At 38.8% G+C, this 71689-nt stretch overlaps 4 protein-coding genes and 1 non-coding gene across 8 annotated transcripts; 3 read left to right on the top strand and 2 right to left on the bottom strand.

Moving 5' to 3' along the window:
- Positions 1-12064: 12064 nt before the first annotated feature.
- Positions 12065-36209, top strand: LOC147863940 (haloacid dehalogenase-like hydrolase family protein). 2 transcript variants are annotated; one of them, XM_087319574.1, is made up of 27 exons: positions 12065-12515; positions 15670-15770; positions 15928-15984; positions 16081-16175; positions 18088-18187; positions 18315-18373; positions 18458-18576; positions 20055-20142; positions 20696-20783; positions 21016-21088; positions 23165-23225; positions 23339-23411; positions 23510-23620; positions 23911-24006; positions 26378-26500; positions 26593-26790; positions 26872-26976; positions 28412-28476; positions 31170-31263; positions 32147-32304; positions 33062-33111; positions 33194-33315; positions 33393-33593; positions 33847-33883; positions 34342-34592; positions 35247-35393; positions 35817-36209. In XM_087319574.1, exons 1-27 carry the CDS (start codon positions 12119-12121, stop codon positions 35961-35963), a joined length of 3216 nt encoding a protein of 1071 aa, XP_087175700.1. In that variant the 5' UTR covers positions 12065-12118; the 3' UTR covers positions 35964-36209. The 2 variants fall into 2 exon arrangements, with proteins under 2 accessions (XP_087175700.1, XP_087175699.1); XM_087319573.1 differs by having other exon boundaries at positions 21016-21094.
- A 1959-nt stretch (positions 36210-38168) lies between these two features.
- On the top strand, positions 38169-42992 carry LOC147863939 (uncharacterized). The gene is made up of 7 exons (XM_087319094.1): positions 38169-38393; positions 38831-38984; positions 39562-39724; positions 41152-41234; positions 41604-41690; positions 41777-41908; positions 42623-42992. Exons 1-7 carry the CDS (start codon positions 38203-38205, stop codon positions 42764-42766), a joined length of 954 nt encoding a protein of 317 aa, XP_087175220.1. The 5' UTR covers positions 38169-38202; the 3' UTR covers positions 42767-42992.
- A 1081-nt stretch (positions 42993-44073) lies between these two features.
- On the bottom strand, positions 44074-44154 carry TRNAS-AGA (transfer RNA serine (anticodon AGA)). Its single transcript has one exon. It is a non-coding gene; the product is annotated as a tRNA-Ser (tRNA).
- Positions 44155-45961: 1807 nt separating this feature from the next.
- On the bottom strand, positions 45962-53384 carry LOC147863937 (uncharacterized). The gene is made up of 3 exons (XM_087319320.1): positions 52961-53384; positions 52053-52915; positions 45962-47537 (listed from the first exon to the last, which is right to left on the bottom strand). Exons 1-3 carry the CDS (start codon positions 53339-53341, stop codon positions 45989-45991), a joined length of 2793 nt encoding a protein of 930 aa, XP_087175446.1. The 5' UTR covers positions 53342-53384; the 3' UTR covers positions 45962-45988.
- Positions 53385-55568: 2184 nt separating this feature from the next.
- LOC147863936 (protein NOI4-like) lies at positions 55569-70546 on the top strand. Of its 3 annotated transcripts, XM_087319962.1 has the most exons (5): positions 55693-55724; positions 67221-67328; positions 68006-68201; positions 68646-68842; positions 70197-70546. In XM_087319962.1, the coding sequence occupies exons 2-5, from the start codon at positions 67323-67325 to the stop codon at positions 70233-70235; spliced, it is 438 nt and encodes a 145-aa protein (XP_087176088.1). In that variant the 5' UTR covers positions 55693-55724; positions 67221-67322; the 3' UTR covers positions 70236-70546. The 3 variants fall into 3 exon arrangements, with proteins under 3 accessions (XP_087176090.1, XP_087176089.1, XP_087176088.1); XM_087319964.1 differs by lacking the exons at positions 67221-67328; positions 68006-68201 and having other exon boundaries at positions 55569-55724; XM_087319963.1 differs by lacking the exons at positions 67221-67328; positions 68006-68201 and having other exon boundaries at positions 55569-55728.
- The last annotated feature ends 1143 nt before the right edge of the window (positions 70547-71689 follow it).

Genomic DNA, 71689 nt, shown 5'->3' with positions numbered 1-71689 from the left:
AATCCCACGAGTATGCCACAGAATAAAGTTGCCATCATCATCAGAGCGTACGAAGGCGACAAAATCGATTGGGGAATCATCACCTGTGAAGGAGTCCATGCGGCGCTCGAATCTTTTCAAACCGGTAAGCGATTGTTGCCTATGATTAATCATTTCCTCACAGTTCTCTACCCACCTCCTTCAGTTTCCCCTCGTCGCATCCTGACCTCCCCACCACCACCATGAAAACAACGGGAGAAGATTTTGGCATTAACCCAGGAAGAATGGGAAGACCCCTCGCCTTCTCCACCTCCCTCGGCCATTCGGAACCCTACTTCCGCCTCGGCACCACCCCCACCAAAAACACAGAACCAACAGGCGTTAACAGCGACCCGTGTCGAATGGGACGAGGCCGAGGAGCCCATCACTGAGGATGTCACCATAAGACAGAAGCCACCAAGGACATCAATGCCCTCTCCACAACTGAGCCCACGCTCCACAAACCAGCAGCCCTCGGGCATACGACAACAAAAGAGGAAACAAGCCGAGGAGCCAACACCACCGGCCCCGGACTCACAAGATCAGCCGCAAAAGAGATGCCGCATCAATCGAGAGTCAACCACAGAAACTGAGGGCACACAACATCAGAAATCAAAAGAGGACACCACCACCTCCACGGCCATGGTACCAGTGGAGTCATGGCTCCAAGTTAGTAGGATCGAGCATGGACAAACCACGTAGATATCAGAGGAGGAAGTCCTCGGTTACAAAGATCTTCCCGCAGAGGCATACGAGTTCAGTGCACTACTTCAGCTGGGCACAACATATGAGTTAATGGATTTTCTCGCGCTCGCCCAAGTAGCTGCCGTTGCTCGTATGGCCGAGGAGCACGCGGAAACAAAGATGATCCAATGCCTAATGGGAGAAATCGAACCTCACGAGGATCGAGCCTTACAAAAGATAGGGCGGAAGAAGCAAGCACAGAATGCTTCCCTCCTCATGGAGTTACCAGACCTGAACATGGCCTTAGTCGAGGCATATCGCAATTTGCACCACACAACTCGGGCAGCGAAGGACATGGCTCGACGTGTCAAAACGACACAGCAGCAAGCCAAACGGGCCACCGAGCTATGGCAAGCCGCCGAGCAGAAACTGGCATCAAGAATAGCCACTCTTAAGCCTCATTGCCCCAAGTAACGATGTCCCACTAGCCCCTCTTCCGAACCCGAGCCTGAGTACTACTGTTACCGAAGCACACAACGACGACACAACTCACCCCAGGGTAGCCACGGTCGATGCAAGCACAATGACAGATTCAGTACATATAAGCGAACCATCGTCACAGGCAAAGAGAATCCCGCAACCCCAAACCAGCCACGCTTCCACGCAAACATCACCACCACCTGTCGTCACGGAAAGATCTACACAGACAGACAGGGAACCCACTCCCCAGAACTAGCAAGCTGCAACCCAGACCGGACCTCCCCTCCATGACTACCAAAAGGAACTTAAGGCCCAGATCTCTCTAGCCGAGTTAGCGGAACAAAACCACAACCACATGATTGGCCAACTACGGGAACAAGCCGCGGGCCATGAAGCTGACCTCAAGCGACTGCTTGCTAAAAGCTCGACCGCACTCAAAGAACAAGAAAGAGAGGTGATGACCCTTGAGGTCTTTGTCACCAAGGCCAAAGAACGATTCCTCAAAGAAGCAGAGCGGAATAGCCAATGGGAACGCGAGCTATTCGCAGACAACCAGGAATTACGCCGTCAACAAAGGGCATTACAAGAATTGGCAAATGAGCACATGCAAAAGTGGAGGATCTCTGAAGAGCAAAGGGTGAAAATTTCCGATGCGTATCACCAATTGCAAACCGAGCACATCGCCGTCGGAGAACGACATCGGGACGCTTGGAGACAGGACAGGGACGAAATTGTAGCTCAGCTCACCAAACGTTACGAGCAGACAATCGCGCTCATAACCGAAAAAGCAAAGGATAACCAAGCTACTTTAGCGCTCCTCGTCTGCAAAAGCCAAGAAGACGCCAAGGCCGCAATGGAGGAAGTGGAAGTTCACCGAGCTAGCATCGACATGGACGATACTAAAATAAAGATCCTGATCAACAAGTATCACCAACAATTCACCAAGAAGATCGAGGAAACGCTCGACCGTGTCTGGCAGGAATGGTCGGCCCAAGCCGCGGAGCTACACATACTACGCGCGGACGCCGAGAACCGAAGGAAGGAGGGTCGAGGATTTTACAAGATGGATGACACCGGCATCCAGACCCTCCGTGAAGACTTGACTGAGGAATATCATACCTTAGCAGCATCCCACACTGCAGCCATCGAGCAACTTCTCGAGGAATTCAACGACGATCTAATGGTGTTCCGTTTAGAAGCCGAAGCTTACGAAGAGGAACGCCTAGCTACTGGACTAACAGAGCTGCCACAACCGACGAGCAAGAACCTGAGCCCACCCCCACGGAAGCCAGACAGGAGGAACCTGCCCCTACAGATCCCCACATCCCAACTAAGCCACAAACTACAACCACGACCCTGCCTGAATCGGAACCAACAGAGGGTGGCGCACGCGACGACACAACCACCCCCGACTCGGCAGCAAAACCTCCATCACCAACCCCACCTTCTGAGCAGCCAGACCGACCCCACACCCCTGAGGATATCCTCGGCATATTAGAAGAGGATTAAAACAAACCCATAAGCCCTTGTATAAACGAGCAAATTTTGTAAAGAAATTTTTGTTTTTTGCAAAATCCGTGGTTATCTCTTCACTTTGTGAATCGTGGGTCCGACGGACAAAGTCCTGCCCCATGGGCGTGCCATGTGTTGTCCATAGGCCAGAAATATAAATACATTATGTAAACTCGTCGGTAGGTAGAATAATAGGAGAGGAAATAGGTAGAACTAGAAATAGTCGAGTTTTTAGCCCTCACAATCAGCCGATGGCTTGGCTCTGTCTGAAGAGGAAAACTATATAACCCGAGATATGCATACCTCAAAGGGGAGAGGATATAGATTATTTAGTAAGATTACTATTGTAGCATTGAGCTCTGCACAACCTGTTTCTAGCCGAGCGTCGTGTATTGTAATTGTTGTGAGCTTTTCATTTAATATAAATCTCGCTCTTACTGTTCCTTCATCTGTGTATTCTCCCCGGTACTCGCAACCGAGCTACATCTATGCCTAACGGGTTGTAGCCTGTGTACGCTCCTCATTCTCATATCGTCTTCTTAGTGTAGAAGAGGCTTCCACGTAACACGATCCCTTGATACCGATAGCCTATGGGCTCATCAAAGGTGTTTCCCCAGAAACGGTTAACAGAGAGATGGAGTTAAAACGTGTGTGTAAGTGAGGGAAAAAGGGGTTAATGCAACAGAAGGCTCAACAAAGAGAAATGAACATAGGGACCCCTCTAAAAGGAGATGAACATTTGTGTCATAGACATGATGCCACATGGAATGGTGGGGGTTGAACCCATGATCTTCTAGTCTTATTAGGAAACCTTACCAGTTGAACTACATCCATCTATACATAATTATATTGTATAAGATTCAACTTATTTCATTATACATTGATTACTAGAACTTTCAAGAACCTTCTAGAGAATGCATCTTCATGCACTCTCTAGAAGTTTCCATGCACTCTCTAGAAGTGTTTTAGCTTTCATGCATACTTCCACATTCTTGTATAAATACTGGGGTCCCCCTTGATTACAATCAAGGTGAACAACACCAGTTACGAAAGCATAATTCAGTTCTTGTTCATTTTTCTATTTTCTCTCTCTCTCTCTTGCTTGTTCTCTTGTCTATGCTCTCTCTCCCGTTATCTCTTAATATTGAGCCTCATCTACTTGTCTGTGACAATCTTGTGATCTTGCGTATGCTCTCACTCTCTCTTAGTACTTAGCCTCATTCCACCCTTTCGTGACAGTTTGTTCACCTTCCCATTTTCTAAGCCCCAGCATGTCGCATCTTACCGAGAGAATAAATCAGCTCATGGAAGCCATGCATCAACTTCAACTTGAGAATGACAACTTTCGGGAATCGTTACGAAAGCTTCATGTTGGAACACCGATGGAACTCGAAGAAAAAAACAACTCTCCTCCTACATCAACAAATGTTCTACCTATAGAGCCTAGTTCCTTGTCTAGGCTTTCTCCAACTCCTCCCCATCCCACTACAAGTATGGAGCCCAAGATTAGTTTACATAACAAGTTCGATGGCACGAGGAAGCACTTCTGAGGGTTCATAAATCAGATCAAGCTTATTATCCAACTACAGCCGCAACCGTATGTGGATGATTTTCGTCAAGTTGCTCTCATCAGGACCCTTCTGTCTGGAGCTGCACAAGCCTAGTTTGCACCATTGGTCGAAACTTCATAACCATGTTTACAAAATTTTCCTGCCTTTCTGGGAGAGTTTGAGGCAACATTTGGGGATACGAACCGACGTTGAACTGTCATTACCAAACTCTATTCATTACATCAAGGTATGCGTCCGGTATCCGTTTATGCCTTTGAATTTAGAGAATTAGCATGTGATGTTCAGTGGGATGGCCAAGCGCTCTACGACCATTTCCGTTGGGGACTTCAAAGCGAGATTAAAAATTTACTACTCAACTTTCCGAAGCCTACGTCATTGTCGCAAGCCATCACGCAAGTAGTTAGTTGTGACAATCGGTTGTTTGAGCCAATCAAGAATAATCAACGACAAATATCTACAAACAAGACGACAAGACGACCCCAACAACTGGAAAACGACGGTGTCCAACTACAGTAGGAGCCATGTGGTTGGACAATCCACATTCATGTTGCTCCCATAGTTCGGCTACATCGACAAAAGATTTCTCCTTTCTGGTAAGCATCCATTTCAAGTTGATTTCAATTAGGGGGCAATTAGGTCCTTAGCACTTCTCGATTCCAGGGCAACAACGTGTTTTATGGACAAAAGGTTTGTTCGTAAACACAACTTTCCAGTTGTCCGATTGTCCAAGCCAATCCCAGTGGAAGCCATTGATGGACGCATGCTTTCTTCAGGAGCAGTCACCGAAGTCAGTGCCCCACTTATCTTACAGCTCAAGGACCACCATGAGGCCTTAACATTTTATGTTATCACTTCACCGCGACATCCGGTCATCCTTGGTTTGTCTTGGCTGAAGGTACAAAATCCACTTGTTGATTGGCGCAATCACTCATGCTTGAACTTTTGGAAGTGTGTAAACACTTCATTCTTGTGGCACATTGGATAATCCAAGTGTGTCTGGAGTGATCGTCAATAAACGTGATGTAGTACCAACATCCACCGAAGGTTTCCGTTTGAGTTGGTTCCCACACATCTGAGTGGATTACATCCAGGAAACCCTTGCTTACATTTCTTTCTTTCGGAAACGGGTGTCGATGTTGTTTGCTAAATTGACAGGCTTCACACTGTGTATTATCTCCTTATCTTTGAATGTTGGGAGTTTGATGATGACTCCTTTCGACTGCATGCCCTTGAGCTTTTGGAGATTAATATGTTTGATTCTTTTATGACATACCTCTATGTCGGAGTCAGCTTTAAACACTGGGTCATTTGAAATAGGTAATATGTCGCAATCTAAGAACAGTCTGTCCAAAAAAGGCACAAAGATTTCACAAAAAGGAACATCGCATGTGTAAAGGGTTTTGGAAATTGAATCAAAATATATTGATTTATACCATGTCCAAAAATTTAGGGCTTTCAAAAAATGCCCCTAATAATTGACACGTGAAATTTACAGGAGAACGTACAAAAATTACAAAATGACCATGTTAATAAGTACCATGTTAAGAATTAGGTGATTAACTACGAGCTAATAAGTACCTAATTATGTGATTAGTTGATAAGTGAAAGATTACGTGATATGTGTGTGTTTATGTATGAGAGGAAGAGAGAGAGAGAGAGAGAGAAGTCACAAAATCTCAACCAAGAAGAGAGAGAACTCTACAAGGTCACATATCATCATATTCGCCATTTGAATTGGAGTGTAGGGTGGCATTGAGTTTGGTGTCATAGTTTTCTTTAGATCCCTAGATAGAAGGGGTTCTATAGTTTGTTGTAAGTTAGTCATGGTGGTGTTTTTTCTTTCGTAATGAAAGCCATTATTTACGAAAGAGAGAGAGAGAGAGAGAGAGAGAGAGAGAGAGAGAGAGAGAGAGAGGAAGTTAACACTTATGAACAACACAAGATGGGGGATGATTAACTCTATATTAAATTAGCATTATCATCATCATCATACAAAAATACCCACAATGAGGTATATATACATCTCATGTGCAAAGGTGCACATGTGTGAGTAGAATATAGGTACTAAGGTGTAAGTCCTATATTAAATGTACTTAGGAGTGGAGGATCTAGAATATCCCACTTAAGTACAAGGTCCTATTTAAGGCGTTATAGTCAACACTTCTAATTAGATTCTATCTAGGTAACTACGAAGTTACATGGTTGACTAACTAACTAAACTAAGTTGAGCTTGATCTCTCAACAATATCTGTATTATTAAGAGTGGCCGCCAAGGAGTTCAGCCTTGATGAAATGGTCATAGAGTTTCAAAAATGAGTATTCTATGTGATGACTTATTTTCATTGTATTGATTTGTTGATTTGCTCTTCATTCTAACCTTACTTTCTTTTAATTTTTAGCCATAAGGTTTATATGAAGATACAAGAGTTGATGATGAAAAAGTTGTCCCGGCCTACGTGGGAAGAAGTGGAGCAATCCTGCCCAAAAACATCATCGTACAAGGCTCTTGAAGAAGGCTTTATCGGTCACTACTGCATTGAAGTCGAGATGCCATGCCACTGAACACATGCATTGGTAAGATTTATGTTACTATATATTTGATCTATAGATTCTATGGTGCTTACTACATATATATTAACTTGTTTCGATTCAATTATAAAATAGGGTTAAAACGAACATAACTCGTACCCTGGGTGATCAAATGGTGAGCGTTGTGGAGCATTTGTGCGTGGGCTATTACGATGTTATTTCTAAGAAGAAGGCTCGGACACATGTTAATGAGCGAAACGTTGTCAACTATATCATGTGCCCAGCTGTAACGAAGAAATTGCGCCACATGTTTAGTGACAAGAGTCTTGTAAACCCATATCAAAAGCCCCAAGATTGATTAATTGATTGGTCAAGTTGTTCTCGAACCTTGGTGATTGCGTAAGTCTGATCCATTTTTCTTAAAATAAAATATTATTTCCTATCTTTGTTTTCTTACTTTTGCATGTGTGATTGTTTATTTAGGAGCGACGACTACGTGCGCGCTTAAATTGTTTAGGAACTGCGTCGCATTAGAGAAGGACCCCGAGCAAGTCAAATTATAAAGATGAGAATCCAAGGCATCTGGGATTGTCCTGACCAGGACCAAGAGGTTGCAACAAAGCATATCAACAAAACTGAGATGTTTCAGCTGACCTTCAGAGAGCCGATGGAACCTATAGACAAGGAAGGAGGGGACCTTGTCGACCTTGAAGATGCACCAGGGTCTTATCAAATACAAGATTCAATTGAGGAGACAAAACATGTAGATGCAACACAACTGTCAACTGATCTTGGAGAGCAGCCTGTTCCAAACCTCCTAATGGAGTGATTGTATACTACTTTGTATTTGTAACTAAAAACGTGTAACACTAAACTTGTTTTGGAATATAAGTTTTTTTTGTTTGAGTACCATTTCTTTATACAAACCGATTGGTGTGCAAACTTTAAGTGTCTATCATATATTTGTAAAGGTTGACTCGCAAAGTATGTGGTTAAGTATAATTTGTTTCTTGATCAATATATTTGAATTTAGCTTGATTCTAGGATTTATGTTGTCTTTAATCTTGGTTATTTAGTTTCGAGCGAACACAATAATATTAAGTCAACGTTGTTGCTCACTTGATAATACATTCAGGTTGTTCATGTATGATTGGGATATAATGTTCGTAGTAGTTTTTGGGCATGTGAATATGTTTCTAATTATATCCAAAAATGCTATTTGCTAATTTAATATAACAATCTTCATAGGAGTTAGAGACAAATATAACAACAAAATTGTATTTCTAAAATTGTTAAGTTGGATTCAAATTCAACATTGTGTAAAGTGAAGCATATTCAATTACAATTGGAAACATTCCCGTAATCTAACCTAATATTAGGATAAATTTGTGTATGAATTGAGAAAATATAGGTTAAATTTGAAATCTTGATAATATTAACTGTGTTTTTTAATGATGTTTTTAAAAGTCATGTGCACATGCGTGATACATTCTTGAAAGTTTGTTAAAAAATAGTAATTCTTGACATCTCATGTATTTATCAATAAAGGAATGCGACATATTACCCGGTGTTTTTATGGCCGTTCGCAAAAATAACCGATTTCATCTCGTGAGAGTCGAGAATGAACATTTGGCCTTCTCTTCGGCCATGAGTGATGAGGCGGACTTCCTTCTCAATGAAGTAGCCTTTGTAGTTGAAACAAACTTGCATACCTTGTTCCACGATTTGGCCGACCGAGACTAAGTTCTTTGTTATGTTCGGAACATGCAAGACATTTTTAATGTAGGTTTGGTCATCGTCCTTCTCAACTAGGATATTGCCGACATGCAAAATGGGGTGAATATTGTCATCCCCAGTTTCGACATAACCAGGTTGGTCAGACCTTCACAACCCACGGAACCATTCTTCATGAGATATCATGTGGTTGGACACGCCAGAGGCAACAAACCATACATTTTCTAGACTGGAAGTGTTGGTCGGTCCTGAGGCCGACATAGAGTTCACTCTATGCCTCATCACAAATATTCCACCATAGTCTTCTTAATCAAAGTTGGTGGCCTAATTGGTGAGTTTCCGGCTCGTAGATGTTGACTCACGCCTTTTCTTTCGACACTTTGCCTCATAGTGACCGAGTTTGCCACAATATCCGCACTCGACGGAACTGTTTTGTCGGCTTGGCCTGGAATGGTGGCTCCCCCTTCTACTTAATGTTCCTCCTATGTTTCCACTGTCTTGCCATTAGTGAGAGTTGTTTTCATGGGTCGGACCCTTGTCTGCTTCGTCCCTAGCCGAATCAGCCTCTTCTTAGTACATGATCGCGTCCTCTTCCTCCATCCGAGTGCGAGTAAAGCATGTGTGCTTCTGAGCTTGCACTCCTTGATTGGACGAGGTTTTCTTTGACTAGTAGTATCACCTAAAGGTCGAAGAAGGAAGGAGGATTTTCGCTTGCGAGGACACCCAACCTCATTGTGCCGAATCGAGGTGCTAGGCCGTCGAGGCATATTTGCACCATCTCGTTGTCGTCAACGTTGATGTTGATCAAGCTGAGTGAGTTGTACACCTCCTTGATTGTCAAGGTGTAAATTGTGATTGATATGTCTCTCTGTTGGATGTTATTCAACACTTGATGGAGTTGAAATTTTCGTGCGTTTGTGTTTGCCGCAAAAATCTTCTTGAGGTTCTCCCAAGCTTCCTTTGGCGCCTTGGCCTCTTGGATATAACCGAGCATGTGGTCATGGACACATGATGCTAGGCAGTACAACACATGACTTGCCACTTGCTTCCATGTCGGGTAATCGGTGTATGTTGGGTTGGGTTTCATTTATTGTGCTCCTTCGATGTAACTCCAATAGCCTTGGTCAACAAGGTATTGGTGCATCTTGTATTCCCAAGATGCAAAAGTTGTTTCTATCTAGGTTTTCATCAGGAAGAGAGTTGCCCATCTAATTATTCATGGTGGCCAAACTATGTTTTCTTCTTCTTCTTCTCTCGGATACGAACTATATAATTCTTCTTGAACGTCAGTGTAGGCACAATACACGCGGATGGGCTTAGATCAAGCTACCAAACCGCTCAAATACCATGTAACGAATCGAGTATGTGATTTTGTGCATCGTAAATGAATTAGAATGGTGTGTGTGTGAGAGAGAGAGAGAAGGGGGGGGGAGGGGGGGGGGGGGGAGGACACATAGTAGACAGAAAAACTGAAAATCTGTATTCACAAGAATGATCACAACCAACTACTTACAAAGTCTACACTCTCTTACTTCAACTACCCCTTGTGAAAGAGGTGGAACCTTCACTGCCTAATAGCTATGTCTCATAGGAGTTACATCTATGACACATTAGTTATTGTTACATAGTAGTGAAGTGTCCACACACTTGTATTTGTATACTTAAGGTGTGTTCACAGCATAACAGGAGTTGAGTTTGATTCTCAATAGAGAGGATCAAGGATATCCGTCATTAGTGAAGGAAAGTCATTGGAATGCCACAAGTATCCATGGCTTTCACCCATGTCCTTAAAACTTTCGTTACTAACTCATGGGAAGCATATTACAAACTTTAGTAATTTGGATGTTAATTAGCTGCCAACTATCAAGATTACCAAGGACACCCCAACAACACATCCAACAAGCCATACAAGCCACCATTGAGCCTTCCTTTCTCTTGTTCCAAAGATTTTAAAGAGGTCACATGAATGGGAAGATGATATGCCACCGCAAAGATGTGGGCTACCAATGAAAGAACTAATACTTGTAGTTTTCAAAACTCTTCCAATCTACTTCACAATTCATGACATAACCATATGATATGTCCCTTCTTGTATTAATAATGACACTCCAAATCTCTTCTTTGATGTGACATGGAGTGTTGGTTTAATCTATTTCTCCTAGGAGTTTTTCTTCCATGTCTTAAATTTACCTTGTTATCTTCCTTCACATCAAGACTTTTGAGGCAAATTGCCTAATTGTTTGATCTTTTCTCTCTCTATCGAATAGGATTACCATTACTTCATCTCCATGTTTGTTTCTAGATAAGTAACGTGATCTCCAGAGAAGGAAGCTCACAAAATAATGGATTGATCTTTCTGCATTAATTTTAATCTCGACACTAGGAAGTTGAGCGATGTACTCATCACATAACTACATGAAAGCGGGGTCGTGAGACATTTGTGAGTAGCAGTGAAAACATAAATCCAAATAGTTTCTAACTGTTAGCAAGGCTTTCTGAACTTCTTAGACTCAAGATAACATAACATACAATTTGAGGTAGTTGAGTACCATGGTCTAAACCTTTGATAAAAGAAAAAGAGAATGCAAAATCTATATAAATGGGACAGAGGTGGAGGGGGCAATATGCAACCGCATCTTACGATGCACACAAGGCGACCCTCTTGTTTTATTACCCAAATCGAGTGAGTGTGTGTAGGTGTGTTGTATGGTCGTGGGTAGCAATGGGCGCGGTTCGGTTTCAAGGCAAAGAAACCGAACTGAACCGAAACCGAACCGTTTATGAACTCTCAGTATTGAAACCATACCATTTAAGAAATAGTTGAAATCAAACCATTTATAACCAAACCGTTTAGGGAAAAGTTGAAACCAAACCGAACCATTTAATAAACAATTTAAACCTAACCACTTAAATTAAACTAATTAAACATCTAAATAAACAAAAATACATTAAATTAAATAAGCATTTAAGTTAAATTTATTAAATCAATAAAAAACCATTAATTAAACCATTAAATCAATAAACTATTAAGGTAAAACAAAAGTTAACCAAAAACCTATAAACCTTTTAAACCAAACCTATAAACCCGAGTTTTAGAACCGAACCTGAACCGTTTATCAAAAATCCAAACCAAACCAAACCATTATAATTTTTTTGGAACCAATAAACCGTTAAACCATGGTATAACGGTTCGGTTCGGTTTGAGCCGAAACCGTGCCCATTCCTAATCGTGGGACATTTCCACTTGTCCTTTTACGATCGGGGAGTGTGTTGTTAGTCATAGGGCATGTGTAGCCACTCATAGTAACTTACTCATAGATGGGACCTGAGTGTCCGACAGATACATACACATAAATACAGAAGAAGTAGCCAGAAGAGAAATAAAGAGAGACGCTAAATTTGTAATTGGCTACAACATGATAAAATGCAGTGCTAAGTAGGGAGGCTGCCACGTGGTTGCACACGTGGCCTTCCAACAGATCCAACGTGGATCCCTTGGATAACGCCTTGCCACGTGGGAAATATATACGCGATACAGTCACACTGCGCAGCGAAGAAGAGGAAGAGAAGGCGTTTTGAGCTAAGCTTCCATGGCTTCTTTCTCTGTGTTTTGCCCTAACCCTAACCCCAATTCACCTCTTCCCTCTTCGTCCATCCCACACCATAGCTCGCATTTCTCCCTCACGCCTTCTTCTTCTCTTCGCCGTGGGGGAAGCCCGTCCCTGCTACCATTTCGATCGTCTCCATCCCCTCGAGTTTCGAGCTTTCATTGCAAAGGAAGAACCATTGTAGCTTCTTCTGTTGCTGTTGGAGATGAATCATCAGAGGTTAAGGAGGTGGTACCCAATCGAGTTTCTGCTGTTCTTTTTGATATGGATGGTGTTCTTTGCGATAGCGAAGAAAGGTCTCGCCTTGCTGCAGTAGATCTCTTTGCTGAGTTTGGAGTGAAGGTTGTCGAAGAAGATTTTTTCCCCTTCATGGGAACTGGTATGTTCTGATGCTTTCTTTGAGCTTTGTTTTGAAATAATTATTATTTCTTCTTCTTTATTGGCTAAAGCATCCAAATAAAATGTGTAGAATTTTGGTTAAATCCAGTAGAAAAAGAATGGATAAATTTTTATTTATAAATTTTCGCTTGTTTAATCCATTGAAATGTGTGGATTTTTGTTAAGCATGTAGATATTTTTTGTAATTTATGAACTCTTGATGTCTCTCAACTCAAATCCATTGAAATGTGTGGCATTTTTCTGGGTATTATGTGAACTTTAAATAATGTATGGTCATTATATCGGTATTTTGGTCAATCAATTTAAATGTGTGGAACATTTTTGTGTGTTTTGTGACCAATTCATCACAATGCGTGGAAGTTTTGTTCTGTTAGTTCAAAATTGTAAAATGTGTGCAATGTTGTTGGGTCTTTTGAAACTAAAACGAAGACATGAATTAAGAGATAATTTAGATGGAAATTAAGTAGAGAATCCTTTATTATAGTGTAATACATAGTACAGGCTTCAATAATTGAGGTGTCTTTAAAAACCTTTCCCACCCCAAAAGAAAGGTGCTCAAGATTGGCATTTTTGTCATCAAAATAGCTGGTAATACATGGAGATGATGATTGTTAGTATGCTGAAATGCAAGAATGGTTCCAATCACATGGCATAGCTATAAGTGCGCTACTCACGTTCCAATATATCAGCAATCTAAACTGATATCATTAAATTGAACAAAGAGGGAACGGGAATCAGTCTTGTAAGGCATATCGTTAGGAATGTGCCCCATTAGATGGATTTATCATCAGACCTTTTTATATGGAGACAAATCTATCTCATGCACTTTGTAATGTGATAGGGTAGCTTATGATCTTTTCACATTAGTTAGAGATTGAGACTGGGAGATATGCATGCAAATCTATGGAATAATGAATCTGCCCATTGTGCCATCTGAATGTAGAGTCAGCGGAACACTATGTTTTGCGACTGTTATTGGTTTTTATGAAATAAAGGGAGATAACAATGCCTACTCAAGTAAGGGTTTGGCCCACCTCGCAAGGTAATGGAATTTGAAGACTGACAATATGTGGGTCTATTCTTGCTAGAAATCAAGAGACATAGAAAGAAAGAAAGAAAGAAAGAAAGAAAGAAAGATATATTAACGTCTTTTAAGAGGCCAAAATGGCCTATAAGACCAAATAAGAGATTACATCTTAAATGTTTTCTCGTCTTTGAGAACAAATCAAAATAAAGTAAATATTACACAGTAAATATAAAAGTAAATAAGATGAAAAGAAAAGAGACGAGAGAATCTGGTTTTTGGCACATGCGAGATTCTCAAGTTAGGTATAGAGAGAACTTACTGAGGGACAGCAATAAAACCACAAAAGTTCATCAATAAAGAACAATCACAACTTTCTTTAGCCCTGATACTCCTTTTCATGCTACAAGTCAATCAAGGGCTACACAAATTGGGACCTCAACGTTTGAAAGGGGTTACAATAGATAAGGAGACATCCTTATTTGTACCACATGGTCCGTCATCCAGTTATTGATAAATCAAGGTCATTATCACCCAACATGAAAGGTGCTCCTTTGCTTTGGAGACATCTGCAGATTAGATTGGCCAATGTAAGACAGTTCATCTAAGATCAAACTGTTAAATGCTTATCTAACGAGATTTTGTGGTTCCTCAGGAAAGGTTACTGATTTAGCCATACTTATTTTAGTTGCTGATCTCAAGCAGGAGACAAAATTGTAAGATGTAATCTCTCATTCTGTCTCATAGGCCATTTCAGCCTCTTAAAAGACATTATTATATCTTTCTTTTTCTTTCTCTGTGTTTGCTGATTAACAAATGAATGCTTCCAATTGCTCTAGCCATCCAGACCCAAAAACTGTAATATTCAAAGAACTTGAACTAACCTCACAACTTGGCACAATCTTACAACATGGACCATATGGCATGTCACTATTGTTATTGAGAAATATCAAGGCCATTATCACCCAAAACCAAAGGTGCTCCCTCACTTTGGAGACCTCTCCATCTTAGATTGGCGTATGTAGGAGATACTTTCAAGGTAGAAGTTTCAATTTATCTATGCTCAGAATGTCAAATGCTTAGCTAATGAGATTATGTGATGCCTTAGGCAGTTTCATATTTATTTTAGTTTGTTGTTCTGAAGGTGGAGACAACATTTTAAGATTCAATCTCTCAGTCAGTCTCATGGGACATTTCGGCCTCTCAAAAGAAATTAATATATCTTCCTTTTCTCTTTGATCTTATTTACTTTTATGTTTACTTAGTAACATTTATTTTATTTTGATTTGTCGTTCTCAAAGATGAGACAACACTTACGATGTAAACTCTTGTTTGGTCTTGTAGACCATTTTGGCCTCTTAAAAGACGTTAATATATCTTTCTTTCGTTCTGCATTGCATGATTAACATTTGGGTTTCTAAATTTGTTCTAGCCATCCAAATGCCAAAAAATTAAGGTTCAGGCTCACAACTTGACCAACCTCACTACTTGGCCGCATCTTACACACCCCCCTACTCTTGGTGCCAATCTCTTCCTCTTACATGCAGGGTACACTACATGTGGGACAGAGGCTGAACAACCCTCAACACAGTTCAGAGGCTTATATGTAGGCATTTGAATACTTAAACCGCCTGAATGAAGGGTGCCCAATAGTTATAACACTTTCTGAGCAACCCTCAGCTTGGTCCAGAGGCATAAGCACATCAATCATTGGTTGACTATGTCATGTTGCTCTGATACAGTGGTTGGGTAGACCATTGTAGGATCTTGCTGTTAAGTGTGCAAGTGAAGATGCAGTATGGAGATGGGTGACGGGTTGACCTTGAACTGAATTCTGATGAGGTTGAAGCTGTGATACAAGTATTCTTGAAAGGGAGGCTTACTGCACATCTGAAAATGTGACTAAAAATAACCCTTTGCCAAGAACCTGAACGGTATGTATTTGGCATTTTATGGCAAGGGTGGTTTGTAGCTAATTTGGAGTTCACATATAGGCTCGACTAGGCATGGGTTTGGTAAGGTATTTTGTAGGAGAAATAACCTAGGCATGTGTAGCATAATTGAGTAGGAAAGTTAATTGGTGTAGACTTATATCTTTATTCAATTTCAGGTGAAGCAAATTTTTTGGGAGGGGTTGCAAAACTTTATGCTGTAAAGGATTTTAATGTTACTCATGCCAAGTCTCGTTTTTTCCAAATATACTTGGAGAAGGTACACTTCAACTGATTGGTGGGATTGCCTTTGGCCATTGAGTCTCAACAATTTCGTTTTTTGTTTGGGTGCCATAATATGCAGATGTGGTTACAACTTTTCATGTTATACTTATAACAGCTTGATCCATTATTCTAACCTACATTTTGCATTACAGTATGCTAAGCCAAACTCAGGCCTTGGATTTCCTGGAGCAGGAGATTTAGTTGTGCAGGTATGTGCTGTTTAGTTAAACTCCACACTCTCATGAATAATGTACTTGTGTATGTTAAGAATTTATTAATGGCGTTTCTGTGCTTTGCTAGTTCAGTGCAGAAATGCAGGCTTAAAAGTGGCGCTTGCTTCAAGTGCTGATCGGCTAAAGATAGATGCTAACTTAGCAGCTGCTGGATTGTCTGTCTCCTTGTAAGTTTCTGAGAATATTATTTGCAGGATATAGGGCAGCTGTTTTTAAATGAAAATTTCTGTTTTGAATTGACTACATGTGCAATTTAGCACGATCAATTTAAGAAAAGGATATGCCCAAGACAAAGCAAACATATAGGATGAATCCAAACCGTGTTAAACAGGTGCAAACTGTATAAATATGGTTTGTATAAAAGCGGTCAATCTTCTTCATTGCATATGATTTGCGATCCCATGCAGTAGTCTCTTATGAATATATTATTCTGCAAAGGTCCCTCAAGTTGTACCTTTTTAGTCCTATTAATTACGTATGTCTCTTGAGGCCATACAGTAGTCTTGTACATGTATATATATTATTGTATAAATATTCCTCTTGGTCACTCCGGTAGGCCCTATTGAAGTCTTTGTTAGAATAATATAAATCCTGAAGAATGGCAATATCCTTTTCAATAAACTGTGTGGAGTGGGTATTTGAAAAATTCATAATCCCCTATGCAGTTTGTTTGCAAGTGCTTTGTTAATAAGAAAGTCTGATATCTGTGGCAGTTTTAATAAATTTAGCTATATTAATTTTGGTTTGTTGTCCTCAAGGAAAATATTACATGGTAAGATGTATTGTGCGGCGTCATAGGCCGTTGACGCCACTTAAAAGATGTTAATATGTCTTTCTATATTTCTTTTCTATATGTTCATTAGTGGAGGAAATTTAGTAAGATAAGTATGAAAAGTCAGAATGTAATGTACATCTCACAAAACAAATGAGAGTTTATAACCAGCAAGTGGTAACCAAAGACAGGTGGATAAAACCAAAAGGATTTAGTGAGGCAATGCAGGCAGATGTTTAAATCCCACCTTTAAGACGTTGGTGTGGTAACTATGTTACAGTATGTTTTTCAGTTGGTCACTACTAACTGCTTCGATCTAACTTTTAAGGCATATTATTTTTCTGAACCTTAGGCTTTCATTTGAGTAAACACTTTATATGCATCTATTTAATGGCCTATATAAGCAACTTTCCTTTTACTAGGTCCTTGTGGCATCAAAATGGATATCTTCTATGGATATGGTCTTACTGATGCAATATGCTATCTCTTGTTGCTTCAAACCTCCAGAATATGCTGTTTTTGTTTTATCATCATTCTTTTGAGTCTGTAATATCTACCATTTAATGGTTTGTTGCAGCAAAACAATATCTGTAGAGGATTCTCCATATCTTTTCTATGAAAAGAAATATCTACATTGTTGTCGGTGTTATGAAAGACTATCTAGATGTAATTGCGTTGAGCAGTTCAGTCTTTTTGACGGCTTTGGTAAGAGGTTCTCAAAAGGAATTAACATGCCTGGTGTCTGTGGACTACCCTATAGGTAGTAGCAGAAAACATGTCCAAGCTGATCCCTTTAGCTTTCAATCTGAAGATGGTTTCTAATATCCAGCAGACTGTCCACAATTAACTATATCCGCATGAAGCATGACTTAGGATGACACAAAGCACTGAGCTCTCTAAACCTAGTAACTGTGCAGTCAAGAGAACAATAATTGTTTATGATCACCACAGTGCTTTTGGACCATTGGTTTCATAATGCATTGCGATTATAAACAGTTGTTAGAGAAGTTAGGAACCTAACATATTTGATTATCCACATACATAATTTGATGCATGAGTCAGAACTGAATTGATGAAGAATGGAATATGACAATCCACTTACTGCCATTTTCTTATCTGATTGGAATGTGGCATTGCTGGCTCAAGAGTAGGCGTCTTCCTTTTCTAGGAGCTTACTGAAGTAGGTCACCTAAAATGAGAAGAATTCAGTGATGGTCAAGACCATTCACATGCGGCATGTTAATTATACATCTTCATGTGAACTCGTACTTCTGATTTTCAATTTTATTGTGCATGTATTCCTACAGATTTGATGCAATTGTATCAGCTGATGCATTCGAAAACTTGAAGCCTGCACCTGATATATTTCTAGCTGCTGCTAAAGCTCTTGGTGTTCTCACAAATGAGGTATGGTTTATTGGTACATTTTCTACAATTTTAGTTCCTTTATTGTTAGTGGAACTCTTATTGTAACTGAGGGCTTATGCAAACAATGTAAATACTAAAATTATGAAAGTGTTCATTTGTTTTGCAGTGTGTTGTTGTGGAGGATGCTCTAGCCGGACTCCAGGCTGCAAAGGCAGCTGGAATGAGGTGTGGTTTTGTATTCAGGGAAGAATGCTTCTCTAGTATGTACCGTAGAATTAAGTTTATAATGTTTGTTTTTGTTCTGTACAGATGCATTGCTGTTACTACTACTTTGAGTAGTGATAAGCTTTTGCAGGAAAATCCATCCCTCATTAAAAAGGACATAGGAGATATAAAGCTGGATGAAATCCTCAATCTTCCAGGACCTGGTGAATATTGATGCTTGCTGAACTAGCAAGAACTGTATTTTTCACAAATGCTCATTGGATCACATAGATTGAACTGCATTTGAAGTGCGTAAAATTCAAATACCCTGGTTCCTTAAGGATTTTGGAATCTCTGTGTCTTCTTTCAGATGGATTCTAAAAGAAGTCTATGATTCTATTATGTTAATGTAAAATCTATCATATCATTTTATCATGTTTCTAATGCAGTCTTGTACTAGTAGATCCTAATTCTATTTTAAACGTTATTGTTGCTTTTGTGCTATGAACAAGAATAAACTAATCAAACTGAAACTTCACACAAATTATTACTGGTGGCCGTAGGCCTGGACAAATCTTAATCATGCCTCAAGTTTTGCAATGACCGAGTTAACTGTGATGATATATGACTAATCAATAGAGATGATCTAGCTAACTGCTGGGCATGTGCATTTATACTTTATTATTGGAATAAACCAATGGTCAATTTGAACTACAAGGGAGAAACATTCTTGATGATCTTGGGCAGATCATCTTTTTTCTAATCCATAGTTTTCTGGTAATAAAAACCCGTTTTTTGAATCTTCATTGTTGCAGCTCATACTGCAGATATCCCAAAAGAACCCTGAAAAACGAAAAAGGTAATGAACCATTCAGGCAACTTAGTTCACATGGCCAAGCTCACTAAATAATCTACCTCAAACAGAACTGGCATTTCTACTTGTCATGTGCCCTGACAAAAGTTATCTTAGTAACCATAGAAACTTTCCATAATACTGAGTTAACTGCAGTAAGGTATAAGAAATGGGGCTTATTAACTGCAAGATAGTTATATTATCATGTTTATCGATGCTATGTCATGTGCATTCAGGCTATATTATGAAGATATATACGAAAGAAACCATCTGTGACAAGCATGGAGATATTGAACTCAGTACTCAGATTTATTGTTGTCTATCATTTATATCCAACTACTCAATCTTATATGCTCACAAAGTTCAATGAAGGGTGACTACTATAAAAAAACTGATTGTTAAGGAAATCACCTTTTTGGTCTTGATCTTTTTACACTGATGTAATGGTAGGCCATTTATCGAACTGATAAATTATCAGGAAATAATGCTAAACCGTTTGAACCTTTATATTCAATGATTTTAGCAGTGAGCCACAAATTGTCTTATGCGTTCTAAATTAGTAATTCTAGCTGATCACTTTTGTGAAATGGCAAGTCTCCTCTTTGCTCTCGAGCTAGGTAAGACTAGAGCAGGTATACAATGTCTTCAAGGTTTGAAAGACATACATTGTGATGGAGTGCATTAAGCAAAGTAATCTCCCTTTGGAATTAGTATGTAGCCTACAATGAGTTGCAATTCTTGTTTCAGGCCATTACTGAAATTTTTCTACAGGAGTCGTGAGTCCATGCATGGAAGGGAAGATTTGAGAATGTCTTGTTTCTTATTTTAGACATTCTTGCAATGATACAGTGAGAACACCATCAAGTAGGATTGAAGATTCTCAGGCTAAAGTTATCCAAGAAAGCAGCCTTGATGAGCAGCTACCTTTTCCTTCAGGGTGAGTCTTCTGTTTAAGTAACTGTGACCTTTGAAACTTTAGTTCAGAATAAATGACATAATATGATGAGTGTCATATCATTTTCTTGTCGATTCATTTACTTAATTTGAAGATAGACACTTGAATTTGTGTTGTAGAATTCCATTTGAGACATTACCAATGCTCTTACAAGACCTCAAGTTATGTAGGCATAGCTTGTCATAAGACGAGAACCAGAGAACCATACTAACAAAAGACTCTTGTACACATCTTTAATACTATTATATCCTTGGGCCTTGGCACACATCCATGTGCAACTTTGTGAAGGACCATTTGCAACTTCTAAATAAGATTTGATTGGCATTTGCACTAGGTTTCACTTCAGCTTGCTAAAGTAAGGATAAAAGGAAAAACATGTACCTAGTCAACAGAGAAAAAAAGAATATAATATTACTTGAGGCAAAAAAGGATATAAGTACTTTTGTAAAAGCTGTTGCAACTTTGTCCTGAAGAATGTGTTATATTTATTCTCGTAATTTCCAGATTCTACCTAATGTATATGTCCCAAATGTAGATATACTGTAACCCGTCGGAATGCACTGAAGTATGGAAGCCTAGCAGTTGCATTATCAACTTCTTATGTGGCAGTTACCCATTGGAAGGTATATCCCCCTACCTTGACTGATTTTACAAGGAAAGAAAATGTTTTATTACCGTGATCTTGAATCTCATAAGTTTCTTAATAATGCTAGCTGAATCTTGATACATGGAATACATTATCTGTCTTCAATATTGTAGTTTAAGGGTAGTTGATATGTACATATCCAAATCCGCACTACATATATTAAGTGTTCATTTGAGTGGACAGTCATTGGAAAATTGATACTCTTACAGGCTATGTCGTATGCATCCCCAAAAGCTCTTATGAATGCAGTCCTTGGTCTCTTCCAGCCATCTATAGCAAGTGGTACTGGTATATGGCTTGTGGTGTCATTTTATTTTGATGCATCTCATATTATGCTGAAATAAAACTCTTTTCATTAGCCTATTAATTATGAAAGACATAAACTTGTAGAAGTTGTTTGAATAACTGATTGCAGAATAAATAATATAAAAATAATTGTCGAATCATTTATAATTCGAGTAGTTTTGATTGATTAGAACTCCGATTATGGTGTTATACCTTGTGGAAAGATATTGAGTGGCTTCTGCACACATTATAGCGCATAGTTGAATTTCATCATTAACCCTGACTGGGTACATTCTTCAACTATCTAATGGAACTAAACTACAACACCAGAAATTCCAATTGGATCGCTGGGGAACCAAAGATCTCTGGAGGATTCAGGAATGCATGGGAAGAGTAATTGCTTTGGAGATTATTCGTAGGGTTGTGATGTGGATATAGGGTTAGATCACAACTATGAAAAACTTACTCCGATTGGAGCATTTGTGGGGAATCAAGGATCTTAGAAGGTATGGGGAATGTTATGGAAAGTGTTATTACTTTGGAGGATTATTTATAGGGTTATGTTGCATATATAGGGTTAGATCGCAGATACAAAAACCAACTTGCATGTATAGTTGCAAGGTAATATCCTAACCAGCTTACAACGAAACCTTGAATAAAGACAGGATAACACATCTTATGTAATCTTAGTTTGTGGCACATCGGACTTGCACTAGGCATCGGGGTCATCCTGGATAATCTACAAATTCCAACTAAAAATATGTTGTAGAACAACCTGCGTAGACCTCCACTTTATGGGGAATTAGGTATAGCAAAATATGCTCTAACTCAGACGTCTAAATTGATAAGAATCTGATCCATCAATGATGTGAATACCTGTTTTTCGGATAACTGTGGCTTCACAATTTTGCTGAAAATAAAAGTGGATTACCATATTGCAAACATCCCGAAGTACTAGATTGCATCAGGTGGATGCAAGGTTCTCCCATGGATTCGTATTTGGGTTGTTGGTTCTTTGGGGATGCAGTAAGCAGTGGATCTGCAAGTTACTGATCAGCAGTCTTACAATGGTGACTGGATTTGTGAGGGTAGACCACTTTGTCATTTGGTGCGGGATTTAGGACTGGATGTTATCATCTGATGTGCGTCAATGTTCTTGTAAAGTACAAATGCGATATGCTGCTTAAAGTTTTTAGGTGACTGTAAATTCTCTTTCTTTGCTGACATTGTGTGGATTGAGTGACATGATTCGCTGATGGGGTACCATGCCCATGCAACTATGGCATTGTTTACATACTGGGTTTACATTTTTTTCTGTCATTTTGGTCTTACATTTGGTCTCTCAATGTCAGTCACCAAATGATTTATTTTGAGTAGAAGCCTACACTTATCACTTTCCTTTCATGCTTACAATTGCTTGTCTCCTTGCTTCCATGGTTGCACACTGGCATGTGATGAGTTGTTTACTATCCCATGCTGGGCTGCAGAGGGGCTACCTGTCTTCAGGAGCAGTCCTTTGGTTGCAGTCCAAGCCAGGCATTCATTTGCTCAGATCTATCTTTATGCTGACATTTTCTTGGTATTCCACAGGCATGGTAGACAACATGATTTCATCACTGTGGTTTAGTTTATGTGGTGTCTCTTAACGTTGTAACTGAGTTTCCTGGCAATGGCTGATACATACACTGTGCATTGTACTTCCCTCAGAAGAGCAACGCTAGTATTGTGGACATGCACTATCCTAATGAGTAAAAGAAAGAAAGGTACATTAATGTCTCTAAAAGACAATATTGGCCTGTGGAACCTGTCAAAGATCATAACTTTTTATGCTAACTAGTCAATGTGAGTGACAATCACAAAAATGAAGATACCTAAGCAAGAGATGTTCTCTTAAAGAACAATAGTATTCTACTGAAGAGGGTGATGGGGCTTGTAGGCACTCTTGTAATTCAATAGTGACTTTGGTTTTTGGAAAGTTAATTCTGATTTTCAAAATGTTCCAATTAAGAAAATCTACTTTTGTCAAGAGTTGGTATGCATTTATTGGAAAGAGTAATAAAATTTTATTGTCAGGTGCTGATGGCGCTGATCGTGTTGCAACATTTGTGAAGTACATAACTGATTTAGAGTCCCGGTAATTAATAGAATTGATAAATTTCTTGGTGAATTCAATTTCTTTTTCTGTTTTCTGGAGCATTTTATCCTGTGGATTGCAACATATCATAACTGGTCATATTATTTCTGTAGTGGTGGACAAAAGGTGCCCGAATTTCAGCCACAATTAGAATGGCTTAATACAACTCCCCTCAAAATTCAGAAGGTATTTTGTATTGGCAAGATAACTTTAGTTTCTAATAGTGGATTAGTGTTTCATTATTTGGCAGATATATTATCTGTGTGGATGTTCACTTCATTCAGGATTTGGTAGGAAAAGTGGTCGTATTAGACTTTTGGACATATTGCTGTATCAATTGCATGCATATATTACCGGATTTAGAATACCTGGAAAAGAAGTACAGGGATGAACCGGTAAGTCTTCTGGCAGGTGAAAATTTAAGGTTGACTGCCGTTGGTCTGCGTAGAACTATTACTTAATTAAATAGGTTTTAAGGGTTTTGAGACCAAACTTAAAGTTTAATACATTAACAAAGAGAATTTGCCACAAATTCCAAAATTCCAAAATGATTGAAAATAGGTTCAATACATTCATAACAAGGCACATGAGTCTATATCAAAATCGCCAATTTTTTTCTATATACTAGTAAATTAATGCTGTGAATTTAGTCGAAATTAACTAATATCTTTGAAATCTAATGCAGCTTTCTATTATTGGAGTGCACTCTGCAAAATTTGACAATGAGAAGGATTTGAGTGCCATTCGTAGTGCAGTCTTGAGATACAATGTGAAACATCCGGTATGCTTATATTTGTCTGTTTCTATTTTGTTCTTCCACTAGCCTATGTATAGTTATCTTATAAAGGAGACGATGTGACCCTTCCTTCTCTTTTAACAAAAGCATTGTCAAAATGAATCAGGTGTCTTGTTATGTGGAAGTGCATTTGAGTGATGACTGTATAGGAAAGGTCGTTTAGCCAAAAATGAAAGAAAGTCTCTCGAGAATGACATGTATTATCTTATCAAAATATACAACTTAGCTCCATCATGTTCCATGAAATTTCTTAATCGTTTTCAGTCAAAGTTTCTTTTGACTTCACTGTAGATGTCTTCAATACGGCCGACAAGAACAGCTCCATGGGATCTCTTCAATACGGCCGACAATATATCCTTCTTGACATCGAGAGTTAGAGCTTTAGAATAACTTCTGGGCACCTTCATATCCTTAGGAGAAATCACAGCCACGGACACTACTTGTGTTAGTTATCTACTATAATAACCCAAATGACTGTTTTAAAGCAGAACTGTTAGTAGAAGATAGAATGTCAGTTTTCTGAAATACCTGAAGGCAGAGATATAGAAACTAGAAACAATTATAGGGTTTAACACATAGGAGGGATTAAAGAAGTAGAAGCAATTCTGCAAAACAAAAGCCTACCACTTAAAAAATATACAAGGTAGGAGTGTACACACACAAACAAGAGATTACATTTTTAAGTGTTGTCTCGTCTTTGAGAACAACAAATCAAAATAAAATAAATATCACTCAGTAAATATTCCTATTTTGGTGCATTAATGGATGTTTAATAATGATATCAACCAGCATTAATAGGTATTACTTGCCATTAAGAGAATGATATATATGCAGTATATTAAGTGCAATGAATGTTTAAATGCTGCTCTGGTCTTCTTACCAAATTGTTTTCTAGTGTCTTGCAATCCAAGAGTTTCGGTATTTGGCACCTGCCTTTTGACTCTACCAGGGTTTAAACACTTCATCCGTTAGGCATGGAAACAATTGCTAAAGTCATTGGGCTATTCCAATGGAAAAAGTATTAAATACTCGTATGATAATTTGTAATGCATTCCTTTATTGGTGTTGAATATGACATTGAATGTGAATAGTTATTCTTTATCTTCAAGAAAAATATAGATTTTAGAACGCCTGATTATTAGTATATGACTTTAATAGTGAATAGAGATGTGATTAATTCTGTCATGGGAAACTTCACATCTCGTTTGATTGTTATCATGAAACTTAAACATCTGCTTTAATAATTGCAGAAATGAAAAAATATATTCTATGTATATTGTTCATGAACTACTGTTCTATATTAATGACAGTAGAGTTTGCGATAAACTTTTAGACATTGAAAGTCAAAAGGCTATTTACATGAAAATAATTTCCCATATGAGTATTTCTACCGTGTTCCATGTTTGATGTTGATGGCAGCACCAAGGATAATAGTTATTCCTTGCCCCGTAGAAGAAATAAAGCTTGTGCCATGGAAAATGTTTACGGCAATGTTTTATTTGTTACCTTTTATGGATAATTGTTTTTGATGTTTGACAATCCTGATAGTTTGAAATACGTAAGATGAAAAACCACTGGGTATTAGAAAACTACCCTGCAAGAACTCCAAAATGTCAAATGATGCGTGATACAAAAACATCAGAAATGTATTAAACTGCCATAGTTGTATCTCATCACAAATATGTAGGGAGTTCATAATAAATTAAAAGATAAAATTGTGTTGTGTGCTTCATTGAATTCTAGATCAAAAGGGTATACTAGTGTGACTTATGACTCCTATAATGGGAATTAATGGCTTTTGATTTTTGAGATGTTGAGGCTGTGGACAACATCCTCTAGGTTGTCACAGTTTTATGGGACAGAGTACTGCACCTCTTTCCAAGCAAGTCCTTGGGGAATGCTTTATTGTGTTTTAGGTCTGGGGAGGAAAGGTAACCTTTCTAGAACTGAAGCCTCTAGACCTGAATCCATTCTGAATTCTGTTAGAAACTATCAGAATATCCTGTTTCTTTATCTTGTGGAAGCAAATTTGAGTTTGTTTGTGGCATCATAGGAGAAATCCATTGTCCTATGATCAGAATTGTACCATGATACCCGACTAGCTAAGGACATGCTTTTTAATTAACGTTCACAATTTACCAGGATGGAGGACCTGGAAATGCAAAATGGTTATCATGTATGTTTGCAAGAATGGTTAACTGATATCAAAGTTGTCATTGCAAGTACTTGGCATGTGACATACGGAACATCTGCATTGCATGATGTTGCTACAGGGTCTTGCATCTGTTTGCAGGATAAACGTTTTTATGATATAGCCATTATTCCCCATTTAGAAGTCTAACTTAGACTATAACAGGTTGTGAATGATAGTGACATGGTGATGTGGCGACAGCTTGGTATCAATTCATGGCCCACTTTGGTGGTGGTCAGTCCTGGTGGCAAGATTTTGGCAACTCTTTCGGGGGAGGGTCATCGTAAGGTTGGTTACAATCGTATTTGTGTTATATAGATAAATTAATGAATGAGCATAAGATCATTAATAAGGACAAGGGTTTTCTTCGTTAATTTCAGGACCTGGATGATTTTGTGAATGCAGCTTTTCAATATTATGGAGACAAGAAACTTTTAGATTACCACCCCATTCCTGAGTTATTGGAAAAAGACAAAGATACACGGCTGCTTTCATCACCTCTAAAGTTTCCTGGGAAACTTTGCACAGACCTTGCCAATAATCGTCTTTTCATTTCAGATAGCAACCATCATAGAATTGTATGTTCAGGATCAAACAGATAATGCTGCCATTATTCTTTGTTTAATTTCATGCTCAGTTCATGTTTTCTGAATTTCCAGGTAGTCACTGACCTTGATGGGAAATTTATCCAGCAAATTGGGGGCAATGGTGGTGAAGGTTTGCAAGATGGAACATTTGAAGAAGCTTGTTTTAATAGACCTCAAGTAAGGGAACTCGATTTTCACTTGAATTGGTAATTGCTGTTGTAAGAGTATGGCTACAGGATCCGAAAAAATTATGTTATAGTTGGAATGAATAAACCTAAAAGAATACAAAAGACATTTTAGATGTGAAAAGAGACATTTTAGATCTTTTAGAGAAGTATAATTGGATGAAGAAGCCCATTCTTGGGGCTTGTAGCTTTACTTCATCCATCATACAGAGATCCGCCTTGGCACATGAACTGAGTTTTTGAAAGACCTTGATGCATTCCTTTGAGGAGTCTCCTTGAGAATTTTATAAAGAACGGAATAATTACAATAACAAAGGAGGTTAAGCAGCCTCTTCATCATCGTTCACTTGGAGGAGGTAGTTTATTGCAAACTCCCTCTGTTAGAATAGTTTGGATGACTATCATTATCTTCGAAGACTGGGATTTTCACCTCGAGCTCAAATTTGCCCATCAGGAGCATGTGAGAGAAACTGGAGCACATTACTCTTATTAAAAAAAACAATAGATTGAGCACGAAGCAGTTGGAGCAAATAGTATATTGTTGTCAAACATGTGCTTAATGAAAGCATTGATGAGGTAAGACATGCTAATATAGACGAGTTCAAGTTAAATTAAAAAACTTTTAGGAATGTAAAGAAGCCAATAGATAATTATGAAGATGAATTGTACTCTAAGTTCTAAGGGAGATTGAGGACATCGATTGAAGGGTATGTCAGAGCACTTTGGGTAGGATACACCATTCATATGATACAAGTATAGATTGCTCACCATGCATGCTCATCAAGGATTTCATTTGGTGGACAAGTAAAGATTAGCCAGTCCAACCTAGTCTATAGATAATTATGAAGATGGATTGTATTCCAAGTTCTAAGGGAGATTGAGGACATCGATTGAAGGGTATGTCACAGCACTTTGGGTAGGTTATACCATTCATAAGATACAAGTATAGATTGCGCACCATTCATGTTCATCAAGGATTTCATCTGGGTGATTTTGTATTTACTACTGACGCTGAAGAGATCATGATAATGACGATGTAAATTATGTCTGGTCATTCATTTCATAATGAATATAACTATAAACACCTATAATGGAAGTTAGAAGCATTCTAGGACTTCAGGATATTCTAGTAGGATTTGTTGTTACTCTACTCTATTGAATCTTAATGTTTGAATATATATATACTTAAATTTAGTGATTGGAGTTGTTTCCACCTTATTTTTTGAATCATCATGATATTAGTCTTAAAATACCACAAAGACACTTTATTGTTGCACATGTACACATGCTGCATTACTACTTATTAACAACTTGTGCAGAATTACTAATCTCTTATATTTATTGTGGTTTGCCCTCCAAGATGAGATAACTTCTTCAGCTGTGGTTGCTCTTTTGTTCTTATAGCACATTACTTTCTTTCTTTGCAGGGCTTAGCATATAATCCACTGAAGAATGTTCTATATGTGGCAGATACGGAGAACCATGCACTAAGGTTTGCTTAATACCACTAATTATTTTCTCCTTTTCTCTTATATGGATATACATCTCTCTCATATTATTAACTTGGAAGACAAGATAACATGGATCAACCCTAAAATATCACTTGGTAGGAAGATGGCCCACTATAAGATACTTTTTACACACGTCAGATGATGGAATCATCTTATATGGACATACATCTATCCTACGCGCTGCACAGTGTGATAGGGGAGTTGCAAGCTTCATCACACCAGTTAGAGATTGAGGTAGACAGATATGCATGAATACGTCTAGAAGAAAGAATCTGCCAATTGTGTCAACAGGGAGTGGAAGCTGAAAACACTATGTTTGTCACTATAGTGTTTAAGCAAGGCTTTGACCCACTATGCAAAGTGATGGAATACAAAGACCAACGATGCTTGGGACTTTTCTTGCGAGAACTCAAAAGACACGGAAAAGTTGTTGGACAACAATACAACCACACAAGCTCATCAACAAAGAACAATCACGACTTTCGTTAGCCCCATCACTCCTACTCATGCTATATGTCAATCAAGGGCTACACAAATGGGCTCCCGACCAGGACCTAACAAAGGGGTTATAATAGATTGGGCAATAACAATTTGTCATGCAAGTAGGCCCCAGCCCCATGGACAACAATCTCACCAAACTTGTCATCGACAGATAAGGCCATTATCTCCTGCCACAATAGGTGCTTCCCTCGCTTCAGAGAACTCTCCATTCTGGATTGACCTATGCTAGAGATCTTTCTCATAACCTCCATAATGTGATAGAAAGAAAGAAAGATATATTAACGTCTTTTAAGAGGCCAAAATGGCCTATAAGACCAAACAAGAGATCAAGATAAGCATGCAAAGATTGAGACAGGCAGATACACATGCAAAGCTATGGAGGAACGAATCTGCCAATTGTGCCAATGGGATGTCAATTTACACTGCTGTCTCTTTGCATAAGTAAAGATGGATTAGAGTATTTACTCAGAGAGATCCTTTGAAAACACACAGAACATCAGCCTAGTGAGGGCTCATGGAATAGGTAGAACTTCGACCTGGAATGGACTCTTGGAAGTGGATGGAGCATCAGCTCAATGTGGGTTGTGGAAGCAGATGGAACGTTGATCCTAATGGGGCTCGCAGATCCAGTTAAATTTAGGCTCCAGAAGTAGATAAAAATGTCAGGGATGAGAGGTTGTGTGGGTAGATATATGAGAGCAGATTTGAAGGTGAGAATGTGGATGATTGAAATGAGCTTGAGAGAGGATAATATTGAGGATAACGTGTGGGGGATCTGAGGATGAGTATGAGTGAATGAACCTAGTTGGAATTGCAAATCCAGATGGTTTTGTCCCTTGGCCAAATTTGATGCCAAATCTTCCCATATCCGTCAGGTAGTTAAGAGTATGCATCCCAGCTTACAAATGACTTTTTTCCAGATCTCCTGTGAATTTCGCAAGCAGACCCAACCACATAGGTATTCTAGTCTTGTGTTGCACGGTGACTCACAATCAGGGTTTGCTATTTGTCTGCTCTATCCCAACTTCTGCTCCCCGTTGAACTCCAGTTGGTTCTTGCATCATCTATGCAAGTAGCAGTGAGATATATTAATTTCTGATAAGAGGTTAAATTTGACCTATGAGACTGCACGAGAGATTACATCGTATGTCTATGTAAAGCCACACCGAACTATGAGAATAAAGCATTTTCACATAATTGTATGCCATCAAATATATTGGTATTCACAAATGAAAATTTGGTTCCAATGGATATGGATGCCGTCCTACCATTTATGTATAGCCTTGCTTATCCATTTTTTAATTTGACCAAGTTAAAGAGAAATAACGTGTTAAGGATAGATATGATTATTTTAGAAACTGAACTTGGGTTCATCCCAAAAGTTCAACTAGGCACAAATATTGTCTATTATTAGTCGTTTTCTAATATACTCAGGACAAGTATATGGAGATATGTGCCACATACTCTTCCCATAGTGATAGAGCAAAGCTGGACAACTTCTCATCAACGGAGAATAGAGATTTGATGATATGCTCAGCTTCAGATGACTGCATCTGCAAACTTTACAATCAGGAGTTAATCTGAGGAAGATTATGTATGTTATTGCACAGTCTATTATTGTCACTGTAGAAAAGGATTTCGACCTCTCTGAGAGTAATTACAGTGATCCAGGATGTGTGCCGCTTTTCTTTGTAGGGACACTCACTTCTCATTATGTATATGAAAACATTCCAGCCAAATTGGAGCTACAATGCTAAGAAAGAATGAGAATTACAGGCACTTTGTCATAGAAGTCATATATGCCAGATGGAACCAACCCAATGTGCATCTGTTCATAACATCAAAGCTATCATCATATGCCATTGGAATTCCGTCCTTGTCCTCCCAGCCTTCTCATATTGGAGAAACCCATGATGGATATTTTCAGAGGCCAGCAATTTCAACTCCAATAATCCAGAACCAAACCTGATGGTCGGTTATTTAAACATACAATAATCCATGCTTAAGAATGGGAAAGTAAGAGTAGAATGGCATTGTTCTTTACTTCCATTTAAGACCTAATAAATTGTTGCAATATCTATCAAGTCTTACATGCCATTATGATATTTCAGAGTTAATATATATTTCTTTCTTTCTACTTGATGGTTGCTAACATAAATGTTTTGGTATACAGGGAGATCAACTTTGTGAATGAAACTGTCCGTACACTTGCTGGGAATGGACTTAAAGGGTCGGATTACAAAGGTGGTAAAAAGGGAACATCACAGGTTGGTCTATCTCCTGGAGTAAGAAGATTTTTTCGTTTGGGTTAAAATGGTGGAACTCAAATCATAGGAATGCTCTTATATTGTGCGTTTGTTTTGTTATATAGTTCACTTGCAGAAATCTTAGGGTATGTGGATAGTAAGTGAGCCTAGAGAATAAACCAAAGTCATTTTTAAAATAATCAATAAGAGAGTACATATATCTATATGGTGTGACATTGGCTGAAAATGGTCACCAGGAAATGAAGGTGTGACATTGTTTCAGACAATGTCTCATCGTAGAGATATATTTACTGTCTTATTGATTGTTTTTAAAATGACTTTGGTTTATTCTCTAGGCTTATTGTCCTTTCTGATCTATACTCAGAGTAGTTGGAGTCACTCACAGAAATGTAAAATAAAATAAAATGTTACCCCAGTAAACCTCGATGCTTTTTTACGATTATCTTGCAGAACTTGTTGTCATTTTATTTATTCATGCCTCGTTAAAGATTTAATTCTTTACAAGTTGAATTATAGTCTCTTCTCACGTTATGAATTTGGAGGGGGTGTTTAGATGGCAGATGGAAATCTCATAGCTATCATTGTCAGGCTAGATGATAAAGCAAAATTGTATTACTGTTCGTATTACTGAAGTTAGATGGCATTCATATTCTTTGCATCTGTACATAATAAAAAAATCTGTCTGTCCAAGTGGTATACTGGAAAAGAGACACCTGTTTAGTTGAGGGATCCACAGCAGGCCAATGGCATTCTCTAGCAACCCATGACACATGGCCATATTTTCTGTAGTTTATTGTATATGTTTCTTATAATAACACAGATCACTTTCCCACAGTTGTTTTCTTTTATATATGCAATATAAATTTTGATTTTTTTTGTGAAGGTTCTCAATTCGCCATGGGACGTTTGCTATGATTCTCTGTCAGGAATTGTGTATATAGCTATGGCAGGTCAGCATCAAATTTGGCAGCACACAGTTTCAGATAGTAGTACCAAAGTGCTTAGTGGTGATGGATATGAACGCAATTTAAATGGTAAAAGGTATAATAAAATTGCTTTATCTCTGTGTAGTCCAATTCTATGATAGGTGACCTATAATGAAACAATAATAATGGTGGCAAATCTAGAGAACACATGGAGTGGCTTGCATGTTTTGACCGTTTTGAGAATGCTTCATTTTGGACCCGAGGTGTGAATAGAGTTGCACTTGTGCAAGATACACAGGACACTAGTATACGATGCAAATCCACACGTGTATAATAGATGGAACATTGAAGAATATCAACGTGTGTGTAGCAGAACTATGTATCATCATTATGTGTGGCAAGACTACATTTGTCACGTGAATTACACACTTTGACACTTTTCAGCTGTATGTAAGGGACAAATGTGAATGCAAGAATTTGGAGGTCCTTACGCATTGTGTTGTATTATCTTTGGAAACAATTTCTACCTGGTTGCACACAATTATTAATCAGCTTCAAGGTGAAAAACTATCAAGGTGCAAGCACCTCAGCCACCTTGACTCTTTGGCATTTTACATATGTATTCTTGTATTTCCATCTGAATTAGGCTACATGGCAATTCTGTTGGGCTTCATGTATTGTATAAGACTTTTTAAAATAAAGATAAAAAACAAGGGTGACGACGGTAACACAAGGGGCCAGTTGGTACATAAGGCAGATACTTATGACGGATGTACCAAGTACCTTATGCATTATTATTTGTTTTGCAATGGTTCATGCAGAGAAATATTACTGCTGTGAGAGCAAGTGAATCATATGATTTTTTGTTTCAGGGGCAAAGAGACATCGTATGCTCAACCTTCTGGCCTGTCTCTTTCACCAGGTAGGATTACTAGTTAATGCCAAAAATATTGATGATACTTTTGAATCATTCTTACCATATAAGAATCCTGCTTGTCCATCAGATTCCAAGGAGCTCTATGTTGCAGACAGTGAAAGTAGCTCTATAAGAGCAGTTAATTTATTGACAGGAGGGTCACGGTTGCTTGCTGGGGGAGATCCACTATTTGCTGACAATCTTTTTCAGGTTTTTCATGCCACAAAGTTTTGATGCATATTTAAACTTATGATACTCGTTGCTATAAAGCACTGTTTGGTTTATAGTTTGGGGACAAGGATGGTATAGGAACAAGCGCGCAATTTCAGCATCCATTGGGTGTACTTTATGGTGCAGATGGGATTGTATATATAACTGATTCATACAACCATAAAATTAAAGTAATGGATCCAAACACCTTAGTTGTGAAAACAATAGCAGGCACTGGAAAGGCTGGATTCAAGGATGGAGCTAGTATTTCTTGTCAGGTAGATTATTATTTTTCTCACTAAAGTGGTTTCTGATCATCGAATCATTTGCTCATAAAGATATATTTTTCTGTTTATACTAAATATAGATAAGCATAATATTTACAGAAGGAATATAGCATAAATTTCATCCTTTTTTATGTCTTTGTAGCTTCTTTCCTTAACATTTTTCTAGCATCTTCGTAATGGAATATCCTTATTAATATAGTGCAGTATCTACTCTCCTCATTTTGATGTTGGTTTGTATTGACAGCTTTCTGAACCAGCTGGACTCACGATGGGTCTGAATGGTAATGATTCTCTCTTTGAATGATTATTGCAAAATTCCTTCTCGTTGGATGCCCCAAATGTAATTTTTCACAAGGGAAGCACTAAAATATTGTGCAAATTTAATTCACCACATTTCGTGTCACCTTCTAAAAGATGCGACAATTATTAAATCATAGGTTTTAACTTCTGAATTTGGGTTCCAGGAACTCAATAATATTGTAGTTTTTAGGTTACAAATGAATGTCTAAGATTTATGGATTACATACAGCAAAAAACTTTAGATAACTATTAATTATTAGGTTCTTGGTATGCTAACTATTAAATTATTACATGACCTCTGATCTATATTTCCATAGAGCTCTTAAATTCAGGAAAATAAACTATCCCTTGTTGCTGGATCTGAATTTTGAAATTCTCAATTCTCCTTTTCCTTGAGTACAGTGTCATTATGATGGGTGGATTTTGTTTTCTTTCTCAGGCAGATTGTACATTGCAGACACAAATAATAGTGTTATTCGAGTCCTAGATACAAGAAAGGATAGTGTTGCAACATTATCAACACTTGAATTGAAAGGTGTGGAACCACCCCAAGTAAAACCAGGAAAACCCAGACGCCTTCGTCGCCGATCATCCAGTGATGCAGAAATGATAAAGGTGGAGGCAATTAAAGCTACTACTGGAACTTTTAAGATAGAATTATCAGTCCCATCCGGATATCATTTTTCGAAGGTAAATAAATTCGTCCAGTAAATGAATTAGTCTTTTCTTCTTATCATTCTTGAATTTTTATGTCTGATGTGATGAACATCCACAATACATCCAAATTGGGAGTTCAAATGTAGGAACGCATGAATGCAATGAGGCAATCGAGGCCTAAAGAAATCCTAAAGAAATCAACTGAGCATATGTATCTGCATGTAGTGAATGAAAACGTTTTATGGCAATGACCTAAACCCCATTCTCACTTGGCATTCTAAAATTTGGTGATACATGAGACATGATATTGTGCCAAACATTTTTAGTTTGTAAATGAATTCAATTTAAGGAATTATCCACAATTCTGTGAAAGCTTGGAAATGCAAAAAGATCAATAGAACAATCAATGGCAACATAATCAAAACTCGTCCAGCATTTAAATATTTTTCTGCCTGACACTTTTTGCCTAGTCAACAGTTCTCAAGAATGAAATGTAACTGGATATTGTTTCTTCAATAATCCTGCATAGGAAATTGCCATCATGAATTTTGGCAGGTTGTACCTCATTTGGCCGTCACTGGGTTTCAACTTATTCCACAGTACCCCAATAGGGTTTTCATTATATGTGAGAATTTGTTTTCATTCTCCGTTGCTGCCCAAAATAAGACAATTCTTTTCTTTATCTAGGAGGTTGCAAGTAAATTTGAGGTGGAGGTAGAGCCTGAGAAACAGGTGATACTCGAGCCTTCATCAGGCATTATCAATGAAGGACAAGCGACAATTAATTTCACCAGGTCTTCAGAGGCATTGGCTGTTGTTCAGATCAGCTGCAAGGTCTCTCTCTCTCTCTCACCCCCCCCCTCCAAATTAAACTCCCTTTTATGTATGTGCAGTTTTGGTCTCATTCTTCAGAGGCCACATTTGCCTTGAAGTGTCATTGATACAACTTCCCTTATCCCATTCTCTCACATGCACTTTCTCTATTCCTCCTCTCCATCACGCAGACACATTCGAAGCTACATACAAGAAGTCATCATGGTTTCTCTACTGTGTAATATTTATTTTATTTTGATTTGTTCTCAAAGACGAGACAACACTTAAGATATAATCTCTTATTTGGTCTTATAGGCCATTTTGGCCTCTTAAAAGACGTTAATATATCTTTCTTTCTTTCTTTCTTTCTTTCTTTCTACCATAGCACATGCATGTCGCATTAGTTGTTGCTCCGTCTAACGACAAAAGTTGTATTTGCGACAGGTGTATTACTGTGAAGATAATGAGGTTTGTTTATACAAAGCTTTGACCTTCCAAATTCCCTTTGAGAATACTACATCACCATTGTCGTCGTCTTCATTGGTGCAATTACCGTACGTAGTGAAGCCACCCCAATTGAAGAGTATATAACAAATCACTCTCTTTTGGCTGTTTGATTGTCTATTAACATTATAACATTATATCATTATATCATTCTTTCAATATTTTACGTCACTCTTCAAGGCACTTTAACATGAGTCTCACTCAATGTAACATAAAACCTTCTCTCTATAACACCTTGTGATGCTCTTAATTGTATTTACCAATGTATTGATGAATATGCATCAGTGAGGTGTTAAATTGCAGGATTGATCTAAATAACTTTTTTCTTCAAAATGGTGAATTGTATTGAAAAGTGTATCTCATTTTCATTTTTAAAGGACAACACTTGCTCATTCTCTTGTAGGGGCTGAGGAGGTATGTCATGAACACATTAGAATAAGTCTGTACAAATAAATCCCCATAGAGGAAGATGGTGACAAGGTTTGTACAAATAAATCCCAATACAAGTTTGGGACAAGATGTTATGCATAGTAATCAAACATTGAATAAGGGTTATGAATCCTATTAGAACAATTTTCTCTTAAGAAATCCTAAATTTCTGTGAAGGTTATAAAGTTTCATACGCATTCTACTTGACTGTTGCAAGATAAAACACAAAATTCATTGATATAGTCATTGACAAAATAGAGAGCTTGATTTGTGTTAGAAATTGCTAGCTCAAAAAGTGATTACAATGTAGTGAATGATATCAGTTCTAGCTCGCATAGAAAACATTGCTTCATTCATATTGCTAATGCAAAACATTAGAAAAGTGAAATTATGTAAGCTAGGTAGTTTCACATTCGCCAATATATTGCATTTGTAGTCCAATGGTTGGGATAATTTGATTCCAAGCAATAGAACCAATTCAACTCTCTATAGACAGACTTTATCATATTCAACATATCTTTCTTCTTATGTTCAGCTTCGTGCAAGCAAGTTGATTTTGTAGGCTAGTTTCATTTTGTATCATGTAATTAACATTTATGAACCAACGCATGTTTAATCAATATGAAGCTTTGCGCAAGCCAATCAATTTTCTAGACTAGTTTTATTTCTATTCTATAAGAAACTTATTCTCACCATTGTTTCATTCATGTCGCTCATGCAGAACATTAGAAAAGTAAGATTGCAAAACATTGTTTTATTCATGATCCTAATACAAGAACATATTGTGTTTCTAATCCAATAGTTAGGATGTGTTAGGATGATTACCTTCCAAACAATAGACTTGAGTTCAACTCTCGACAAACATACTCTCTTAGAATCAACATATTTAACTTTGTGCAAGCAAGTTGATTTTGTAGACTAGTTTCATTTCTATTCTATATGAAACTTTTATGGACCAACAAATGATAGGAAAAGCTCGAGTAATATGGAATTAAGAACAATCTTGATGTAATTTGTTTTTCTTGATGGAAAGATTACACTAAACATTATTTATGTTGGCAACAAAACTATATTGTTTGTTTTCCATCCATATAGGTTTTGATATTACTCCTGCAAAAAAATGATAATACATGGTGATTTTGAAATTGTTTTTGTAGTCCAACAATTAGGATAATTGCCTTCCAAGCAATAGGCCCGAGTTTGACTCTAGTTAGATCAAGCCACACCAAAACATATGGAAAATGAGACCAATAAGGACTATTGCATGCGTGGATTTGGCTATCTCGACTAGGCCATGCCAGAACATTCAAAAAATGAGCGTCATCCCAAACCATATGGGACTTCAATTGCATCTTATATTCACACACCTAACTATTTGGAGAGGTCCAAATGCACAGACAATTCGAGAACGAGTATCAGGTGAGCGCAAAAATGGAAAGCATGCCATATGGCCAAATGCATGATAAAGAAATGTGGAACACCATGCCATGGCTCGAATAACATTCAGAAGGACAATAAGAAGAGATAGTTATTTAGAACAACGGTGACCATTAAAAATATAAAATAAAATAAACCCGTTTAAACCGCGGTTTCTGACTGTTGAAACCGAAACCGAAACGAACCGTTTTAAAAAACCTGAACTGAACCGTTGAAACCGGTAAGCCATTAAGGCGCGGTTTCACGGCCGAACCGTTGCCGATTGTTAACAATGAACAAGCAAAAGGTACATATACATATTAGAGAACATGCTTAAAACTGAACAACTACATATATGTATTATCATTATTAATTTTGAACGATTTTTAGCTTAAAACTTGGTGTCCTTCTTCTGTAGGAAGAATGTGAAGCCCGTCCAGTCATTTCCCCTGCTTTTGCTTCTCTACACCATCATCGATCGATGACCATGGCCATGGCCAGCGTCTCTGCTCCTGTTCCTCCTCCTCACTGCTCCCTCCAGCTCGCCACACTTCCCCTCAGGCCCTCAATGACCCCTCGCACGACAACTCTTCATCTGCCCTCATGGTGTCTCCACCCATCTCCCCTGCTCTCGGCTCTTGTTGTTGATGGAGGAAGACGAAATCTTTCCAGGTAAATTATCCTCTCTTATAAATAGAAAACGCAAATATGTACATGCATATATACGAGAGGAAGATAGATAGACAGTTGGGCATTAACTGAGATGGTTGTGCCTAGTGTTTGGAGACCATGAGGTCGTTAGCTTAAGACACTGATGTTGAATGTAGTTTAAGGAGAGAGGGATGTTATGTTTTGGATGTAGCAAAAATGTTTGAAGATAAGGGATTTGAACTCATGACATTGTGAATGAGGCAATTGGACATAAATGAAACAGATGTTGTCAACCGTTTGGACACCGTGAGGTCGTTAGTTTGATACAAAGATTTGCTATGTAGTTTAAGGGGAGAGGCAATATTTGGTGTAGCTAAGATGTGTGAAGGTAAGGATTTGAACCCATGACCTTGCATTGATAGCCTGGTAGCTTACCCATGACCTTGTATTCAGTGCAGACACAGAGCTTTCTCTACTGGCTCGGCCCTTCCTAACGATGCACCTTTATGGATGATGTCAGAAGATTTTCCTTTGGTTCTCACCTCAGGCATAGCTTTAGCTAATCTTATTGGTTTTGGGATCTTTCGAGCTTTTGTTTACTTCCGGATTCAGGTTCAAAATTTTCATTTCATGTAATCTAAACATATTTTTTTATTAGAATATTTCTTTTTTATTTCTATTTAATACTTTAGATTCTGCAATATCATCTTCAATTCATGTCTCCTTATCATTGTAAGCTAGATGGAAAGAATATGGATGAAATTGTCACCGCAAATGCAAAGTCTCATGGAATGAAATGCTATACTAACTTCTAGCAACATCTTCAAAAGGCCAGACTGTCCCATGAGATGGAAAGTTACGCCTATGTGAATCTTATACAATTGTAATATAAAGTAGAGCTAGGTCGAAATGTACATAAACTAGAGCACTATGAGTGGATGAGCCTATCTATTGATCCTCAGACTCTGTACTCTGTACTCTGGCTCTATATGATGATGACGGTGATGATCTATGTGAGAGAAATGCAATGGTGTTATACTAATTTTTATGTGTTTTTGAGTACTATCTATATAGAACAAATTCATTCGCTTAGAAATATGCCAGTTGATTGCATGTCGCATTGTCAAATTCTTTTTTATATTTTCTTACTGATAAGTGTTATCTTCTTTGCACAATATATTAAGTACAGTACATTATTGCAGCCATGTTGGGAAAATATGTCCCCAGAGGTGGTTCTAGAGTCTTGGATCTTGATATTCATGAGGGGAGGAATCTGTACTATTATCCAAGTGACGTGGAGGAAGTTATTGCAATAACTGACAAAAAGAATTATGAAGTTGTCAAAAATCAAGGTATACTGGATTCTAAATGTCTTCAATTTGACAGTTTTTGTAAGATAAGATTGTTTTCCTATCATACAGTTTAATCCTCACTTTCTTTTATTTGCCAAAAATTTAAAAAGATATTTGTATTGTTATAGAAATTCCATACAATGATTCTGTAGATTGGGCGTAGCATGCATCTCTCTATTATCATAAAAACCAATCAGTGGCATGATATTTAATATCTACATGGATACAATAAGGTCTAGATGTTCTCTCTCTCTCTCTCTCTCTCTCTTCAATGAAAACACACAATTATATTAATAAGTGTGTGTGAAAAACACTACTTACAATGTGTATCACAATGGAGTATGGTTACACATTAACTACAGGGATAATGGGACATGTTAAATTCCCAATAGGCAAGATAAACACTCCACCAAGGAAAGAATTTATTCTTGCTCCAATAAAGAAAATTGCCACATTTAGTACTCCCTTCAACTTTCATAGATATGCTTTGACTCCATGCCTACCATCAAATATGAAAACTAATGCATAACCAAAAAATACATCAAAGAAGAGTATAAAAAAACAACGGTGGTTGATAAGATGCTATAATGCATTTCACTAAGAAAAAAAACTTTTTGCTTCTATAATAACCTAGCCATCATAAAAAATCTTCACATGCAAAAGAAAGGTAGTGAAGACGATAGCAATAAAATTAGAATGGATATAATTCTGATCCATTTTTTTACAATGAACTAAATAAAAACATATGCATATTTTTCCATCAAATGTAATCAGATGTCTTAATATCTCTACAGGGACATCTCAACTTGAATATCTCTAGTGATCTTTCATGCCTTCATAATAAGAGGGATCAAAAGAAACTGAAAAGGATCAGTGGAAATTCTTTTGATTGCAATTTCTGCCACCACTGGGTGTTTTTCCCACATACCTGATTTTTGCATGTTTGAAATTTGAAAATCATCTTTAAATTGCACACATGAGGAAAAATGTCGAATATGTTTGTGTACAACATGACCTTGAGATTTTTTAATCTTCCCTAGATCAATTTTCCAAAATTTAAGTAAAGTTCTTTATTATTCTTGTGGCAAAACTGGAGAAACATGTAATGTGTTTGTGTTCAACAAGACCTTGAAATTTGTTAATCTTCCCATGATCAATTTTCCTAAATTTAAGTAAAGTTCTTTACTATTCTTGTGGCAAAACTGTTTTCTCCTAGCAATGAAATTCACTGGTGATCTGGCTGGTTATTGGATTTGTTCATGAGCACCATAGAATCGAAGTCATAAAATTGAGAGAACTCAAGTTTGAATGCTTGGGATAGGCTTAGTCCCATTCTGTAAATTACATTCAGTCTCTCGTGAATATTCATAATCCATTGAACCATCTTCATCAATTGATTTACCTATCCGAGGATTCCTTTTTTGCAGCTGTTCGAGCAGGTGTTCCCACAGATGTTAAACTGAAAGCAATAAAGCCGTTGTCTCTTCCAGCAAACAGCATTGATGCTGTGGTGTGTCTTCCTTACATTTCTGTGATCTGTTTTTGTTTCTATAATGTTAATAACCATTTCATGATCAACATAGTAAAACCCAATGGATTCAGTGCTGCTTTATTATGAGAATCATTAAAGTTAAGGAGAACTTCAATAACAACTTTGCAATAAATAATATAAACTCAGGGAATGAGACATTCTTGTTTTAACTCTGATTAAAGTCTTTTATAATCGTGACTCTTTTATAATCGTGACAAGAGATCTATTGACTCTTGCATCCAATATCAATAACTTGGGCATTTGGTGAAATAAAGAAAAACACGGGGAGTTTACTTCCCTTGGACGTTTTGGTTTTTATGCTAATCTTCTGTCATTATTGGATTTTAGGTGAGTGTTTATTGTTTATGTGGAGTTGATGATAAGCAAGCGAAAACCATCCTTCGTGAAGCATTAAAGCTCTTGAAGCCTGGAAAGGTCTGTTAGAAAAAATCTGCTAGATAGTTATACATTCTGTTGGTTTATTTTTCCTCATTCTTCTTTTCTTATATGCATTTTGGCAGCCATTTATATTTGTGGAGAATGTTAGATCTGATGGAGAGTTTCTGCAAGCATGTCAGATGTTGCTACACAAACTGCTTAAATTTGTTCGTATTGAAAACAATATTGTGAGAGATGTTGCGAAGTATTTTGAGGTATACAGGTTGAATTAATGTCTTCAGGTAAATAAATAGATACGTACATACACATCAAATGACCAGAGGCAGACACAGGCATATATGTATGTATGTGTATATAGACATGTTTGGGAACACACACCAGATAACCCTAACGTTTTGGTTATTTACAAGAATAGCCCATTTTAGTATGGAGATATGAACATATACATATTCCTAGTGGTAATCCACAGATGTGTAACTGTATCCATACATATACATATTTACATATATATACATATGTATATATAAGGATAACACCCAAATACCCTTTACCTGGCTATTTACAAGAGATGCCTCTGTAGTATTGAGATTTAGTACAGAGATTTACTAATACATCAAGGTTATTCTTGTAATTTTTGACAGCTAAGTGATACTCTTGTAAACCCAATCGAGTTAGGGGTATTTCAATGTTTTTCGGCGTAGACATATATATAAATATATATGAATCCCTACCCCAGTCTCTTTCATCATAGCAAGGGGTGGCCCATACCTTAGAGCATCACCCATAAACTTATGGAGTCACTATGTAAGAAATTGCCCTGTAATTCATGAACAGCCCACCAGGGGGTACTTAGATAACGATGGTCTGGGCATACACATTCATACATGTATTAAATATATCCATATGTATATACCAGGCCCTTAATCATATTTGGTAAATCCATTCTAATCTTGGTGCATTTGCTTCAGGACATTGAAGGACTAGAGAAACTCCAATATGAAACATTGTTCAATTTTCAAGATCCCCACATTGTGGGCGTGGCATTTAAGTGTATAGAATTGACAGATGACTCTGGCAAAAAAAGAAGAAACAGGAGATCTATTTCAAGTTGATCTAAATAAGAGAGATGATTTAGTCTTCGGTACTCATAAATCAAGTCATATTAAGTATTGCCTTAGGCATGTATATACTTGTTAAGATCTTGAAATCATCTGTAATGTATTGCTTCTAAACATTAGAAGTAGATTGTATATTGAATGTATAAGCATTAAGATGGAAGCCATGAGAACTTGTACCAAGATCAAATTATCTTTCTAAGCAAATGCTTCTTTCAATGTCTTTCACTATACTTCCTGTTGATCACCACTACACTTTCACACTATCTATAGTTCATGTGTCAAATGTAGCATGCACTTTCACACTTTCACACTTTCAAAGTTTGTTGAATTGCATTGGCAAACAAGATTTGTTAAATCCTACTTTATTGTACATACCATCATATATTTGGGTGTACCTTTATTAGTTAGAGTATTCGTGTCTATGATGTCATTATTTGCATACCTCAGAAACATTAAATTTTTTGATCATGAGTAGTGAGATTGCAACAAAAGTGGTTGTGTAATATATATGTAGAGGGGTATGATTTTGATTGATTTTACGATTTTTGATGTTGTTTACAACACAGGACCAAGTCAGTTGTAAGAACTGAATTTTGGGTTCTCTCAAGTTTATGACTTACAATGCCATGATGCCAACAGCCAAAGGCTATGAAGTTAACTCAACAAAGACAATTATTGAGAAAGAAGTCCCTTGTTTTGAAGATGTGATGGCTTACATTAGTGTCCTTTCCATTTAATGGAATCTAACATCTAATCAATGTACATTACTATGCATTCTTGCTCATCCTAAAATTGACTCAGTAATGTTTATGTATCATAAAAAATGGGTGATCGGTGATGGTTCTACTCTATATAGTTAATTGTTTGGCAATTATCCAATAACTTGCTTTTATATGCTACATGAGCCTACATCAATCTAGGGGACGTGGATCGCAAGAGATCACACATAAATGCTAGGGAAGAGGATTTTGAGGGCATTAAATCATACAAACACTGCATTTGTGTACAAACAAGAGATCACTACAATTCTAGACATAGCTTACATTTCCTTTGGATTGTACTTGACAATGAACTTAACATAATAATAATTCATTAACTTTCTTTTCCTATACCAATTTTATTCATGCTAGGCGGTTGATTACGGTGATTAATTTGTCATCCCTAGAATCATGGTGAGTTTATCGTTCTCAAGATTTGGATGCCTATCTCTTGTATGTACATCCCCACAATTAGTTTTCGGGCAATTTTCATAGAGAAGACCCAAAGGTTCTTTCTTTAAAATGGCGAAAAGCATTAGAGATCGTGGACGGCAGGATTCGAACCTGCGCGGGCGAACCCACATGATTTCTAGTCATGCCCGATAACCACTCCGGCACGTACACTTCGTGTGACTTATGACATTCCTAATAATTTCATTCTTTACAAAGTACACATTCATAGCCTTTATAGACCAAAGGTATTGAGAATGCTCATACTAGAGCTCTTTCAGCTAATGTCAATGCACATGACTTTCATTTTATCAAAATTTACATGGAGAAGAGCTATCTTGATTCTTTTTTACTTTTCTTACTATAAGAATGATATTTTGGGACAATTCAAGCGGTTGTTCCAAATAGGTATTCGTTCATTATGGGGAAGACAAAGGATGGATACCTTCTTTATCACATAGATCTTCTAATTTATTGCAACAATGATATGTTGTTGTTCTTATTCTTTATCATTGTTGGTACATACCAATGCCTTCCTTCTCGACCAACCTATTGATTGTAAAAGAGAGATGGGTAAAAAACTTTATTTGCAACTAGTGGAAGGCTAAGCCTACAAAATGATATGCTACACATGATTTCCTGTGTGGACATGGGCCACTACTTGTGGGAATCAACATCATGAAGACTCTTATTACACCTACCAGACGACTCCCGAACAATGGTCAATGATAATTGGAACGATCGGCACCCATCATATCATGTCTACGTTTTGGATGCCCCCAAAACAATCCAATATATTGTTACAAATTAATCAACATGTTGGGTAATCTACTCCCTCAAAAAGGCAAAATAGCATTAGCTGATCAAATAGCTAATCAAGTTGTAAAGTGAGTGAGAATCCATTATGTATTCTATGACGAGCAATGCAAGGTGTGACCCCAATATAGCAAAGAAATCCAACAATATAGGTGGATCGACCCATTAAATCTCTATTGAAGTGACAATTGCATTAAGGACAAGCCGTGTGCATTTCATTTTTCTTCATAGCCCAAGTGGTGAAATCACATGGAAACCAAATAGGAATAAACTAAAAATCTGCCCCCCTCTCCCCCCCTTTTCCACCAAGACCATGTGAGTCACGAGATAGAAAAGGTGTTTTTTGTCAAAGCTTACCCTCTCTTGTTACCTGATCTCCATTCAAACCCAATATTGGCAATAGCAAGACTCCATATATTATCTGAATAGAGATGGTAAAAATACCAAATGGGGAAGACGTAGGTGACCTGATTTACCGGAAGAATGACCAAACTTCCTTCATAATTTAGTTTTTCATAAAGCTAAATCAAAGAAAGGTTCAACCTACTAGAAGCAAATACAAGTTTATACATGCAAACTTCAATCCTTATTTAGTTTTTCATTTACTGGAATGAATTCTTGGGACTCATGGCACAAATTTTATTTCATTTTCCATGTATAACACAGGCATTTCAAGATATTCTATTGAACTATGAGCACAGGCATTTTCCATGTATAACACATTTCTTTCAATTCCCATGTATAGCATTAAGCTTGAGATTTCCTGAAACTTACACAGGCATCTGAGATGATGTACAATTTTGATAACATTTGCTTTGAATGTCTTCGAAATCTTATTTCTAGAGTACCTCCAGCCAGACTACAACATTGACAAAGCATGTGTAACTGGATGAAGAAGACATTCATGGAGAAGCACAAATGCAGATTTGCTGACAATCGAATTTGATTGATCCTAATTATCCAACAAAAAAACTCCGAGCATAAAATGCATATTCGTTTCCATTCCAATTGACATATTTTTCATTTTTCTTTATATTTCTAAAAGAATGGAACAATGTTGGCTGATTGCTCCATTAACTCCATAGTAAGATAAAGATTTGCTGAAAACGGATTTTGATTCATCCTAATTATCCAGCAAAGAACTCTGAGAATAAAATGCATAAAGCGTATTTTTCAATTTTTCTTTATATTTCTAAAAGAATGGAACAATGTTGGCTGATTGCTCCATTAATTCCATAGTAACATCAAGCCTTTGCTTACCATACAGACATGCACATTCATGTAATGCGAGCTCAACGAGGCTCTGAACTAGCGAAAAACGCCTTTCTTCTTCTTTCGCAGCAACATGAGCAAGGATTGTCATGAATGATAATGTCCTAAGCATCCCAGGTTCAGTACATTTCATCGCTTCAACTAATTCTAACGCGTTAGAACTTACGAAATCTGATGGCGGATTAAACCCATTCCCATATCCAGATAGAAACCACTTCCCAAGAAAAGCACACGAATACCCACTTAAGATCCATTGCTTTTGAACCTTTGTGAGGTGCCCTAAAGCATTCACTTTTCCTCTCAACATCTCATAGAGCTCAAAAAGTTCAACGCAAGCAGGGAAGAAATGTAGGGGCTGTCTCTCTGGAGATGTCACCGCGGAGTAGACCTCATCTTCGGCACGGACCAATAAATCCTGATAACGTTGACTTACTTCTTCGAACTCTTTCTCAACCAACCTCTCGGTTTCACACCTATGACACTCGCAACGAAAACCGTAGCCGATTTCGGCAAGATTCTTTTCCCTATGCCTGAGAGGGCTCATGATGTTGGTATATGAGAAATTAATCTCTTCTTCAGCTTTGATGTCCCTACCTGCGATGATAAACATAGCTTTCCCAACGATAAGTCTGCTCGCATTCGGGCAACAAGAGTGGTTCACGAAAGATGGAATAAGCCATAAACCATTGATCCGACCCTCCTCGGACGACGGTGTTTTGTTATATGTCGGGCTAACCTCTCCCGAGAACGCATTCACATGGAGAATTCGGATGAGCTTCTCTACGTCAATCTCGAGTACTTCTGACCCAGACAGATCGATGTCAGGGAAGTGGGTATAATTCGCATCAAAAAGGCGGATGTCGGGAACCTCGAGATTATCATGGGGTCCATTCCCAGCAAGACAATAGTAACGACGAAGTGCTAGTGGAGATTCCTTAACAATTGTATAGATCTTATCGAACAAATCTATGTTGTGAGTGTCATTATGCGAGAGAGCAAATGCATTGCTGATAGAGATGATGTCGCCCGCATCGAAATTGCTCCGAGCGAAGAGGCCTCTGCCATATCGTGTCCGCCCGATAGAAACAGGGCCGATATAATCAGGGCAGTTGGGAGCATCCGTCCATTTGCAGCCATTGAGGAGATAGTTTGAAATGTCCGGAGCAGGAGGACCGGGCGTGAAACGAGATGGGGAGAAGGACTTCAAGATCGCATCGGAAGTCGCCAACAAGAGGTCGGGCTCATGTGATGGCGGCCATGGCGATGATGATGATGATGATGATGATGACCTTGTTGTGAATCTGTATTTTGTTAAAGGTTTTCTTACCTGCGGGAAGAGATGAAACTTGTAGGTTGCCATTCTCTCCGTCTTCATCCTTCCCAGGAAGAGCTCTGAGCTTCCTAGCAACGCCATTGCTCTCATCTCTGTATCTGTCTGTATCTGTACATATGTAACAGGGGTCACAAAAGTATTGGGGGGAAAGGGGGGGTATATGTGGAGAATTTATCATAAGTTATAATTAGCCCTTATTTCATGTTTTGTGAAATTCTTAAAATACCCCCCCCCCCCCCCCCCCTCAATCTCTTTCATAAATACTAAATAGTAATGTATTCTTAATTGCAAAGGCCAAATTTTATTTTATCTTATCTTATCTTTTTCCAAAAACACAAAGGCCAAATTATAATGGGCGAAATATGATATCCCCATCGGCTCACCATAAAACATATCGGGGCTTCGCCGAGACATCACTCAATCTCTCTCCATCTACTCAGATCGATCCTTGTGGACCTTATGGTGATAGAGGCCAATGCAAACGACGGACATTATGCCTTGCCAACCTAAAATCCTTAATACCTCATGTAACAACCTCGCTATTGTTTCCAACGAGGAAAACTACCATTACCAATATCCCTTTTAATCGTCTAATGTGTCTTTGAACCCCATGCTTATCACATAAAGTAAAGGTATTCCACATACTCCAATTATATCCCCAAAACTTGAAAGGTTGTCTCGAAATGTGAAGAAGGCTTTCTTGACTGCACATGACCAAACACCCATTGAACGGGGATTTCAATCCTCCACTTATAGAATCCCACACACTAGATATAAATTTCCAGATTGCCCTTGCCCTTGCCCTTGGACAACTAACATATGGATGTTGATTATATTTCTTTGGAACTATGCAAAACAAACACTTTATAGAAACAATACTATGTCCTCCCAAACCAGTTCCTAGTGGTAATCCACCCGACATGACTCTTCAATACAAACAACCTAGTTCTAAAAGGAAGATGAGATTGCCCCCCCCTCCTATATGTTTATTGCACTTTGACACCACGTATTGGATTTTGTGATTCCCCATCCTTTACTGACATGTTCTACCATCCATGTATACCTTACAATTAGTTTCTAATATACATTGTTTCTTTTTTCTTTGGCAATACTTTTATGCCATGCAAATTCCCAATCTACCTACCTTAGGCATAATCTTACTCGAATCTGGAATCAGGTATTGCAAACTTGGCATTTCTTGCAACTAAGACCATATAGCATGGTAATTTCTAGGAATAGGAAATTTTGTCCTCACATTCAAAAAAGCCGTTATTTTTCTTTTCATTCCCAACATGGCATCTTGTACATTAACCAGGATTGAGCATGCAATGCAGTTAAACTTGGATAGAAGGGGTGTTTATCCTTCCATCCCAAAAGACAAGATGTTGCCAAGTCCTCCAATTGCAAAGACCCATTGTTGTAGCCTCATATAATAATGGGTTAAAACTCTCTCTCTCTCTCTCTCTCTCTCTCTCTCTCTCTCTCTCTCTCTCTCTCTCTCTCTCTCTCTCTCTCTCTTATAGGAGCCCTTGTGCAAATGAAAAATAAGTTCTCATTTTCCATGAAAATCCTAAAACATGCCTCACCCCCTCTCTTTTGGTTTTGTACAATACTCAAGACAACATGCAAAGGGTTTGAGAGTATGAAATGTGGTAAATGGAACAAGGATGCCATTATAGCAATTTGCGACAATACTATTGGGACATCACAAGTAAATGGCGGGACATACCAATCCCTGACATCCAATGTGGGAAGGATGATGGCCTTTCTACACAATTGTAATGATGACTTTGAAATTGAGAATGACTCTCGGATAGGACTAAATATAGAAAACTGCATTTGCATGCTTTGTCATAATCAAGAGTTGGGGATGAGATCCATCTCACAATACAATGTGAAATGTCAACAACCATCCAACAATGTTACCACCATCATTTATGACCCAATACCTTCTCCAATTTGGACACATCCGACTCTTATATGTTTCTCTCTACTTGAGCATAGGAATGGCCTTGAAAATATATGAGTTGCATGTGGCTACACACTTGCAACAATAGAGTAGACTCTCTTGTAATATTTGTTTTGAGTTCCATAATTTATTTTTTTGTCCTTCCAAATAGATTTACAATTTCATCACCATCTCTCTTTTTGCCATTTTTATGGGGAAGACACCATATTTGCCTGAACTTGTTTGATAATAACATAAAACCATCAGTCGTTTCAAAACTACACACTCCTATCCATAACTTAATTTTATACCACAAATGAGCATTCTCATAGACATAGTATGATAAATACCATACTTGTGCACTCATTATTTATTGTAAGGTAAATTTTTTTAGGGTAAGAAAGTTAAGGTAAAAAGTGTAAAAAAAAACACAAGAATGTTTTAATAACATACGCATTCTTTTTCATACTGATGAAAACGAATGTTTGGGCTGACGAACACGAATATTACGTACATACTATGCTTGTAGATGCCCAACTAGTTTAGGGTATGTTTACAAAGGGGTATTCTAGTAATATTTAATTTTAACAAAATTTACAGGAGGGGCAAAGTTGATCAAGTCAATGTTTTAATAACAAACATGGTACATACCTTTATACAGTCACTAGAGCACCATCGGGTTTTATTTAGCGACTAATGAGCATAAGTTTACAAGTTTAGGATTCAATGTTAAGAGCATCGATTAACTTCCCATTTAATTACTATCCCAAGCTGCCTAACTAGGTTGGTCAGTTTCCAAAGTTTGAATATTAACCTTTTAGACCCAAAATGTTCATTAATCCCAAGTAGAAGCTAATGATGATTTTCCCTATTATGTATTTGGAAAAGATTTGTGATTTCGCAAAAGTGATGTGAACAATTGTGCCATTTCCAAATTATGATAAGCGAAAATGGCACACGTACCAAAATATTTTAGATTTGGGTCATGGACGTCCAAGTGGTACTATGACTTACACCATGGATTTCATTTTGTCCTTACAATATCTTGAGGATTGAACAATAACTTGGAGCTTCCAAGGCTTGTGAATATATGCATAAATTGTTCGGTTTGGATAAGGAAATAGAGTAAACAAAGTTTTCTTTTGAAAGTGCATATTCCAACCCCTCCATAAACCTTGCTGGATGTTTGATTCTATCTAGGCAATAAATTTCTTACTTTGGGTCCATACGTTTTTAGTATATGTTTATCTAGTTATTGTCGTTTCTAGTCGGATGCCCGTAATTTTTGCAATTTCATGCATGCACCTCGCAACACTAGCCACGATTAACGTATATGATGGATAATTATGGGCAATATGTTTATATGCGTAACTTCTCATAGATTTGATGAGGGAGCTCCAAACAACCTAGGATAGATGAATGCCCTACATCCTAAATATCTTGGATAATTGTGTTAAAACTTGTGCCAAATTGTTTCTCATGGTTAACCACATTTTACATCTCACTTTTGTTGTTTAACATTGCGGATCCATGTGTCTGGGGGCTTCTTGTAGTGGATGGTTTTAGAGTGTGAGCATGTAAGGTTGTATGTCGTGTGGGCGATGTGTGTGTGTGTGTGTGTGTGTGCGTTTGTGTGTGTGTAGGTTGGATTTGAGTGGGTGTTGTGGATGTTAAGTATCCTGCACTTTGTACACCGGTTGCGGCACCAAAGGAGAACGAGCTCAACTAACCATAGGAAAAGGAGGGATAGAACAAACTGAATAGTATGGTTGATTCTTTCTTCCATTTGGGCTACCATATGGTTGATTCTTGATTATGTATATTGATTTGTTGTGTATTCCTTGTAGTTTTTCATTTATATTCCTTGTTCCCTTGTACCAAGCTTTCTTGAGAAATACAATGCAATAAGCTTTTTTGTAGTAGTGAATGTATGACTACATTCACTTATCCTTGTACTATCCCAACAATCTACATCAACTATATGGAAGATTGAATATTGAAATCAGGTAGTATTTTTTTGTTTGTTTATGTTTTTTTTTGTACTTAGTGCTCACACATTGTGCGGGATACTTGATGTCCTAAAATTCTTTTTTGTATACTATTGCAATATCCTAGTATATAGGATAAAAATCTAAAAAAGGAACGATGAGATATAGAGTGAAGAAAGAGATTTACTTGATATAAGATACCATATATGTATGTATGAATATAGGTAGATCCCAACACCACTTGTTTGTATTAAATTATATATTAAATTTCATTACATTAATTATGCATCTTCAAACAATACACATTGTGAGACATTAGAAGTGAGCAGATTTTCACCAAAAGAGAGAGAGATAGAGACAGAGAGAGAGAGAGTGGGATGGGGAGGTAGTGGGAATTTGAGTGTTAAGTGGTGCACTAACACATTTCATTCCAATGTATGTACATATGTACTTAAGCAATCCAATGGGGTTACGCAATCAATCATAAAAAGATATATATATATATATATATATAAAATAAATAGCACATAATAGTGTGACTGTGCAGGAAGGAGCAAAGCTCCTCCTAATACATACATATGTATGTACATATGTACTTTACTTTACTTACTATATAAAGGAGGAGGTCTGAGACAGTTGCTCTCCATCATCAGATGATCTCTTCTTCTCTTCATTCACCACCATAGTTACTCATTACTTACTAATCTGGGATCACCCAAAATGGCTCGCCTTACCGCTTCTTCTCGCTCCTCCTCCTCCTCCTCCTGCTCCTCGCCATGGCTGCTCCTCTTTTTGTCCATCCTCCTTGCCACCTCCTCCACACTTCTTGTGGTCGTCGTCCATGCCTCCCGCCCCTCCGCCTCCGCCTCCGCCGCCGCCGCCGATGACAAGAACGCCGCCGCCTCCGCCAATTCCGCCTCCGTTTCTCAGGAGAAGACGGCGGAGGTGAACGGCATGGCGGCATCGTCGTCGTCGTCGTCGTCTAGCAAAGTCCAGGAGACCAACGGATGGTACGGCGGCGGCGACGGCGGCTACAATGGCCGTGGCGGCGGCGGCGGAGGAGGAGGGTACGGACATGGCGGCCACGGGTGGGTGGCCCGCCCCGAGGAAACGGAGGGTCGAAACGGATATAAGCATCGCGGCGGGTATGGCGGGGGTTACGGCGGCTCGAGTGCGGCGGCGGAGGAAAGCCAGAGGGTGGAGGAGAACCGTTGGATCGGGCGCCACAGGGGAGGAGGCGGCAGCAGCAGCAGCAGAAGGGGAGAGGAGGATGAGACGGAGTGGTACAAGGGAGGTGAGCGCCGCCATGGAGGAGGCTGGTCTGAGACCGAGGGTTATGGACACCACGGCGGCCGCCATGGAGGAGGAGGAGGCTGGTCTGAGACCGAGGGTTATGGGCACCATGGCGGCCGCCATGGAGGAGGAGGCTTGTCTGAGACCGAGGGCTATGGGCACCATGGCGGCCGCCATGGAGGAGGAGGAGGCTTGTCCGAGACCGAGGGCTATGGGCACCATGGCGGCCGCCATGGAGGAGGAGGAGGCTTGTCTGAGACCGAGGGCTATGGGCACCATGGCGGCCTCCATGGAGGAGGAGGCTTGTCTGAGACCGAGGGCTATGGACACCGCCATGGAGGAGGAGGAGGCTGGTCTGAGACCGAGGGCTATGGACACCGCCATGGAGGAGGAGGAGGCTGGTCTGAGACCGAGGGTTACGGTGGGGCTGTGCACCATGGCGGCCGCCATGGAGGAGGAGGAGGCTGGTCTGAGACGGAGGCCCACAGGGGGGATGGGCACCATACCCATCCTTAGAAGACGAAGAAAAAGGAAGAAGAGGATGGAAGGACGGAACATCATCGTCACGTGACCTTCTTTGTTGTATGTATGTATGTATTCCCCCACCCCACGTGATTGTCTCTTAGTACTACCACTACTACTTCTACTTCTACTTCTACTACTTCTACTACTACTACTACTGCCACTACCAATAAGACTAAGAAGAAGCATGGGATGTGTTCCGGTATCTTTTGGGTGTCTCTTTCTCTTTTTTGTTTCTCTTGCTCTCTCTCTCTCTCTCTCTCTCTCTTTTCTCTGTCCTACCATTTCCACTTTGCCCTCGATTTATGATGATGTGTTTAAACTTATCGATTGCCTTATATGGGACACCATCTTACGATGTGATGTGTAAACGTATCGATAACTATATGAGAGTATCGATAACTATATGAGAGTATCTTACGTGCACTAATTGACACGTGTTTCACCTTCCGGTGCTTTTGAGATGCCACCTTTTCGATCCTCGCATGATAGTGGCTGACATTGTTGGGAAATCGACGACCATACCTAAACTGTCACTTCCCTTTCGAGATAGATCCCACGGAATAGAGAGCACTCTATTAAACAACGAGTAAAACACGGGTATATTACAACATGGTATGCGAATGTGATAATGCCTTCGAATCCCCTACACATTAAAAAATAAAAATAACACCTTCATTTTCACCACATTTCACGAGTATCCCAATGGACGTATAATGCTTTATAAAAGAATGTCGTGGATTCACAAACATGTCATAATGTCCTCGAACCTCAAAACAAGTAAGAGCATAGAAAATGAAGTCGCTAATATGAACTCACTTATGAATATTTTCATCTCAAATAGTATATATTAACATTAGTAGTTATTCTCATCTTGATCGAATAATATGTTGTTTTCAATACCTCAACATAGCATCGATAGCTCCATGTTGAATAATAAAAATGTCTATGCAAACTTCATGACATACAAATTTACTATATTGTTGCATCTCCATAATTTAGTTTCACTTGCTACCAAGTAATTTTGGGTTGTGTCTCACTTCTAGCCATGAAGCATCCATGTCTATAGATAGTCTTAATAGAGTTAAGCAAACTTGCAAAAGTGGAATTTGTATACACTCTTGTTGAAAACATCGTTGATGAGAGGATATCAATATTTGGAAGTTTTTCCCAACCAAATTCATTATATAAAGACACACTCTATATACAAAAGTCTAAGACTTCTTGGCATAGTTATTGCAAAATGAACTCTTTGCACATCTTATAACCTTTTGTTGAACAAGATAATTCAAAAATGATGTAGAATACATCATTTCATAACCATACATAATTCATTAGTATTATATAATTGATAATACAATGCCTAGAGCGATCATGACCAATCTACGATATAGAGATTTGAAAGGCATTTAATGCACATGTTGTTGGTCTTCCGCTTCCGAGCTTCTTCTATGAGATAATCATGAGAATTATTGGTCTAAAGTTCATGCACACAATGTGCCGAATAGTTTTCAAAATTTTCCTTTTTTTGGTTTCTTGAGTCAAGTTTGTTTGTCGACAACAATTGTAAAACAAAAAACCTTAGCCATCACTTCAACATCATGTTGCAAGAAGAGAGGTACTACACCTAGACAACAAGAGAGAAGAAAATTGCAAGAAAGATCTCTTCACACATAGAATTTAGGGTTATGCTTTCAATATGTCTTGGTCATATTCTTTTGCATCATAAGTGTGACACAAGGATTGCATAGAGATAAGAAAATGGTTCTCTGCCACCCTCTCTCTATTTGCAACGTTGTTTACATATGACTTAGCTCACATTTTCTTTGATTTGAAATGAGATGTTGAGGCACATGCACAAGATATATGAAGACTCATCTTTTCGACTATACATATTTTTCCTCAAATAGGTGACGAAATTAGAGTATCAGTCTTCAGTATAATGCATTGCATTCGACCACATTTGAATTTACCTTCCACACACCATCAATTTGAGTCAAGTCCCTACACATTCATCTTGCAAATCACAACAACGCACACTCCAATTCTCGAATACTAAGAGTTTTTATTCATATCCACAACTATTTTGCATGTTTGACATTCGAGAATGATGATACCATCTATATATTATCTCTCGCCCTGAAAACCCTTGACCCTTATGGTTAGCCATAACTCAAACCTCAAGTTTCCATCTTAAGTGTTTGAGCTTGAGCTTGGGCAAGAGCATTGGTAATGAATAGTAGTTGTCATAATTGATTTCTTGTATCATATAAAATAACTACAACAAAACGTATCCATACAATTAGACACATTTTTAACAATAACTACATATATACATTCACATAGTTTGATGTAAAATTATAGATGAGTATTTTATTATCAAAAAACTATTAATACTATGTTCATTACTTATTACTTAGTTTTCTGTACTCTGCCTAGGTCTTCTTCTCCTTCTTAATGCCAAGGAAAACAAAACAAAACAAAGAGCTTTCTCTCTAATCCTAAGATTCTCCAATATTAGATTTTTAAGGAAGACCTCAAATCAGTTCCAATTCTATCTCCATATATGACGGTCAGTGTATTTTATTTTCTCTTTTACATACCCTTTTATGTTAATTAATGTAACCTGCATTATATTTGTTTTAAAGTATGTTTATCTCTTTGAAAATTTCTGTTTTAGACTGGTTTTGAAGGCTGTATTCTGATTTTCTTCTAATAGAAGTAACGCAGAAGGTGATTTATTTCAATGGTGTGTTGTGCCCATTTGCTAAGGAACGTTTGGTTAGCATTCGTTTTGTTCGTTCAAACAAGTTTTTAGATAATATTAGATCTCTCTCAAGAGCTCCAAGAAGATGTATCATAGCCAAGGTGTATATTGTGCCATTTGATAAGAAATTCTATAATATGTTTAAGAAATATCAGCATGTCTACTTGCTCATACAATGGAGAATCAATACTGAGGAACTTATACATGATAATTATAGGACTCATAGATTAAAGATAGAACTGATACGCGATCACTTCGAAGAAATCTAACTACCGACCGCACACTGGAAAGAGAAATTGAATCATATTTATATTAGATCCGAACAGCTTTTAGAAATCTTATGGTCAATGAAGTTTAGAACCTTCTTGAATTTCCAGTGTGAATGGAGAATTAGATGACGAAGATTTAGAATATTGTAGGGAGTCTGAGGGGGTTTTGGAAGTTTCTAGAAAGGTCTGTAGTCTGTAATGTGAGGGTTTATAATGCCCTCGAGTGGGATATGATGTCATCCTCATAAAGTAGTCTTAAAAACTTAAGAAAACTTCTAAGATCTTCTGCATATAGCACATTGCTGATGGAACTCTCTGACACTTCATAACTAATAGATAACTAGGTTGAATGAGTTTTCATGTATGTTGATGTCGTCACCATTCCAATACATGTGACTCAAGTATGCTTGGAATTTTGCCATGCTTCCTAGTTTAGACACAAGTTTTGTAATGAATAGACAAGAACAAGAGAATGTAGACTAGACAAGACATGGCAACAGTACATGGAAAGGAAATGTATTCAATGTAGGCCAAGAGTGCACGGCAAGGAGATGTATACAATAACTATCATTGAATTGATTTGATAGAGAAAAATCTCCTCCAACAAATTTTTGTCGTACAAGGTCATTGCTAATGACACGGTGCTAGAACCTTCCAATATCTTTCATGACTTTTGATGATCATACAGAACTTTCTGCTACCTTCCATTTGGTTAAGAGTCTCATAGCTCAGTTGGTTACGTTGTTCATTTTGGTCATGGGTTCAAGCCCTACAAAGACAACAGTCTGAGTGTGTGGTTCAACAAGGTACTATAGCTTTCCTTGGAATCTCCTGTTGTAAAAATGCTTCATTTCCTTTTATCTTGACAAGTAATGGTGGTGATTGATGTCATTCAAGGATGGTGTATTTGTCCTAGATTTCTGGCAAGGGTTCTTGGATTCAGTCACAATCATAGATACTGGCCCCATTCTTCTCACAAGAACAATTCCAATGCCTCCAATCCTGTACCTAGAAGGGATATAAGCAGTACACTATGAACTGAGTCACAATTATACCAGGTTCGATAATACTGGGCTCCACCTTTCTCACAGGAACCATTCCAATGCCTCCAATCTTGTACCCACTCTTCCTACAAGAGGTCCACCTTTCTCACAGGAATCATTCCAAGACCTCCAATCTTGTACCCACTATGAACTGAGTCACAACCATACTAGGTTTGATATTACCCGCCCTTCCTACAAGAGCAATTCCAATGTTTTCTTGGTGTGGGAGGTGAAGAGGTTTATCAGATGCTCTCTTTGGTTGATAGATCATGTCTAAGAGTTCAAAAGAGTAGGACCCTTCTACCAATAAAGTTTGAGTGATCTCCCTATCATGCTGGCGCCCTTAAATCTAGAGTTTGGGACAAATATAATCTTGTTGGGATTGGTACCAACCATCGTCAAGTAGCTGGAATGCTCTTATGCAATCACATCATAATGAGCCTTGGAGTGCTTGGGAGTAGTAGCATCCATCTTGTTGTAAGACCATATCATTTGCTTCCCATTGAGAGTAAAAGTCAATGGAGCCTCATGAGTTGTCCATCCTTGGCAATACTAGCGTCAAAGTCTCTAGTGGTTGATTGGAGTCAATGATTACGTTCTTGATGAAATCATGATTTCCAAGGCATCTATGAAAATGCACTATTGCTTAGTGGCGCGAATTCGTAGAGAACAATATTCAAGCCAAAACAAGAGTTGATGTATTTGGTAACTCCTGTTGATCTGTTAGAAAAAAATTCTCGCCAACAACTCCTTTTATATAAGTTCATTACTAATCCATGATTTTCATAAGTTTCCATAATGTCGAAGAACCTTCTAGAACTTTATGCTACAACTTTTTATAATGTTTTATTTATTTCCAAGTTGTTAGAATGTTGCTCTTATGAACTAAGGGTTATGGCTTCAAGCCTTGGCTAGCCCAAAACAATCTGAGTATGTGGTTTGTGACAGGTTTGGGAAGAGATAGATAGATAGATTCTATTATCGTTGTAAAGAAATGGAGAGTGTAGGTGATCTTGTGCAGTGGAAGGAACTATGTGTGTGTGTGTGTAAGACAAAGAGAGAGAGAGAGAGAGAGAGAGAGAGAGAGAGAGAGAGAGAGAGAGAGAGAGAGCGGGTAAACTCAGAGAAACAGAGAGAACATGAAGTTGTATTAGAAAATATGAAATATACATCCAACAATAACTTAGTTACGAAAGGGTTGGTTAAAATACCAACTAACTTAGGGCAATTGCCCTTTCTACTATTTACAAAACGAGCTTGAACCTAGAGTGTCCATTGCTAGTGTGAAAGCCATTCCATTGGGGAAATTGGGTTTGACTCTCAACACGCTCCTTCAAACAGAACTTCCTGTTGCCGGAAAATTGTCTTGCTGTTTGGCTCATTTCATCTTTCTGAATTCCTTGGCTCTATGTCCGGAGGACCGGATGGTCGGTCGGATTGGCTTCGACTGGTCGATTGATATATGTTCTCTTTTGTCCAACTACTTCGTGCTCCTTGTTCAACTAGCTTGTTAGCTTCGTGCTTCGACTCCCCTTGGTTGGTTGTGTTGCTACTTTGACTACTCCTTTGGTCGGCTTTGATCGACAGATCGGTTGCTATTCGGCTGTTGTGTTGTGCTCGTCGGCTTTGTCGGTTGTGTTGTACTCCCCTTCAAGCTCAGCAATGCGGCTATCGTTAGGCCAAGGTCCGTCATGAATTGCCTAAGCTTGTCGACTCTAAGGCTTTTGTGAAGATGTCGGCTACCTGAAGGTTCGTGCTCATGTGTTGTAGGTCGACATCTCCAGCTTGAACGCGCTCTTGGATGAAGTGATAGTGCACTTTGATATGTTTCGTGCACGCGTGGAACACCAGGGTCCGAGGTAGATGAATACTGCTCATGTTGTCACAGTAAAGGAGAATTGGATCCTTGATGGGAACACTCAGATCCTTTAATATTCTTTTCAGCCAAAAGGCTTCACATGCTGCGACGATCACTCCCTTATATTCGGCTTCTGTGCTCGATAGTGCGACTGTCGGTTGCTTTTTGCTACACGAGGATATAGCTCCGTTGTCGAGGGAGAAGACGAATCCCGATGTTGATCGTCTGTCGGCCTTGTAACCAACCCAATTTGCATCTCTGTACCCTTTGAGTTGAATGACCATGTCTGACTTATACAGGATGCCGTAATCCATCATCCCACTAATGTACCTGAGTACTCTCTTAGCGCAATCCAAATGATTATCCCGAGGTTTTTGCATGAATTGGCTAAGTAGACTGACCGAATAGCTGAGGTCGGGTTGAGTGATGGTGAGATAGATTAAGCTACCGATTAGCTGACGATATTGAGTCGGCTCGCACTCTTCTGCACTAGAGTCAACATCGAGCTTTAGGTTTCGACCAAGAGGGGTTGACGCTGGTTTTCACTCTGTCATCCTAGACTTGTGTAGTAAGTTGAGGATGTAGTGCTGTTGGGAGATCATGGTCCCGACTGGTGTCCGAATTACTTCTATGGTGAGGAAATAATTGAGCTCTTGCATGTCTTTCATTTCGAATCTGCTGGATAGGAGGGTGTTGGACTTATTGATGTTGGCTAGATGCTCTCCTCCGATGAACATATCATCCATGTACAAGATGATCATGATTGGGCTTTTGGAGTCGCTTCTTACGTAGAGGGAGCTGTCCGATTTCGACATTCGGAAGTCGATTTGGTGAAGACATTGAGTAATCTTCCAATGCCGGCCACCTGCTGCTTGCTTGAGTCCGTACGGCAGACTGTGGTCGGATGGTTGGTCGATTCGAAATCGGGTGGTTGAATCATGAAGACCTCCTTTTCTAATTCACCTTCAAGAAAGTCGTTCTTCACGTCCATTTGATGGAAGTGCCACCCACTATCAACTGCGAGTGCAATAATGTCCGAACAGTCGTCATCTTTGCCATTGGGGCAAAGGTCTCCGCATAATTGACTCCATACATTTGAGCGTATCCTTTTGCTACAAGTCGTGCTTTGTAGCGGTTTACTAAGCTGTCGGCATTATATTTTACCTTGTAGATCCACCTATAGCCGATCGCTTTCTTGTGTGGTGAGTGGGTGACGAGATCCCGTGCCTCGTTTTTACATAGTGCTTGCATTTCCTCGTTCATGGCTTCGACCCATCGTGGGTCCTTGGCTACTTCGGAAAACGTTTCCAGTTCTCAGATTGTCACCACCTTCATCATAAAGGCATAGTGATATGCCATGTAGTCATCGTAGCCAAATTGGCTGACCAGGTTCTCGTTTGCAATGGCTATGGTTTTCTTTACTCCATTTGTCTGGATAATCAGAGCATCAGGGCAGGGCCTTCAAACTCACTATCGAGTGAGTCGATTCGTTGTCGTCCGGATCTTCGTACTCCGACATTTTGGCCTTCCCTTTGTCGATCTTGGGACTCGGCCGAGATGTGCTGCGATCGCTTGGAGGCTCTTGAGGTCCACTCAATCTAATCGAGATTGGACTTTCTTCTAATGTATGCCTCAGTCGATCATCCTCTTCTATCTCGTGGTCGGCCGAAATCGATTCAAGTGGAGTCGGCTTTGGTTCTTACCATGATGCCGATTCATCGAAAACGACGTCCCGACTTACTCGAACTTTTAAGGTAGATGGATTATAACACTTGTACCCCTTTTGTTCGAGTGAGTACCCTATGAGGATACATTTCTCCGACTTAGGATCGAGCTTTTGTTGCTTTTTGTCGGGATTATGTACATAAGCAATTGCGCCGAATATCTTGATGTGGGATAAATACGGCTTCCTTCCGAAGAACTTCTCGTGGGGTGTGACATTGTGCACTCCCGATGTTGTGCACCGATTCATGAGATAGACGATTGTGTTAGCCGCTTCTGCCCAGTATGCCTTTGGCGGGTTTTTCTTATTCATCATTGCTCTTGCCGCCTCCAATATGTGCCGATTTTTCCTTTCAGCTACTCCGTTTTGCTAAGGTGTGTGTCGGTAGGTAAATTCTCGTCGAATTCCGTCCTTACGGAGAGAGGCTATAAATTCGTTCGAGAAGTACTCCGTTCCACCTTCCGACCGAAGTTATCAGACATGCTGACTTGTTGCTTTTTCGACTTCATTTTAAAATGTCTAGAAGTGTCTGAACACTCTGCTCTTTTGTCTCATGGGGTAGATCCAGGTGTGCCTTGAGAAGTCGTTGATGAACGTCATGTAATATCGGCATCCGTTGAATGTAGCCGTCTGAGCCGGTCCCCATAAATCTGAATGTATTATATCCAGGATCCCTTTTCTTATGTTCTTCTCCTTTAGGAACGGTTGCCGATGTTGCTTGCTAAATTGGCAAGCTTCGCATACTCCAGAAATCTCCTCTATAAAAATTGAGTGTCTGATGATGACTCCTTTTGCTAGCATGCCCTTGAGCTTCTGGAGATTGATGTGGCCAATTCTTTTGTGCCACACTTTCAAGTCAGTGTCAACTTTGAGACCTTTTGTGAACATAGTTGACTTCACCTTGTTTGAATCGAGGATGAACATTTGACCTTCTCTTCGACCTCGAGCAACAAGTCAACTGTCTTTTTCAATAAAGCACCCTTCGTGATTGAACTGTACTTGCATGCCTTGTTTTACCATCTGGCCAAGAGAGACTAGATTTTTTATTTTTATTTCGTGATGGTCGGGACATGCAAGATGTTCTTGATGTAGGCTTGTTTGCCGTCGTTCTCGAATGGGACATTTCCGACATGCTGAATGGGATGAATTGTGTCATTCCCAGTTTCAACGTAGCCAGGTCGATCGGGCTTTCACAACTCTTGGAACCAATCTTCGTGAGACGTCATGTGATTGGATGCTCCAGAATCAACAAACCATACATTGTCTGAACCAGAGGTGTTAGTCGGACTTTGCGCCGACATTTGACTGTGCTTTATGCCTCATTACAAACCTTTCGTCATGGTCGTCATAGTCGGAATTCGTAGCATAGTTCGTGAGTTGTCGGCTGGTCGAAGCGGACTCTCGTTTCTTCTTTCGACACTCTTCATAGTGGTCGAGTTTTCCACAGTATTTGCATTCAATCGGGCTGTTTTGGCGACTTGGTCCGGCAGGATGGCTCCCCCTTCTGCCGAACGCCCTTGGTGTGTTCCTGGCCTCTTGCCAATGATGGGAGTTGTGTTCTCAGGTTGGCCAATCAGGTCGGCCTCGTCCGACTCGGACTCTGTTTCCACAACCAAATCCTCTTCCCTTGTCCAACTGGGAGTAGAGCATATGTCCGTCTGGCACATTGCTCCTTGATCGGATGTGATTTTCTTCGACCAACAATATCAACTGAAGGTCGAAAAATGAGGGAGAATTCTCCCTTGCAAGGATGGCTGATCTGATCGTGCCGAATCGTGGTGCTAAGTCGTTGAGGCATATTTGCACCATTTCGTTATCATTGATGATGAGTTGACGTTGATCGAACCGAGGGCGTCACACAGCTCCTTGATCTTCAAGGTATAGCTGGCGATCGACATATCCCTTTGCTAAATATTGTTCAACTCCTGACGGAGTTGAAGCTTGCATGCGGCCATGTTGGCTGGAAAAATATTTTTGAGATTGCCCCATGCTTCTTTCAGTGTTTTTACCTCTTGAATGTAGCCAAGCATGTGATCATGAACGCATGATGCTAAGCAGTACAACACACAACTTGCCGCTTGCTCCCAAGCTGGGTAGTCGGCATGTGTTGGGTTGGGTTGATTTTCTTGAGCTCCTTCGATGTAGCTCCAATAGCCTTGACCGACAGGGTATTGGTACATCTTCTATTCCCAAGATGCAAAAATTGATTTGTCGAGTTTCTTGGTGGGAAGAGCACTTCCCATTTGAGTGTTCGTTGTGTAGTTTTTCTTCTCCGTCGTTGGGCCAATTGTGTATGGTTGTCAGCGAACAACACAAACATAGTTGAACGAATCATACCACCACATGCTCTGATACCATGTAAAGAAACGGAGAGTGAAGGTGACCTTGTGCGGTGGAAGGAATTGTGTGTGTAAGACAAACAGAGAGAGAGAGAGGGTAAACTCAAAGAAACAGAGAGAACATGAAGCTGTATTAGAAAATATGAAATATACATCCAACAATAACTTAGTTACAAAAGGGTTGGTTTAAATACCAACTAACTTAGGGCAACTGCCCTTTCTACTATTTACAAAACTAGCCTGAACCTAGAGTTTCCATTGCTAGTGTGAAAGCCATTCCATTGGGGAAGTTGGGTTTGACTCTCAACAATTGTCTTCGTAGGTCAAATATGACCTATGAGACCAAAAATATTACATTTCACATGATACATGGGAAAGTGAGTAGCGACTCTCAATGTTTAAGAACTTTACCACTGAATGTTGCAATCGAGAGTGCATTGTCGTTGTGAGAGAAATTTGTGCAAGGATTGGGTTTGGTTGAAGATGTGTGGAAAGCATGGTCGAATATTATCAAAGGCAAAGCATTGTATAAAAGTGTGATACTTAGACCCTCAAACTTGTTTAGGGCAAAGTGTGCATAGTCGACCACTCTCATCACTTGTGCCCTAATGCCTTGTCTCACATCGCAATGCATGTGAGCTAAGTCGCATGGAAGCAATGGGTCGACTGGCAGACAATAGGATCGGCTCTAACATGTATCAATGTGTATGGTTTTCCTATTTTGCGAAGAATATGGTTTTGTAGTTAGGTGCAACATGTGTAGTATAATGTGTGAAGCGTGAGCCTCCACATCTGTCTTATGTCATGATACACTGGAGTTGCAAAAAGGCCTCATTTACAAAGGAATCTAGTGATGCATCATGAAGTGTGTTGCATCCCATCTACCAAACCATTTTTCTATATCTTGCATCCAACTAGAACACAAAATTTTGCTTTTATGCATCTTTTGTATCTTTTTGCTTGTTTCCCATGCAATTCTAGGAAGTCGATGCGAGGGATTTTTTTGAACCTTAAGCATGTATTCAACAACCCTTTCCATGGGCATGATCTCAATGGGAAGTGATCCTGTCTCAAGAAGGAGGGTGTATTGCATTTGTTTCTTAACTTGTAGAAACTTTGTAAGAAAATGTTTTTGGACATTTTCAAACTCTTTCCAAGTAGATTCAGTGATGCTACCACCCCATACATCCACCCTATAGAGAAGCATTGGTGTCACCAAAGTGTTGAAAAGATATTTCTTGACAACCCAACACTTAATATCTCCATGATTGCATGTGTTCTGAAATGCATAATATGCTCTCTTTCCCACCTCTATGCGGCATGTAGAGAGAGAGAAAGAAAGAAAGAAATATTAACATCTTCTAAGGCCATATTTGGCCCATGAGACAAATGGTTTACAACAAAAAATGGGATATTTACCCATTCATCAAAAGTAAAAAATAAAAAATAAAAATAGAGTTTTAAGCTAAATTGTTCTAGTAAAATAAAATAACAAACATGTTCTACAATAAAAATGATGTTATACTAGGCCTAATTTTATTTCCATCCAAGTCTCTCGAAGAGAAGCGGGAGGTCAAAGGGTTTCGATGTGGATGTGGCCCGTGGCCCCAATGTAAAAGGTACCCCAACCATAGCTTCTAGTCGACGTAGCTCACGTTCCCTTATCTTCTTAATCCTTTCTACTCCGTGTCGACTTGTTTTGAAGCCCAACATCCAAGGGGGTTTGGTTGTTCTTTGTGTTTCGGCTTCCTCAAGAGAGAGGCCGAGCGGCGTAAGTGTATCCACATTCATCGTCTCCCCTTGTTCCTGAAAAATTACACTAGTTACAAGTTGATGAATAGTAAAAGGATTATGGTTAACACTTTGTAATTTATTCTCCCTATGTTGTTTTAGCTCTAAGATATACCTACCTAGTCTCTTATATCCGGGGTATCTAATAGTTTGGAGAGGGTGGGAGAGTGTCCTAATTTGTCTCGGTATTCCACTCGTATATCGACATAAGTTTGGCACTTGCATGTGAAGTGATACTCATCCTCTATCTCTATGTGGCACAACCTACATAGCCTTTCCTCCCTAGGGACTCTATTAGCCCGATCATTCTCAATCTCAAGTTGGTGAGATGATATCCTAAGTTGTCCAATGGCAACCCTTAGTGCATTTGATAAGAATGTATCTAGATATCTTGGTCGTGTAATAATACCTAATTGAGAGAAGTGCAAGAAGTGTTCCTTATAGTACAACATTTTAGATGGGAGTGGCACTCGTGGGGTGATCCATTTATATCGAGTGTAAATTTGCCATATTTCTTGGCGTATCACTTTATTACGGTCTTCATGAGATATTAGAGTTTGGTCAGTCCCATGGTTGTACTTAAGAGGGGGTAGGTTATTAATGTCTATGCCGTTTGCAAGTAACCAACTCACCACAATGCTATACAAAGAGCTAGTGTCTCCAGACGCATGTAGGGATCGAGATGCCTCAAAGGCTCGACGGGATATCCTATCTTGTGGCTGGCTATGTATCTGATGAATAAAAACTACCACTAAAGGTTTAGGGTTTAGGGTTTAGGGTTTAGAGAGAGAGAAAGAGAAAGAGAGAGAGAGGTATTTTTGTCACTAAAGGTTTTACTAAAATTTATGAGTAACCATTCAAACAGATTGTGTGCACGTCCACCAATCACACAATCATTTGCTCATCTATGGTCAACCATGGTTGAAGGCTAAGGGCGACTCTCTAATTGGACTCATTAGAAAGTCCAAGACTGTTGGATATCCATATGAATGATGGGCTGGCCTAGTAAAGCCCCCTTCAAATGCAATGTATTTGTTTCCCACTTGCTGCTTCCCTCTCAAGTGGCACCTTTCAAATGGTTCTTACTTCTGTTGTACTACAGATGGTGAAACTTGTCGACATAGCTTTTTATCTGGCCTGGAGGCACAACATATTTGGTGTCAATGTACAAGTTGGGAACTATGCATTGACATGATTGGGTTTTGGCAATTCAAAACTACCAGGCTCTGTGCAACCACATGTAACGGTTGTCTTCCACTCTGCATTTTTTGACACTGTTTGGGTTCGGCGTATCAGGAATGTGTTTGTCTTCAATTCTCATCCTGGAGTGCATAGTCGTATCGGCCTTTTGAGAGGTCTCCTTCACTGGCAGCTCAGATTTTTGAGACTGTTGGGTCTGGACTATCAGGAACGTGTTTGCCTTCAATTCCCATTCTGGAGTGCTGTAAAATCAGCCTTTTGAAAGGTCTTCTTCACTGGAAGTTAAGCACCATAGTCTATGCTGGTCTTGTTGACAAGAATGATTAATACAATTGCTCATTAGAGAGAGAGAGAGAGAGAGAGAGAGACAAAGACACTAAGACAGTTGTAGCTCTGCTGGAAAAGTTGTCTGACAGGCATTAGAAGGTTGTATTCCACTTTCTGCATTTTTCAGGCTGCTGGCATAGTTGGACTATCAGGAATGTGTCTATTCCCTTTCTGGAGTGTGCTGTCTTGTCAGCGTTTTGAGAGGTCTCCTTCTCTGACATTTCAGCACCATATGCCATGCTTTTGTTTTTCCGTAACGGCTATGCTGGCCATGTTAATAAGGATGATTAATACAATTATGCATTATCAAACGAGGGAGAGGGAGAGACGCAAAGGCGTTCAGATGGTTGTAACTCGGCAGCACCGAGCTATGTGGGACTTGCTAACAAAAATGATTAATATAATTACTCCTTCCCAAAAGATAGAGATGGAGAGAGGCAACAACACTTAGATGGTTGTAGCTCAGCTGTAAAAGTTTTCTAATAGAGTTTAGAAGATCGTGAGGTCAACCCTTACATCCTGTAGTCTTGTATATAGTGAGATTTTGAACCATGATGCACGAGTTAGTAAAAATTTGGCTTACCACTAGTTTACAGCCCTAATATGAAAAAAACTTGGCGTATTTTAAACTAATGAAATGGCTGAGCCTATGGTGAGAAAACTTGGATTCTCTTAATTTTATGACTTTGGTCCATTTAAGCCAGAAATCCAACTGCCAGAGATAGAGACAGAGATTTTAATGTAATAACAGCAAAAAGCAACTCATATACCAAATTTTGGCAATTGGGATCCGAACAATCATATCTCCTATACAGCTTGCTTTGATCAAGCCTAGGATGGAAAAGGAGGAAAAATGGTATACTCCATTGATGCTTTTGAAAGCAATGGAAAGCTTAGTGAGAGCAAAATTAACTCTAATGGAGTTTCTACAAACGTTGTCGTGAAGGATTCCGGCCATAGGAGGAAAGGGGAGCTGGATGTGCCTGAACGGGGGAGCGCAAATATGCAGAATAGAAAGGTGAGGAAGGAAGGTGAGGCCTCTGCTCGCGTAGAAAGCCCATATGCTCCCGACCAGAGGCTCATCGTTCTGTGTGTGTGTGTGTGTGTGTGTGTGCAGAGTTCGAAGCTCTGTTACGGCCGAGTCCGGTTGTATTTCTCTCTGTTTTCAAGTTAATTGATTATCTCAATGCTTCCGGATTCTGTGTGATCGTGTGTCTCTCTGCTTCTGCCTACGCTCTTAACTCCGCTTCCTTCCATTTGCGTGCTTATCTGAGTCTTCGAGCCCGTGTGCTCATTGTCCAGTATCCGGCAACAGGTCCGGAACAGTTCACGTATCCGAGCCCATGTGCTCATCATCCAGTATCCGGCGACAGGTCCGGATCAGCTGCATGCCTGAACCTGCGTGCCGGTAACGATACCCTGATAGCGATCTGGAAAGCACCTCTCCCTTTCCCCTCTCTATCCGGTTCCTTGGTACAAGACCCCGGCGGTCAAGCCCCGATCCGGCACATACCCGCAGAATACCTCGATAATATAACAACTCAACATCGTCGAAGGGGTAGCAGAGATGATACTGAATTTGGGCTTGGTGGTCGAGGGAATGGTCGTCATGTCACGCGTACTAGTCGAGGCGAAGAACTTTCTGTTTCACATCCCGAGACTCGGAATTCCAACCATGTTAATGTAGGAAGACGAGGGTCAGCACCAGGCACACCTAGCAGAAATCAAGTATGTATATTCGTAGAGAGAGAGAGAGAGAGAGAGAGAGAGAGAGAGAGAGGGTAATGCTAAAATATTACCAGATCATATTTACTCCACAACTGTTTATACGTTTTGCCAACTTGTCACTCTAAATCATGATTACCATATCTAAATCAAACATTATGGACAATTTGATTAGTCTGGATTAATTCATGTGGATTAAGCTAAACACATCTGGATCGATCTTGATTGACTGGAAATAAAGACATTAATTAAGTTGTTTGATTCCCGTGCTTTTGTGGGCCATACAAAAAGAGTGGCATTTTGGCAAATATGTAAATCGTTTGTGGTATTCTCAAAAGTTGTGAAAGTCTACAATGGTAATGTTTAAACATTCCCTATACACACATGTATATGCATTAATTTTGTGATGCAGTTAATTTCTCGTGTTTTCATCTTTTTTGTACACGGAGAGATATGTATACCGCCCAACTTCCAAATTTTGGTGACTGGGATGTGAATAATCCTGGTGCTGGAGATGGATTTACTATGATTTTTGACAAAGCTCGAGATGAGAAAAAAACTGGTGGACCCTTTCATGCTCCCGATTCTCCCTTCAGACACAAGGTTGTAGAAACTCAGAGTTCTCAACCTATACAGCATGAAAGCTTGGTAAGTTGTTGTAGAGCATTTGATTTAATTTTAAGGGGGATAAAATGCTGAGGTGGCCTTATGTTTATGACTATTTTCCTAAATGCCCTTATCTTTGCATGACGAGTGGCTTACATGCCCTCATGCTTTTTTATTATTTACTTTCCCAAAAGCCCACATCCTTATAAGCAACATCATTGAAACTTGGTAAGTTGCAGTAGAGCATTTGTCATTTTCATTTAGGGGAAAATTCTGAAATGCCCAACACTTATATGACTATTTCCCAAGATTTGCATTTATGTTTGCTTTTTACCCCGAATGCCCTTATGTCCTTATAAGGTACATCGTGAAAACTCACCAAATAGGCCCTTATGTTTAAGTCTATTTCCGGAGATGCTCCTTATTGTGACCAAGGGAATTTGGGTAACAGCCTACACATCACGAAAGTTCGTTGAAGTAGTTTTAGGGCATTTTGATTTATTTTTCACAAAAAAGTCTTGGACTCCTTTATGGTTATAAGTTATAACCTTTACCGAAAAGTCCCTATGGGGCCCCACCTGAGGGCATGCCATTTGTCATTTTCATTTAGGAAAAATTCTGAAATGCCCTTACATTTATATGACTCTGCCAATCACACTATGTTTGCCTTTTCCCCGAAAGGCCCATATGTCCTTGTAAGGTACATCAAGAAAGCTCACCAAGTAGGCCCTTATGTTTAGGTGTATTTCAAGTGATGCCACTTATTGGGACCAAGGGCATTTGGGGAAATAGCCTACACATTCTGAAAGCTTGGTGAAGTTGTTGTAGGGCATTTTGAAAAAAAATTTACGAAAAAAGTTGAAACTCCCTTACAGCTATAAGCATTACCCAGAAGGCCCTTATGGGGACTCGAAGGCATGTCATAATAAGAATAAACGGCATAAGGGCATTTCTTCAAAGAGACATAAACAAAGAGCACATTTCAGAGTTTCGCCAAAATATAAATGAATACAAAACTCTTTAATGCCCTTAAGTTTATGACTATTACCTGAGATTCTGCTCTGGAGAACCAGAGGCAGTTGTTGTAATTAGAAAAGGCTGTATAAAGATATCTCTGGAAATACTCAAAACAAAAAGGGCATTCCAAAAAAATTACTGAAATATAAATGATGGCAAGACTGTGTAATGCCCTTATGAATTATGACTATTTCTTGCGATGCCCCTTATGGGGTACCATGGGAGACGCAAATATTGGATATAGTCAGAAAAATAAGGGCATACTAGGAAATAATCTAAAGTGTGAGAGCATTTTGGAGTTTTTCCCCTACATTTTGGCATGTTTTAAGTCTACAGCTGGAATTTGTGTCTAATTCAAGTTAGCTTAGATGTTTTGCAGAAGTGGTTTTGCAGTTGTTTCCAGCCAAATACATTATAGCCAAAGTTGTGCCTTATGACAAGCACTTTATGTCCTTAATTCTTGGATGATGCATTTGGGAATCGAAAATATATGCTTGTATAACATTCACACTCTCAATCACTATTCTAATTCATCTTTAGAGTATCTCCGTACACAGTTGAGTGTTTCCAAGTTTTAGATGAACGTAGTTTTCCTAAGGATGTGATGTGAATTATACACTTTCAGAAAAGGTTAGAAAAGCATTTTGCAGTACTTCTCTAATGAGTTGTTCTTCCTTCTGTGTACATGTGAAAATGCTTTGAATTCTCCATTTTAAGATCATTCGTCTACATGATGGGATATCGTGTTTGCTACGCTAGTCCCATGGGTCATGTTTTCCCTCTTTTGAATGATAATATATCATCATCATCACCATCGCCGCCGCCACCATCTCTCCAGCCACAATGCTGACTCTTAATTGCTAATTTATTAATAAAATTCTTGTGGGTCGAAATTTATTGGTCTCATTGTTCATATTATATATTCTAAAGTAGGAAGTGACCTCACATTGAGTTGCATGACACATGCTTAAAATTCTCTTTTTCTTGTGCTTTGAAATTGTGTAAATAATGTAATGTATTATTGGGTTTGGATATGCACATTTGATGGTTGTGATTATTCATTTCTTGTATCATATGCTTGTTCATGGTTGTGTTAGTATGAATACTAGTTTGTCAAACAATTAGGAAGTAATGTTACCAATCGTAACAAGTATTAAGACCATAAAGAAGCTAAGTTTGAGAACAAGCTATTTGGGAAGTTTTACTTTCATGATCATTGATTGTTGTTTGGCTTTGTTGAGAATACGGATTATTCAACTGAATTCATTGTAGTTCACTATCACAAATTGGAATTTGGTCAATGTAGTACCCATGTGAACTGCGCTATCATCAAATTGTAGTAACCTACCACTTGTATAAAATGAAGTAGCATGAAATTGTGAGGGCGGGTCAATCACAAAAATTGCATTTTACTGCACACTCTCTAATCCTTCAAATCCTTTGTTATTCAAATTTGTTTCCACACTGCTAAGCCGAACCTATTTAATAGATATAATGATCACATTGAGTGAACACACGAGTAATGATTGGCATGCACTACAATCATAAATTGCAATAATGACATCTGTGAGGCATTTTTTACGAATGCCTCACATATGTAATTGAGCACAAATACTTTTTGAAATATTTGTTGTGTGTTTTGACACTGGTTAGAGCATGTCATACAAGACGGAGCTTGGTTAGAGCACATTTCTTAGTCATGAGTTCAGGCCCCATTTTGAACTTAATTTCTAACGTTTATTTCTCATTTCTAACATTTATTTAAACTTCTGCTCTAATCAACTGATTTTACTAATTATCTTTACCTTTTTATTTAAAATATTTAAGAAAACGATTTTTTTTTCATTCCTCATGACTTTTCTCAAAGCTGAA

The sequence above is a fragment of the Azolla caroliniana genome, unplaced genomic scaffold (genome assembly GCF_043228905.1).
Source record: "Azolla caroliniana isolate FFs.n. ecotype wild unplaced genomic scaffold, voAzoCaro1.0.p SCAF_5, whole genome shotgun sequence".
NCBI classification, from domain to species: domain Eukaryota; kingdom Viridiplantae; phylum Streptophyta; class Polypodiopsida; order Salviniales; family Salviniaceae; genus Azolla; species Azolla caroliniana.
Note: the sequence above shows the minus strand (reverse complement) of the source record. Positions and strands in the feature narration are given on the sequence as shown.

What these genes read in the sequence shown, in the direction of transcription:
- LOC147863940 (XM_087319573.1), top strand. Translation starts at nt 12,119, where the DNA reads ATGGCTTCTTTCTCTGTGTTTTGCCCTAACCCTAACCCCAATTCACCT. An exon ending in TCCAAATATACTTGGAGAAG is followed by an intron (nt 15,771 to 15,927) that starts GTACACTTCAAC and finishes TTTGCATTACAG; the next exon opens with TATGCTAAGCCAAACTCAGG. An exon ending in GATACAATGTGAAACATCCG is followed by an intron (nt 24,007 to 26,377) that starts GTATGCTTATAT and finishes AGACTATAACAG; the next exon opens with GTTGTGAATGATAGTGACAT.
- LOC147863939 (XM_087319094.1), top strand. Translation starts at nt 38,203, where the DNA reads ATGACCATGGCCATGGCCAGCGTCTCTGCTCCTGTTCCTCCTCCTCAC. An exon ending in GGAAGACGAAATCTTTCCAG is followed by an intron (nt 38,394 to 38,830) that starts GTAAATTATCCT and finishes TATTCAGTGCAG; the next exon opens with ACACAGAGCTTTCTCTACTG. An exon ending in TGAAGTTGTCAAAAATCAAG is followed by an intron (nt 39,725 to 41,151) that starts GTATACTGGATT and finishes CCTTTTTTGCAG; the next exon opens with CTGTTCGAGCAGGTGTTCCC.
- LOC147863937 (XM_087319320.1), bottom strand. Translation starts at nt 53,341, where the DNA reads ATGCTTCTTCTTAGTCTTATTGGTAGTGGCAGTAGTAGTAGTAGTAGA. An exon ending in CCTCCTCCTCCTCCATGGCG is followed by an intron (nt 52,916 to 52,960) that starts GTGTCCATAGCC and finishes TCCTCCATGGAG; the next exon opens with GCCGCCATGGTGCCCATAGC. An exon ending in GGTAAGGCGAGCCATTTTGG is followed by an intron (nt 47,538 to 52,052) that starts GTGATCCCAGAT and finishes TCCCCCCAATAC; the next exon opens with TTTTGTGACCCCTGTTACAT.
- LOC147863936 (XM_087319962.1), top strand. An exon ending in ACCTAGCAGAAATCAAGTAT is followed by an intron (nt 68,202 to 68,645) that starts GTATATTCGTAG and finishes GTACACGGAGAG; the next exon opens with ATATGTATACCGCCCAACTT. An exon ending in CTATACAGCATGAAAGCTTG is followed by an intron (nt 68,843 to 70,196) that starts GTAAGTTGTTGT and finishes GATGTTTTGCAG; the next exon opens with AAGTGGTTTTGCAGTTGTTT.